The sequence below is a fragment of the Mytilus galloprovincialis genome, chromosome 5 (genome assembly GCF_965363235.1).
Source record: "Mytilus galloprovincialis chromosome 5, xbMytGall1.hap1.1, whole genome shotgun sequence".
Classification (NCBI taxonomy): domain Eukaryota; kingdom Metazoa; phylum Mollusca; class Bivalvia; order Mytilida; family Mytilidae; genus Mytilus; species Mytilus galloprovincialis.
The window spans coordinates 52,831,204-52,903,292 of record NC_134842.1 but is presented as its reverse complement, the minus strand read 5'-3'; the positions used below and the strand labels follow the sequence as shown (position 1 = coordinate 52,903,292).

The window sequence follows — 72,089 nt, the reverse complement described above, 5'->3', positions numbered from 1 at the left end:
TCTTTCTAATATTATGCAGACATTTAGTCGATAGGTAGATACACACGTGAATAAAAGTAATTTGGATAGACTTTCTGTCTTTAATGTTTACGGAGCGCCCAAAGTGCCAGTTGGATATTCAAAATAGATAGTGAAAAGCTACCTGAGATCGCTTAAATGAGGGTGAGACCCCCCTGGTCTTTCAATGTCCACAAAATTTAAGTAAATCATAGACTCTGTATATATAAAGGTTGTATCAGAAGGATTGCCCAGAATAATGTCATATTCGATATCTATGGAGGGCTTGTATTGTCACTTTTCAGCTAAAAATTATCAAAATTTTAGGACAAAGGGCACAGGGCAATGGTGAGAGCCCCCTAATTGCTCAATCTTTCTAATATTATGCAGACATTTAGTCAATAGGTAGATACACACGTGACCAAAAAGAATTTGGATAGACTTCCTGTCTTTAATGTTTACGGAGTGCCCAAAGTGCCAGTTGGATATTCAAAATAGATAGTGAAAAGCTACCTGAGACCGCTTAATTGAGTGTAGACCCCCTGGTCTTTTAATGTCCACAAAATTTAAGTAAATCATAGACTCTGTATATATAAAGGTTGTATCAGAAGGATTGTCCAGAATAATGTCATATTCGATATCTATGGAGGGCTTGTATTGTCACTTTTCAGCTAAAAATTCTCAAAATTATAGGACAAAGGGCACAGGGCAATGGTGAGAGCCCCCTAATTGCTCAATCTTTCTAATATTATGCAGACATTTAGTCAATAGGTAGATACACACGTGACTAAAAGGAATTTGGGTTAGACTTCCTGTCTTTAATGTTTACGGAGCGCTCAAAGTGCCAGTTGGATATTCAAAATAGATAGTGAAAAGCTACCTGAGACTGCTTAAATGAGGGTGAGATCCCCCTGGTCTTTCAATGTCCACAAAATTTAAGTAAATCATAGACTCTGTATATATAAAGGTTGTATCAGAAGGATTGCCCAGAATAATGTCATATTCGATATCTATGGAGGGCTTGTATTGTCACTTTTCAGCTAAAAATTATCAAAATTTTAGGACAAAGGGCACAGGGCAATGGTGAGAGCCCCCTAATTGCTCAATCTTTCTAATATTATGCAGACATTTAGTCAATAGGTAGATACACACATTAATAAAAGGAACTTGAGTAGACTTCCTGTCTTTTATGTTTACGGAGCGCCCAAAGTGCCAACTGGATATTCAAAATATTTAGTGAAAAGCTACCTGAGACCGCTTAAATGAGGATGAGACCCCCCTGGTCTTTCAATTTCCATTAAATTCAACCAAATCATAGATTTTATATATATAAAGATTGTATCAAAAGTGGAATGTTCTTGAACGGACTGTTTGCTGCAGATCAGATCAGACCAGAACCCTAGGCCTAGTAGAATCGATGACCTAGTTTAAAATACAAACCGTCACTATAGGTTGATGGGAAAATATACAGACCTTTATCACACACCTTCACACAGCTCACACAACCACCCCTTTTGATGTAAAATCCAGGTCCAAATGCATTGTTGATCGCTATTTCACACAGACAACTTAGGGCTCCAACACCCCATGCTGACATGAATTGTGTTCGCCAACATAGGAAAGGCTCGCATTGCCCTTTCCGCTAACATGGATAGGAATCCACTTTCTTTTTGAATGTTTTTCTTCAATTGGTTAGTGCTTTTTTCCACTAGAACCACTTTGTAGAAGCTTGGTGATCTTTTCAATCTGTCGCGGGGTAAACAACATCTTGTGTTCACCATGCAGGTTTGTGTGGGATAAACGAATGGTGACCGGGAAACCTTTTTTGTCTGCTCTCTGTAATATTTAGATTGACCTTTTATAAAGTTCAAACCGTATTTCAATAGACTATTTATTCATGCCTCGCGAAGATGGAAGCGGATGGTGAGATGTTCTCTGCGGAGATTGTGGAGGATCGCCGTCTGGATTGGTGAGGTATGTCTGCATGCGATTGATGGTTCTCAAGATCACGGGTAAGAACACCATATTTTTTGGGGGTTTGAATGATCTTTACCCCGGAATCGATTGCAGGGGGGGGGGGGGTGTGGAAGCTTCAGATAGTGGACTGTTGGGAGCCGTGTATGTAGCTGCTATTGATGATGCTACTGTTCACCAGGATGCTGTTGATGCTTCTGATGCTAACAATGTCTTCACCCTCTTTGTAACATATGTTGCCCGATCAAATGTGTAGAGCTGTCGCTTAAATCCCAATGTGGTGTTCGATTCCTTAAATTGTAGTTGGGGGAGGGGGTTGAACAGAGTAAAAATGTGACTGTCGTTTCTAGAGACAAGGATGGAAAACCCTTGTTTTAGGTCTGTGTTGTGGACGATTTGCTGCAACAGTGTGGTGTCCATTTATTTATTAAAACACGACGTTCAACTACTGACCGAACGATTCGAACTGGATGCCTAGGACTCCTACGGAGATTGGAAGTGCAAATGCTTCGGTGTTGGCGGGAACATAACGCTCGAATTCCGCTCGAATTTGGATGTCCGCTCGGACTGATGACTTACATCGATGACCAACAGCGGCTATATGTCAATGAAATCAGAGGGGTTGACATCACCGTTACTAAGGAGGGTGTCAATGTTGAAGAATTTCTTTCTGAAGTCTACATCCTCCTTGAACACTATGGCAACCTTGTTTTCTGAAAAAAAACCGGCATTAAAGTCGACGGCTGAGTAGCGTTCAGCTTTGAGGGTGACATGGATATTTTGCAATCGACAGCGATTGCACACGGAAGCATTATTGGTTTTGTCATTATCTCTGTCGGTTTGAAAGGCAACGATAATATATCTTGGCTTTTCGCGACCACTATTGGCAGCTAGGCGGCAGTTAAACTGTGAGGCTTGGAGAACGACTATGAAATCACACTATCTCATGCGAAATCCACAGAGGATCGTGGATTTTTTCTGGATGGTTTTGTACAGTTGCATCTTGTTTTCGTCTGCAGGAGTGACGCTCCAGAGTTGGTAAGTTGGGCGCCGGCTTAAGGTTCGAATTCGTGAACCTAGTATTAATATTTTTGAAGACTTTCATCGAAGGTCAACCCTTCTGTGATTGTAAGGATGTCAGACATTATGTATTTATTTATAGCATTGGAGGAAGTTGGGATGGTACCGATGCCACGACCAGAGATGAAATTGTTTAACTGGGTTTGGTTGTTGGGCTTTCTGCGTTTAACACTGAGCTGTTGATTGGGCTTGCTGCGTTGGTCAATGGGTTTTCGAGTGCGGGTCACTTTGTCAACGACATGGTTGACGACTACCACCTACCACTCCTATCATGGCTGCATTGGTGGCAGTGCTCATAGGCCTACTTTTCAATGTCTTGGCAGCAGAGGAGGTGAGCATGCGACCAGCGATACTGGTGATAGTGTCAAAAAAACTTCTACCACCGTATGCATACTTTCAAACAAAACCTTTCTTAATTGAGGATATTACGATGGAGTTGCTTATATTCCTTGATGCTGATGTGTTCACCTTTCTTTATGGCATCGATGATCGCCATAATCGCGTTGCGCACACCATTGTTTCCAGCACGGTATGCAGTGTTGCACAGATCCAAGCAAAAAAGGAGCTGGTCAAAGTCGGAGGGTAGAAACACGGTTTGAAGTCCGCTACAATGCTTATCTTGCTTTAGATGTGAGACACAATCTTCGTCCACTTAGATCTTTATCGCCTTAGGGTTCTCGAGAGGGTTAATTGCCTTGATACATGCACCGGAACTGTGCAGGATCTCTGCATAGTCGACAAGGTCTTAAAAACTTCGGACTCGAAAGATTCTGATTTCTTTTTCACAATGAGTTCCCAGAGGTTAAGGGTTCCTTTGTACCTCACACCATCCACGAAAATATCATCGTCGTCAGAAGTAACTGGTTAGCTTCCGATGAAGAGATCGAGATCCAAAGGTGTGGTCGGCGAAGGATCGTTACTGATCTGCAAATACTGCTGTGCTCGAAGTCCGAGGATGGTGTCTATAGGTGGTGCAATGGATAGTGGGTAGTCAAACTTGGGCGGTGGAGGCTGGAGGGCTGTCACTACTGCAGGAATTTAAATGATCGTTTAGGTGATCGGTGAAGCTGCCTCTCGCTGAGCCTCAACCACAGGCTTAACACCTTGGAAAGGTCAGGGTTGAGTCCAATCTTCTCCAGGCGATGCTGCATGTTACTGGCTTGAATCTTCCGCTTGATCTCTTGCAACTCCTTGGCGAGCGCCTCACACTGTTTCGGGTCTGTAATCTTTATAAACGTTCATTTATTTAAAGCGTTGACGTGAACCTTCCTAAGTGAAGGTTTGAATACCTGTAAGCGTTTGTTTGAACGCCCCTAAGCGTTGGTTTGAACAGTTGTACCTTTCCTGAAACTATAGGCATATATCTATCGAAAGGTTAAAAAAACACACATGCATTTTTGCTCGTTTTTCCATAATTTGAATTGAAAAGGTCGAGCTATAAATATTTGTTGATAAACACTACAATAATTTATGGACCTATGGGTGGTACGGATAGAAAAATACGGACTGTCAAACAGATACATACCATATAAAACATGCTAAAAACAATCTAAATGTTCATATAACCCCACTAAGGAGGCTATATTATTCTTCAATTATCTAAAAATGTATTTCATTGTACAAAAACTTTCATATTTAAAAAATTCACCATGGCCATAATGCGATACTAAACTTCTATTAAACTGTGTATTGCTACAGAACCTTATCGTTTTTGATTTCAACCTTATCGGTAAATCAAAGCACTCAAAGTCCGCGAAAGGGACTCTCATCGGGTGGGTGTTGTTGACAAAAGTCAGCTGGTATGTCCCTTCTTTGGGCAGCTCTGATCTTGGCTGCCTTGTGGTTGACGCAAAACACTTTGTTGGTTTCCAGAACTTCCTTGCTATAAACGTGGTTTAAGCACATGTAGCCTTGGATCAGCAGTAAGTTGAGTTCTCTCTCCCGCTGTTCACCAATGTTTGAAATGTGCAGCGGGTATACTTCACTATCATCTATTCTAAATCAAGGGTTTCAAGCAAGTCCGTGGTTGAAGGGAAAATCTGGTTTCCCGAGTGAAAGTATCCCACGTTCTCATCATCCATCTTACCTGTTGGGTTAATCTTCACAGTGCAGCATCACATTGACTTGTTATCCTTTCAATGCCCAATCGTCTATAAGTTCCACTCTTGACATCTGAGAGACCTCAAGGAAGGTCTGCACCTTCATGTCAATAATAGTGGTCATCTTTCAGGTAGTAAATACATCTTTAAAGGCTTTCTTCAGTGGATGTACCTCAATTTTATCCCCAATGATTTCCTATTTTCTCTGATCTGTTCCTGTAACTTATCCAGTAGTCGATCTTTAGACATCCTGCTAACCTCTATCAACTCATGCTGTTTGGCTTGGGTGATAATATCCCACCTAGTATAGGGTTGGAACAACACTAAAAAAATGTTGGTCTTCGTTCCGATCAACTGATCCAACTGATCCTTCCTCATTCGGGAGTACCATCGGCGGTGGTTCATTTTGGCAATACCACTCAGGGCTTTGACGTTTTCAACAACTAATTCCAGCTATTAATAGTTATTGGATCGATGTCTTAATCTTTATAACAATCCAAAATAAAATCAATTTGTTTCACCCAAAACCAATATCCACGATTAAACGGTTTTTAGACCCAGCTTTTGATCTTTCGATCCTATCGTCCATATCAAAAAATATAAAATTCGTGGTAATCATACCCGGTGCGCCTGTTTTTTTTTCATCCCATAGCTCACAATTTGCCGAGCTCAATCGGTCTCTCTCTTTGTCAAGACGGTGGTCAGCTGCTTGTTTAATCTCTCACAACCCCAAGTGGGGATATGGTTGGCCCTTTCCAACATAAGGTTATAATTTCTGCCTACCTATTAACTAAATGTCTGCTTAGTAATACAAAGATTGAGAGATTAGATGGCTATCACCATTGCCCTGTGCCCTTTGTCCTAAATTCTGATAATGATTAGCAGAAAAGTGACAAAATAAGCCCTCCATATATATATCGAATATGACAATATTCTGGGAAATCCTTCTAATACAACCTTCATATATACAGAGTCTATGATTTAATTAAATTTTATAGACATTGAAAGACCAGGGGGGTCTCAACCTCATTTAAGCGGTCTCGGGTAGGTTTTCGCTATATATTTTGAATATCCAACTGGCACTGTGGGCGCTCCGTAAACATAGAAGACAGGAAGTGTACCCAAAGTCCTTTTAGTCACGTTTGTATCTACCTATTGACTAAATGTCTGTTAAATATTAGAAAGATTGAGAGATCAGGGGGCTCTCACCATCACCCTGTGCCCTTTGTCCTAAAATTTGGACATTTTTTGACTGAAAAGTGACAATCTTAGCCCTCCGTAGATATTGAAGATGACGTTTTTCTGGAAACTCCATCTAATACAATCTTTATATATACAGAGTCAATGATTTGGTTGAATTTTAGGGACATTGAAAGACCAGGGGGGTCTCAACCTCATTTAAGCGGTCTCGGGTAGGTTTTCGCTATATATTTTGAATATCCAACTGGCACTTTGGGCGCTCCGTAAACATAGAAGACAGGAAGTGTACCCAAAGTCCTTTTAGTCACGTTTGTATCTACCTATTGACTAAATGTCTGTTAAATATTAGAAAGATTGAGAGATCAGGGGGCTCTCACCATCACCCTGTGCCCTTTGTCCTAAAATTTGGACATTTTTTGACTGAAATTGTTTTTTTTGGCTTTCCATATGTATTTCTATTTATAGTTAAAAATATTTCTAGAGTTATTGGTTTTTCTTTTTGTCGTAAGAAACATTATACACAAAAGTACATCTTTGAAGTCGTTTTTATGACAAAACTCTATATTACATACAGACAAATAAGTCGCACGGAAAAGGGTTTATATTCGAGGACAACGAGAAATTGCGACAGCTTGAAAAGGTCATTTAATGATTCCTACGTATCTTCTCAGTCCTTTTGACTATGAAAATCGTGCTTTTTATAATTTCAAGTATTTAATTTCTGATGATTTTTCACTAAATTTTGAATATCAAACTGGCTGCTAGCAGCCGGTTGAATATTGAATATCGAATAACGAATAACGAACCGGCTGCTAACTTCACATACAAGAATCTAGATGATATGATAAAAAAAAAAAATGGAACACAAGACTTGTTTTATTGATACTTAAAAAAAAAAGAACATGAAAAATTCACTACACGTTCCTGTATAACAGTAAGGTTATCAAAAAGTGATCGTCCCTATTTTTGCCATTTTTGCCTATATATTATGTTTGTTTTGTTCGAATTCACGACACATCTTTTTTAATATAATGAAATTTTATGAGACTGTCATACAATTGAGAGGTTTAGCTTGCTATAACACAAGGTTCAATTCAATATTTTCATCAAGTCATGTCCATGTCTGCTATCCATGTCTGCTGTTCATGTTGATGATTCAATAAAGTAATTAAATGAAAGATTAATGTAGAAATTATAATCGGAACAAAAATAGCCAAAGTCGCAGGAAAGTAAGCATAAAGAACTAAGTTGTATCAATATATATCCTATTTTGTACAATTCTAGCTAACTCAGTCATGGATTGTATGAGTAAAAGTTTGATGTACAACCAGAATAAATATTTATTGTTCAAATATACTTTGAAGTTTTATACAAATTATTCTTTTGTACTGGTATTGCACATTGTGTAACTGTAATAAAAAATCCTCCAAAAACGAGCGTTCCGTTTATGAGATGAGTTTTTACAACTGGGTCTTAGTCAGATCTGTAGGACGTTTTTGTCACAAGGGCATCAGACGTCCAGTACTCATTATTTAAGTAGTGACGTGACATATCATTGGTGTATTCTTTTCCAGTAATTTTACTGTTTGTAAAATATTAAATTAGGCAAACCGTTAAGATTTTGTCTAAACTGTATTCAACATACGGTTTTGAAATGTTCTGTTTAAATACTCTTCAACCACGTGTATAATTGAACTTAGAACTGCTTCGATTGACTAGTTTTATGTAAAAGAAAGGTACGCCCGATGCTCTAAAAGTATGTATGATGAGTTTATTTACTAACTTTATATCTTTGAAGAGTTATATTTTTTTTAACTATTTATGTTGTCCAATTCAATCCTTTGCATGCTAGAAAAACCACATAATTTTACATTCTTATAACATTTTATAAGACATAGAACATGATTAGGACCCTCTAAGGTAATGCACTATGTTTATTGTGAATAGATAAGCTAAAACAAACACTAAATTGTGTCTTTGTAATTGTTTTTATCGTTGTTACAAACAGATAATAATAAATTGACCGTGTGTTTGGAGTTTGAATGTTAGATAATAAAGTAAGTTTATATTATACGGAATAGATAAATTTATAAATTAAGTTCAGACTGTTATGAACTTTATACGTCGTGATAATTAGTGAATGTTCAACAGCAAATCAACGTGAGTATTTCATTGTGTAACATTGAGTTTAAAAGTATAACATAATGACTTAGCATGCAGCAACAAGTAAAAAGCCTATATTACTTATATGAATCGATTACTATCTGCAACAGTCGCAGTTTTTGAATATTGAAAATAATCAAATTGATTCCAGATTTCTATGTACAGCATTCAAGGGCATTCAGGTTTTGAGGCTTATTTTTTTTATCTTGTCTCCCGGACAGTTTGCAGTCTCTCGTTCTGCTATAGCTTATATCCTGAACGTAATAAAAGGTAAACATTGTAAATTATAGATTATGACTCCGTCAAGGGTAAACTGACAATTTCGAATATATTAACTTTGTGGTGAATCATTTCTCTCTTTTTACATTTGCTGAACACCTGCATACTTGTTCTTTGCCTTTGACAATTTTCGGCCAAAAAAAATACACATTATTCATGTAAAAGAAATAACTACTATAAGTAACCAATTGACATTTTTGGCTTATGTTGAAGTTTTGGTAGACTATTCAATTAATTCGTTGAATACTTTTAGCAAATACTATTGATATGATAGTTGATATCCATTTGTTTGTTGTGTTTTTACTTTTGATTTTGCTATTTGATAAGGGACTTTCAATTGAGAATTTTCCTCGGAGTAATGTATTTCTGTTATTTTATTTTATAGTACATAATACATAACTTAAAGATGAATACATAAGATGAGAATTACAATGTATGACCTATATTAAATATTGGATACTAACGAGTCTGCTCTAAATGCATGAATGATTTTACAAAGATTACATATTTGTTTAACCTTGTCCGAGCTCAACATATGTGCATGCTTGAATGATGATGGATGTCCATAATAATGTCGCACTGAAAAATAAAATGAAGTTCGTCTTCTTGTACATTTTCTTGCTAATCTATTGTCCTCCTTTCTAAGAAGACAATCTTATTCTCGTCAGTTAAACTGTAACATTTACTTGTTTTAGTTAGGTAAAAATGTAAACAATTATTTACACAGTATTTATACAAAACATGTAAAGTAAGTTTATATTGGTATTGGGAACAGTTTTGCCCTGTAAACTATTTCGCTATCTATGATTATTTTGTTTCAAGATGCAAGACAAGTAATGCATTTGGTACTGATGAGGTACATTTTTATTTATTATACTTTACGTTAAAATGCCAGATTTTCATTGGGTCATACGATGGAGATAATTTAATCTATTACATGGCTCAGCGGGAGATAATTGAAGCTCCGACGTCATCAACTATTGATTTGATAGTCGCGAATTAAGTTTCTGGCGACGTGTTAGCGAATACAGTTAATGGATATTCCGAACATAAAATCAACAACTGATGCCATCAGAGCTTAAAATACAATATTGGTATCTCAATTTTTATCAAACTAACAGAAAACAACGTCACATCATACTAATAGTTATCAAAGGTACCAGGATTATAATTTAGTACGCCAGACGCGCGTTTCGTCTACATAAGACTCATCAGTGACGCTCATATCAAAATATTTATAAAGCCAAACAATTACAAAGTTGAAGAGCATTGAGGATCCAAAATTCCAAAAAGTTGTGCCAAATACGGCTAAGGAAAGCTATGCCTGAAATATGAAAATTCTTAGTTTTTCGAAAAATTTTAAACTTTTGTTAACAGGAAATTTATAAAAATAAATGACCACATTATTGATATTCATGTCAACACCGAAGTGTTGACTACTGGGCTGGTGATACCCTCGGGGACGAAACGTCCACCAGCAGTGGCATCGACCCAGTGGTGTAAATAGTTATCAAAGGTACCAGGATTATAATTTAGTACGCCAGACGCGCGTCTCGTCTACATAAGACTCATTAGTGACGCTCATATCAAAATATTTATAAAGCAAAACAATTACAAAGTTGAAGAGAATTGAGGATCCAAGATTCCAAAAAGTTGTGCCAAATACGGCTAAGGAAAGCTATGCCTGAAATAAGAAAATCCTTAGTTTTTCGAAAAATTTAAACTTTTGTTAACAGGAAATTTATAAAAATAAATGACCACATTATTGATATTCATGTCAACACCGAAGTGTTGACTACTGGGCTAGTGATACCCTCGTGGACGAAACATCCACCAGCAGTGGCACCGACCCAGTGGTGTAAATAGTTATCAAAGGTACCAGGATTATAATTTAGTACGCCAGACGCGCGTTTCGTCTACATAAAACTCATCAGTGACGCTCATATCAAAATATTTATAAAGCCAAACAATTACAAAGTTGAAGAGCATTGAGGATCCAAAATTCCAAAAAGGTGTGCCAAATACGGCTAAGGAAAGCTATGCCTGAAATAAGAAAATCCTTAGTTTTTCGAAAATTTTTAACTTTTGTTAACAGGAAATTTATAAAAATAAATGACCACATTATTGATATTCATGTCAACACCGAAGTGTTGACTACTGGGCTGGTGATACCCTCGGGGACGAAACGTCCATCAGCAGTGACATCGAACCAGTGGTGTAAATAGTTATCAAAGGTTCCAGGATTATAATTTAGTACGCCAGACTAAATCTGTTATTTATCGTCTGCGCTCTCGTAAAAAGTTTTTATAGGATAATTTGTGTAGTGTTGGCATGACACTTGGTGAAGATATCCAATCAAACTGAACGTTACGATTGATGTTGTATTAGAATTTTGAAAAACAACTTCATGTAGATACCGTTTTAGTACGACTACAATTAAGACGTTTGGAAAATATGGTACAAGTATTAAAAGAAAAAGCTTCTTTATTTCATTGTCTTTATAGAATAGAATAGAATACAATAGAATATCTTTTATTTCCATAAGAGGTACCCTCAAGGGGCATAGTGCATATACATATATAACAATATAAAGTTACAATTTACAAATACAATAAAGCAGAACAACAAAACAGTATGCTAAAGTTAGACATTATAAATATTGCTAACAGTATCCCAGTGTTATATAATAAATGTTTACTCAAGGCAGGTGTTTTGATAAGAAATAGCCAAGTTGTTTCAAAATATTAATAGACTCACAGTTTAATAACCAAATAAATTTATTGACCATATCTAAGGAGTAAATTTTTTTTACATTCTTTAAATATCAGATGTAATAACAGGTCTCCATCCTTAGAGTATACAGGACATTCTATAAGAAAAAGAAGTTTATCTTCCACTTTATTTTAATTGCGTTTAACACAAATTCTTTGATAAACTTCTAATTTGGAATATCTCCCAGTTTCAATTTTGAGTCTATGAGATGAAATCCTGAATTTTGTGATAGCTTTTCTCAGATCAAAATTATTCAAGATATCTAAATAATTTTCTTTACAAAAAGATGTTTTAAATTGACAATATGTTCTTAGTTTTCCTTGGTTATTTTGGCTATAAGCATTCTCCCAAGAGTTAACCTAGGATACTTTTTAACAATTAAGTAAATATTTTCTGAATTTGTATTTACTAAAATTAATAAGTTACTAGGCAGATCAATAATTTTACATAGGTGTCTGACGCTGCTATACCAACTTTTGTGATTTTTATCATCTAAATCTTTAGAGGTCTGTAAGGCTTTATATAATAAAGAGTTCTCAGGCATATTTTCAATTCTAAAATAATAATTCAGTAAGTTTTTCACAATACTAATATAAATATGCAATCTATCCAGTTCGGATAGTACAGCAAAATTGCTGCTCTTTCTATTTAGGGACCGTTCAATATTTACCAGATGGATGGGCCGGTGCATTCTTAATATTGTTTCATTAAAAAAGCTAACGCCCATCCTTTTAAATTCTGAAAAAAAAGTCCTTGCCCATCTAAAAAAATCTATAAAAAAAGTCCTTGCCCCTCTAAAACTATAAGACAATCAAAAATGATTTAGGTTTTTTTTCTATATTAAAGTTTTTAAAATTTTATGTCTTGAAATCAAAGAATAAACTTTGGTGTTAATACAAATTTAAAATGTGCTAGTTAATTCCATATATATGTATACATTTAGTTCAAATATGAATATTCCTTTATTCTGTTCTACTTTTGGAAAAAGAAATTATGGTCCTTTTAAGCAAATATAGGCAGGCATGTTTTTGAATTTGATGCAGCCTTTTTCGCCTATTAATTAATTCCCTAAATTTGACAACTAAACACCAAACTATCAAAAAACCTACCATTCTGTAAGATTGATATATAAATGAGAAAGCTGTACAGTTATATGAAAATCTAAGTTGATTTGAAAAAGTTAAAAAAAAATTTAAAGGTGACCAGTCACCATCCAAATTTGGTCCAAACTTAAAATGGCAGCTTTTTTTTAAGCTATTAACTAAATCCATAAAAATGACAGCAAAAAAGCAAAGTACTAAACAGTTTGGCATTTAGTAAGATCAATATAAAAATGATTTAGCAGTAGAGTTTTATGAAAATGCAAGTTGATTTGAAAAAGTTATGAACAAATTTAAAGATGACTATCTTGAAATAACCTAAAACAGAAAATTTAGCTTTTTCTTAAACCTTTTTATTAAATCCATAAGAATGACAGCAGCACACCAAACTACCAAACAACTTGGCATTCCTTTAGATCAATATATATAAATGAAATAGCTGTAAAGTTTTATGGAAATCCATGTTGATTTGAAAAAGTTATAAAAAAAATTAAAGATGACTATCTGGATTTAGCATAAACTGAAAATTTGAGCTTTTTCTTAAACCTTGTTATTAAATCCATAAGAATGACAGACATACACCAAACTACCAATTAACGTGGCATTCTGCAAGTTCAATATATAAATGAAAAGGCTGTATAGTTTTATGAAAATCCAGGTTGATTTAAAAAAAGTTATAAAAAACATTAAAGATGACTATCTAGATTCAGCCTAAACTTAAAATTCTAGATTTTTTTTACCTATTTATAAAATCCATAAAAATGACAGCAATACACCAAAATACCAAACAAACTGGCTTTCAATATATAATTGAGATAGCTCTTGAAATTTATGAAAATCTAAGTTGATTTGAAAAAGTTATAAAAAAAATTAAAGTTGACTATCTGAATTTAGCCTAAAATGAAAATTTGAGCTTTTTTTCTTACCTATTAATAAAATCCATAAATTTAACAGCAATACACCTAACTACCAAACAACCTGGTTCCCTTTAAGATCAATATATTAATGAATAAGCTGTATAGGTTTTTGAAAATCCAAGTTGATTTGAAAAATTTACCAAAAAATTGACTATCTGAATTTATCCCTAACTAAAAATTTGAGCTTTTTTTTTTACCTATTAATTAAATCCATAAATTTAACAGCAATACACCAAACTATTAAACAACTTGGTATTCCATAAGGTCAAAATAATTTATAAGATAGTCCGAACAGAAAATTTTAGCTTTTTTAATCCTTAATTAAATCCTTAAAGTTGACAGAAATGAACCAAGCCACCAGTTTTTGAGTGCCCGCAAAAGAAATTTCTTACACACCGATAAAATGGATAAAATTTTTTCCTATAAAATATGTTCTGGCCCATCTTCTAAATATTTAAAAAAAAGTTCTCGCCCATCCAAATATTTCCACAAAAAAAGTGCTTGTCCTGCCCCATTTTGCACCGGCCCATCCATCTGATAAATATTGATCGGTCCCTTACACCCAAAATAAATTTTGTTATTTTCATGTGTAATTTATCTGGTTGAAGATCTGAATAAATCTTATCTAAGAGTATATCATTTCTAAATTTACTACTCTTTGGGTTAAACGTACCCCAAATTTCAGAGGAATATAAAGAAATAGGTTTGATCATGTGATCAAATAGATGTAGACTGGTAGTAATTTTTGGATGTGAATGAATAACATCTTTGCATAGTTTATAATAGCCTTTTAGACTCTTTTTGTACAATTCCTGTCTTCTTTATATATTTAAAGAAAAGGCATTGATATATCGTTGCAGGTACAAATATAGATCATTTATATAAAATCAACCTGATACAGTAAGTATACTCATCTGGATGATCACATGTTAATTTACTCACCAAGAAGCAATATTTAACTTCCTTAATTAGTATTCACTATTTAATGACCCTCCACATAAAAATACAATATAAGACATAAAGTATGGTGTGATGGTGATTTATTTTTTTTATGTCCGAGAATGAACTGGCAATAATCAAATACCAAAATTTACAAGACTCCATTCAAAAAAGTAAGTCCTTACTAAAGTTCTTTTTAAAATTATATATAATAGTATACGAACATCAAATTATCTGTTTTAGGATAAAAAAAAATAGCATACACAACGCAATCAAAAGTTATTAGACATCGAACTCTGTTCTGTGCTGTTTATACAAACCAAACATTTCAAAATGGGAGGTTCAAGTTCCATAGAAGGAGATTCTAAAGAAATAGTTGTTGAGGATACTGTACTGAAAGACTTTTCAGAAGACAAAGTGAGTTTTATTTATAAATTTCAAGAACTGAAATGAGCCCAACAATGGTTGATCTTTTAACTAGTGGTAGCAATGTTTTTCTTACTTCAGAAGGATATGCGACTGTAGCCTAGTGACACAACTATCTGTATTATATCTAGCACATTAAAACAATTAGAGTATTGCCTTTGTAACTCGAAAAAGGATTTTAGTTGTCAGCTTTCCGAAGTTCATTTAAAAATGTAATGCAAATAACGACCTTTTTCAGCTCGTCGTTACATTTTTAAAGAATGTATAGATAACCGATTTTACTTAATATAATCAATTCTTGTGAAGCTATTGTGTCTTTTTAAATATTGCGTTTACCTGTTGCGTCACCATGTAAATATTGTTCATATTTACATGTTTGTAAATATTGTTCCTTTTTGCATGTTTCAAAGGTTGTTAAAATAATAATTTAAGGCAATCTATAACATGCATAATTTATTTGTATCACTGTATGAATCATTGTACAGAAGTAATATTTATAGGGACATGTTTAAACAGTAGCAGGCATTACTCAAATACTGTGTACCCCATACAAATATATTGCTAGTATTGCAACAACTCTAGTGAACGGTATTTTAGGAAAAAAAAACTCTCTAAAAAGACCCCAGGTGCTACATCAGATTAAGACTATATCAAATGATTTGAGGTCAATGTAAGTTCCTAGACATTGGAGCATTAATCAAACAAATTCATCGGACGATGATTGGAGATTTTATTAAACCTGCTGCTGCAAGAGTTTCTTTCATTTCAATCACAAGATAAGCAAACAGAATTGAAATATATATGCTATCGTAAACCGCAGTTAAATTTCAATGACTGAACACACACTATTCATGCATTATCCATCTTTTCCTAAGGGGTTAAATTGAAGTTCACATGAATACGGATTCAATGAGGTCATATTATTCAACTTGCACTATTTCACTTGGATTAATGATGAAATTTTTTTTCTTATTTTAGATATGTTTATATATCTCGTAGCTAGTGCCCCTTTAAAGGTTTCATATTCAATATGTTTTTTTTTATGAATATCCGTTAATGTCTATAATATAGTAAAAATAAAATCTATTGAATTATAAATTTTGTAATAATATAAGATTTAATAAAATAACTATACGCACATATAACATTAAAAACCTGTTCAAGTGAGACAATGAATGCATCGATTTGATAGACTTTTTAAAAATTATAACATAGTAAAAGGGATATCACTGTTGCATACAAATGACACATCAAAAGGATTAATTTAAACATTCAACATTCGTGCTCCATCTTCAATGAAGATTCTAAATTTTCAATATAACCAACAGTTGTGAGTCTATAGGATAATGACAATAAACGATTATGTATATTTTGGAACTTTATTAAACTTATTAAGAAAAATTTACGAGCTACAGACTTTCATAGCTAATAAATAACGTCTTTCCACATCAATATGATATATTCGTTGAACCTTACTTGTCTCTTATAGTATAAGGCACAACACAGATCATATGATTCCATTGACGTACCCGATGAAGTCATAAAATTTTGAAATTTTTATCACAAGTTCCTTTGACTAAGTATCAATATCCCGATATCGTCAAGTAATTATGCTATACTCATGATACTATGACATTACTAATATCCGGCATCAACGGTTTAAGTAAGTTTACATCTTCATTCAAAATTGCATTTATAAGTCCTTTAAGACTATTTCCATAAGTGAACACGTTTCTATATGGAAATATCCGAAGTCCAAATAAATGGAGATGCACAATAGAAAGTTTCATTCCAGAAAACTTGTTAGAGGGTTTAATGCTTTACGTCATTTGTGTTTTTCAATGTGTAGTATGGTTTTACTTATTACATATGCGGTGATAGATATTTAACATTATTTTGGTAATTTTTATTTTAAAGAAAATTTTGAAGATGGAAGAAAGATATGCGGTTAAGATAGATGTTGATAAAGCACTGGGCAGTATCAAAATAAGAGGACTAATAGAATATCTACCCGATGCTATTAATGAGGTTCATAAGATGATTCGAGATGTCGATAAACAAAAACATGCAGATTCCGTTTTAGACGTGCCTCATAACTGGGCTCCAATGGGTGAGGATGAGATTATAAAGGTCGTTACCTTACAGCCTACAGAAAAGGAATACCAAGATGTAGTGAGGGATTTTAAGGCTAGTATTGCAGGACACAATACAAATCAGACTCAAGACAAGAGAGACTATTCAATTATACAGGTGACTTTATAATTTAGTGAACCTTTTGTGGCAAGGTTTTAATAAATTTTAGAAGTAAATAAGGTAAATAAAAAGGGGTCACTGCCTTCGATATGTTCGTGTTTTCTCCAAGTTAAGATTGATATATCGAACCAAGGATCAAAATTTACACACATGTAAAAAAGATGATATGTATTTATCGATTACATATCTCTATGTACATATTCTACGTACAGTGATTGCTTTTACAAATAGAAGGTATATCAATAATGTGGAAAATTGATCTACTTTATTTTTATATTACAAAACAAATTTACATGAAGTGCTGGTAGAATTTACAAACGATAAAAGACTATGTTTTTACTCTCTCATAGATAAATGAAAAGAAAATGTCACCGACATTAGAAAAGATCGCAATACGTTTTCATTTGAGTACTTATTTCATTACTTATTATTTCACTTATGACATAATTTGTCTTCACGTAGTTCAAATGTTTACAAATGCGATGACAAGGGTGATCAGGAAAAGAATATATTAATTTTTATTCTTTTCGACAAACAGTTAAACCGTTGACAACGTATGGTGTCATTTTGACTAATCAGGAGGTAAACATGTGAAGCCTGGTCCGGTTATAATGGAGACGTTAAATACGATGTCCAGGTGATTTAAAACTAAATCATAGTACTTCACATTCGGTTGCATACGAAAAAGGGTAGAAAAATACATTCCCCTAAATTTGACACGGTTGTACGAAAGTATTTTTTAATTGCTTTGCAATAAAAAAAGTTATAAACATATGTCATGGGTATTTCAACGCACCAATATTTTTTTATTTGGTGTTTCTAAAGACTATTTGTGAAACTTGAGGTTACATGGTAACTAAAGCTTGTACACAGGTAAAAAAAAATATGTGAACATTTGATTGGTTAACTTCAATTTAATTATTTTCGTATATATCCAGCAATAAAATGTTCTTTAAAATCTGTCTATAGTACTGGACAGATAAAACAAACTTCAAGAATGTTTCTTTATTTAACACAAAGATGAATTCTGCACAATATTTTGAAAACATCAGTGGTGGTATAACATGTCAAGTATAGAGGGAAAGCGGCAAATTTCTGTCTCTATCCTATTTATCCTTTTTTTCAGTGAAATTCCAGATTTGCCGTTGTTAACCTCGGGTGACCTCTATTACAGAACCTGCATATTGTTTTCGTCTTGAAAGGAATAATCAATCAATTAGTATACTAGTGAATACACAATGACCACCATTCTCATAAGTGAATGGGAGAATTAAAGAAAACGACAATGTTCTTTTCCGTTAATTACTTGAGCATGTCTCACCTATCTTTACGCAATGTTTAATTTTGCCCATTTTGAAAAAAAAAACCATCATACAGCATACAATGCGTTTGTCTGTCGTACATCAGTAGTAATAGTTTTGAATTGCGTCTTACTTATACTTTGCAAAACAGAAAAACTGCCAGAAAATACATTAATTTTGAATATGCCGTAAATATGAAGATGCAACACAATGTGCAACAGCTTGACAAAAAAACCATTTGACTACACAATAAATTAATGAATATAACATATGTTTTTTGGGTTAAGATGTTCTTCATAAATATGTCGACCTAGACATTTTACCGATCGAGCGAACATTCTTGTATTTAAAGATTTAGGACCACAAAACATGTCGCTATTAAGAAAGACATACACATATAGTTTCGGTTTACTAATTGGTGATGGTGAAAGTGAAACCATGTAGTGTCTTAGTCTTTCTTTGTGTGAACTATGTTTGTTGTAGTTCTTCTGTCAGGAAACCACCCGTGTTAATGACTTTTGCATAGTGTGAACAAGTACAAGCACAACTTATTAGTTCAGATATGTTAAAACCATACGATAGGACATAAGATGTGCATCTAGGAAGTTCCATCAATGTCAATACATGGAACATATTAAGTTGTAAATCACATATCCTACGTTATGTAATGCCCGTAAACTCAAGTTCACTGGGATAGCATTCATAAAAAAACATTCGGTCATTTATGTTAACACTAACATCAGTTTAGTCTGTATGAATCAATGCTGGATTAATAAAATTGAGAATTGAAATTTGGAAAGTGTCAAAGAAACAAAAACCCGACCGAAGTCTACCAATGGTTCTTCAACACAGCGAGAGATTATGCTTGATTTTTATATGATGAAGTAATACTCTTTCAATCAGTTGAATTGCGTTTTGTAGCATGTATGCTCTTCGTACTTCGTACTTTGTTTGGCCTTTATAATTTGTTTTTGGATTCGAGCGTCACTGATAAGTCTTTTGTAGACGAAACGCGCGTATGGCGTAGAGGTATAGGGGAGGCTGGGTTAAGATCTCAAAAACATGTGTAACCCCGTCGCATTTTGTGCGCTTGTCCAAAGTCAGGAGCTTCTGGTTTGACATTCATTTTCATTTTTGTGTAGGGGCAAACTGAAGCCCAGTTCCGATAGGGGATTTTCACTCTGTGTTGAAGACCCATTTGGTTTCCTTGGGCTGCATATGTTTTTTTCTGCTTTTTGTATGGATTGTTGTTTCCAAAATTTTCACCATTCTCAATGTTATGCCAATACGGTCATACATAATTTTGTAATTTTTGAGTGTTATGTAGTATCTACAAGAAACGGAATCAAAAGAATCTGACATTTATTCCCTACTCAATTTACTATACGAAAAAAGTATATTCTTTAGAATTTGGAGAAAAAATTAACAGATTATTTGTCTTCACTCTTTTAAAAAGGTACCATATTTAAGAAAAACGTTCAAATGTATTTCACACCTATGGAAGAGTAAACATATGTGTGTTTTATTAAGCTGTTATCATTCCAAATTAATTCAGAATCAATCTGTCAATTTGGTCATAATGAGACCGGTTTCGTCTATCTGAGATAAAAATGTCAGGCAAGACAGTAGATTATAATTTCTTTAATTACCTCTTTTAGATTAAAAATAATAATCCTTTTTATTTCACAAATTTTGAAAATACAGTAGCGACGTTTACAGCAACACTAGAACCTAAGAAAGCGTTTCCGATAAATTTGATAAAATGTATGTTCTTTTTTTTTTATCTGCCAGATTGACAAAATACAGAACCGTTGTTTACAGCAACAATATGCAGCTAAGAAAAAGTTTATGGAATCTACAAATTCTACAACAACTAACAACGAACGTAAACTTTGGTATGGTACTACTATAGACAGAATCAATAGTATTAATACATACGGATTTAATAGAAGCAAAGGAAAAAAAGGTAATTTAATATAAAAAAAACAAACTTTTGTGTATTTATTTGGTGAAATTAAGTGTGTTCTACTTCTAATATTTATGAAACTTAAACGAGTTTCCTAACTTCTATCAAAGAAATTATAATTAATGTAATGTAATAAAACTTATAAAATACGAACTACATTTCCACACATTCTTATAAAACAAAAGTATTCCTATTTTTACAATTCCTATTTTTACAATTTTACTTAAAAGCAAAATTTTCTAATACTGTTAGAAACGTTTTTGTTTTTGTTTTTTTCTCTTAAAATGTCCTGTACCAAGTCTTGAAAATGGCCATTGTTATATTATAGTTCGTCTATGTGTGTGTTACATTTTAATGTTGTGTTTCTGTAGTTCTCCTCATATATTTGATGTATTTCCCTCAGTTTCAGTTAATAACACGGATTTTTCTTTTCAATTGATTTATGAATTTCGAACAGCGGTATAGTACTGTTGCCTTTATTTAAATTCCGTAAAATTGATAAATTCAACATCTCTGATCGTCGTCTTTATAATATTTTCTCGTTTAACAACTAAGAATTCTATGCATATACTGCCTAAAGGAACTGACCTTTAACAACCAATTATTAACACTAATATCTATCCTATACTTCATTAACTAATTTAGTTTACACGAGAAATTCCTGACAAAAATTAACTACAAACACTGAGACGATTTTTCTTTCTCTGTTGTTAATTTTTTTTATGGACGGGGATGTTTCCTTCTCATAGTCTTGCGGTGTTTATACATTTAAACGCGTTCGCTATATATATACCCGTGTCTGTACTGACGATTTAGATTTTAAGGAGTAATTGATGTATAACTTGTACTTTATTAAGTCTTGGATTTCGTTTTAAAAAATAAACTTTTCTTAATTGTCTATATATACAAAGATTTGATATAAAAATTGAACCGAACCTGACAAAAACTTGGTTGTATCGGTAAAAACATTAATTTTGTTATCAGTAAATTAAAGACTTCTAAAATTTAATATATTCTTTATTTTATTTTATAACAAATTCATGAAAACTACATTTAGTCAATGCTTTCATTGCAATATAAAATAAGTTCATTGAGTACTCAAATTTTGTTAGATTTATCAATTGAATTGTTTCATATTTTTCATATCGAAGCCTTTTATAAGCGGCTCTACGGAAAGTATTTTTTCTCTATGGAAGGCTAAACAATTGCCTATACATGTAATTGCCTACATCTACTTCATTTCATCTTTGGTCAATAGGGGCTCCTATCAGAAATCGTACCACACTACTTATTTTTGTATTCAAACTATATAATGTATTGGTTTTTGTATTTTTATTGTGAAAAATATCATATGTTAAATTCTCCCTCGCCGCTCGTCCGAATTTAAAACATTTCTTTACTAAATCCTTGGTATACTAAATAAAACAAAACTCTAGATAAAGGTTCAGTTGCTCGCAGTAATTTTTCTTTTCTAGTAAGCAATGTTTAATAACATTATAAACCAACATATTATAAGTACAAACACATTTGTCCAATACATTTAAATGGACTGAAGTAAAACTAGCTATTATAATCATATACATTCTTATGACACAATAAACTGCAAACTGTCGTAGTTACTGTGAGCACTTTCGATGAAAAGACACCCATAAATTTTCTTTATGTAATATAACGGGACCCCAACTTTTAAACCGCCAAAATATTTCACGTGTATATTTTACCCATCTATATTTATAACCAAAACAAGAACTTGTAATACAACTACTCTCACTAACCAGTTTTGAACTTATAAATAGTATAACTATACCACAGGGGAAAACCCAAGTCTCAACGAAAAAAAATTTAATTAAATTCTCCCTCTCCGCTTGTCCGAATTTAAAACATTTTTTTACTAAATCCTTGGTGTAATAAATAAAACAAAACTCTAGATATATATTTAGTTTCTCGCAGTAACTTTGACCTATCAAAGGAATAAATGAAATATGAATTAAATGCCAAGATTCAAAGAAACTGCCATTTGTGATTGAATGTTATCTTTAATGTAATCATCTTTAGATCTAACGGATGACCAACGATCGTTAGCTTTCAGTAATCTCTCTGAAATACCAAAATTGGCAGCAATAGAAGCCCCACCACTTCTTAAACTATGCAAACCAAATTTGCTCGTATCTAATCCTACAGATTCAAATGCCACAAGCAAAATCACTCGTGCCCTAGTATATGAAAGTGGAGAATTTTTACTGCACAACTTATGAATGCCTCGAGTTTTTAAATAACACAATGCGCGGAAAATATACTGATCAGAATCTATCTCAATATTTGCTAACTTTAACAACCACTTAACGGCACAAAGATTTCCTCCGGTTTTAGAAATAATAACTGTATTACCTCGCCTATAAATATCGGTTTTACTCTTTTCTAAAAGAATAGACATATAACTATCAAAAATAGTAATGTGTTTAGCCTTGATAGCAGCTAATTAATTGTATCTTAGGAAACATGAAAAACCTAATAAACATAACACACATATTTTCAAACTAGACAAATCATTCTCGATACCATATTTAGAAATAATCATTTGTAAAATCTCTAGTGTGATCGGTTCTTTTTTATTTATAGGCTTACTAAAAATTCTTTTACCACCCTCGAGAATCAAGGAAAGAAATCCATCTGAACAAGTTCTTATCATGATGCTATTTTAAAGAAAAAGACTCCAAAATTGACACACTTATTCCTTGTTGAATAAGTCCACCAATATAAAGCAAAATAGTAGTAGATGTAGCTGGTAAATACTGTAGTCCGAACGAAACACACCTTTTCTGAAATTTTTCAAAATAAATACGATATTTGTTATTAGTAGACTTGGCTTTAGATGATTCTATAATAGACGATAAAACATCAATCGCACTGGCTAATCTTGGATTATTGGCATAATCTTCAAACTGTTTCCATTGAGACTACAAATAGAAAAAAAAAAACGAAAAGCAAATTTTTCGAATGATATCTGTATACATAAATGTAACTATACAACATCTCATGGTGCACTGTGCAACCAAATACATCGCTCCTAGCGATCTAATAAATAATGTCCATACATTACAACAGTTTAAACTCAAGTGTTACTCAATTCACCCTGCGTGAATTATTGTTGCACTGCGCGACGAAAAACATCGCTCCCAACGATCTAATAAAATAATGTTCATACATAACATTTCAAACTCATCTGTAAGTCATCTCATTGCGAGAAGATTAGTACATTTTATATGAAATAAACATTAAATAAAATCAACTAACAGTACCAACACTAAAAAAAAATCTGTAACTCATCTCATTGCGAGAAGATTAGTACATTTCATATGAAATAAACATTAAATAAAATCAACGAACAGTACCAACACTTGACTGTTTAAGGGCATACGATACAGTTTTGAACCTGTATTTACAAGTTGATGAAAATTTGCATATAGGCTATTTTTTACCTGATTAAATCAAATATGTAATAAAAAATATACCTTCTTGTGCTACTTTTTGAGTAAAATGAAGTCGAAATTTTCTATATTCGCTCAAAATTCAGATTTGTGGCAGTATTTTCTTTTTCGAAAGAAAGACATAACTTTTTTGTTTTAAAAGATAAACACAAATTGTTTTTTGTTAAATAATCGGTAATTTCTGTATTATATAAGAGTCATTGAAAATTATGCAATTTTTATTCAGAAATAACTCATATTTATCAAATGTTCATGAATAGAGAAAAAAACGTCATTTTTTGCTGCATGTTTATCAAAATTAAAGAAATTGCGCTATTTACAGTTTTATAAAATTTAAGTCACATAATCTCCTTGCAATATGAAACAAATTGCCGTTTTAAAAAATAGGGATCCATAAACTCGTTTTCAAATTAAATCAGTTTGAATGATGAAAATCAGTTGAAAAATGCATCTTTTCCCGATATGTCACAATTTGACGTCGCGAAAATAACATTTTACGTTAGCAACGTCATTACCTCCCCTGTAACTGTATCGTATGCCCTTAAAGGCTGTTTTGCAAAAAACTGTGATCCAGCCACAAAAAAAGTTTTTCGGATTTTTATATTCTCTAAAATCCTTAACAAAATTTTGATAAGTGTCAGTAAAATGATCTACAATCCTAGGTAAAAAAATGGCTGACTTCCATTTTGGTACTACTAAAACACCTTTGGCTTTGCACATCTGCATATGATTAATTGCCAGAGTAATCAAATTAATAGGAGGAACTACCCAATTATTAAATTTTGACCAATCATATGCAAATGCGTCCACGCCTGATGAACCTGGAGTAAAACAATTTGAAAAGAATACAGATAATCTCTTATTTCTGTCATCTGCAAAAGTATCGCAAGTAAATGACCCCATAAAAAATAGAAAAAATTGAAAATATTTTGTAAAACACCCCAGTCATCGAAATCAAATATTTTACTAAGCGCATCTGCGCAGGTATTTTCATTCCTAGGTATCCATTCTACCTCTAATACTATATTATTGTTTAAACATATGTGAAAAATATCTAATGATATAACTTGCAAGTCTAATTTCATGGTACCTTTCTGTACAATTTTAACAACATTATGATTGTCTGTTTCAAGTTTAACAAGTTTTACGCATAACATTAATTGTAATGATTCTAATATATTTTTGACAGCTTTTAATTCTCTCCAACTAGAACTCTTAATTCTGTCTTCTTTATCCCACATACAATGTACAATATGATTATTACCTACAGTAAAACCTGCGCCAGCATATTCACTAGCATCTAGATATAATTCGTTCAGGTAATCTAAACATCGGAGTTATACATTTAAAATGTAAGTTTTCGCACTTAAAATACCGAAGTCTGAGCTCTTGTAAAATGTCGTCATTAAAATGTACAAAAGAATCCCAATACATCCTAGTGTTAATCATCATATGCAAATGTCTAGTCATAATTTGACAAATAGAACCTAATGCTGGTTTCATGGATATAAATTTACCACATACTTTAGCTAAATTTCTTCAAGTACATGTATCAAAATCAACAGCCAAACCGAAACCATCGTCTAAATAAACTATGATAGGATAACCCATAGATCTCCAATGTTTTACTAAAACTCTAACAGTCTTGGTAAAAATATGACCAGCTGATAATTGGCTGAACGGTAAAACAGAAAAAGTATAATATCTGATTTTGTTGCCAAATTTCCATAAAAAACCTAAATATTTTTGGTGATCGTCATGTATATCAATATGATGATATCCCGACCTAAAATCAAATTTATATCCATATTCAGCGTTAACTGCATAATTTAAAGCTTCATTAACACCCTTAAATTTCACCTTTTGTTTGTCAACATATTGATTAACACGACGTAAATTGAGTACTTATCTCATTTTACCTGACCTTTGTACAGATACCGTTAAAGGATTCACAACAAATGGTGGACATGTGACTTCTTTAATACAATGTGTGTCAAGTAACTAGGATATGGATTTTTCGACAAAATCTGAATATTTAATAGCAGACATATTATTTGTAAAAAAGCCAAATTTGGTTCACTAACAAATGGTATTCTATATCCTAAATTTATAGTACTAATAATAAAAACATTTGCGCATAGAATATTTTTCCAGAACTCAACATTTCTTCTTAAATTGCCTTTGACATTAAACCGTATTTTTCTCGTTTCTGTCTCATAATAATTGTTAATAATATCAAAACTGTACTCAACTTCATTAATAACTGATGACTGTGAAGAATTCCCCTCATGTTGATTTCGGAATATGTTCTTTTGAAGAGCTGACTGTTGCAGATGGGACTCCTTTGAATGGGCAGACTCTTGCGAAGTGACCATGTTGGTTGCAGTAAAAGCACGCTGCTGATTGGAAATTGCTGTTTGATTTACCACGGTTCCCATCATTGTAGTTGAATTGGCTAAAGCCACGAAAAAAATCTTTGGTGTTGAATTTTGTACCATTGTTGCCTGGACGGCCATTATCATTTGTTGATTTTTCCACCGGACGATCATATGGTTTGGAATTCCTTCTCCTTGAATTAGCTCTGGTGATTGCGGACCGAAAATTTACGGCATCGTCCTTATTATCAGCCAAAGGACTCTCCAAATACTCTTGATCAGTATCCCACCCATGCTTATCGGCAATCTTAAGAATTTTATTACGTTTTCTTAATGTCTCTTTCTCTTCTGAAATTAGGCGTGATACGGCGTCCAAAGAGTTAAACTTAATTTTGGACAATTTATCCGAACGTTCAATATTAAAACTATGCTGTATGCATGTATGCGATTACCTTCGTTCTTGAATGTAAACTCTGCTGAATCTACTCCAGTAGCTTTCTCCGACTTATCGTTAGCAAAACAGCTCTCAAAATGTTGATTAATGTTGTCTTGTATTGCTCTAACGCGTTGCTTAATACGGTAGAGAAGAGTTAAAGGGATAATTCGCGATTTTTCACTTTTCATCTTATTTTGTTCATAATACCATAAAAAACATATTCACCAAGTTTTATTTTGATATGAAAAGTAATAAAGAAAAAAATTGGGAATTATTAATTTTATTTCTTCATACTTCCTGACTTATGTGACGTAGTTTTAGTCTTTAAGCATGCCGGGAGTGAAATTAATCTCATGTAAGTCTTGTTCGTTAACCATATAATAATGCTATTTAAAGCGCATCGACGACTTTTGGTGTACCTATTAACCAACGAAAAATAAGTGATAGCCACGCAACCTTTAAAAGTAGATTGTAGGATTTATGTGTGGATTTTTTATAAGAATTTTAGTAATTAAAGTAAATAATACAATAGAACTTTTATGATTTTTTTTCTACAAATACTTAAAACAAACATAGAAAACTGACATGATCGATAGTGTATTGAAAAATACATGTTTGTATTCTGACCTTTTTGCTTCATTCCATGGCTTGTGGAAATAAAATGTGTATTGTTTTGTGACACTTAGTGAATGTTGAATGCGTAGTTAAACTCAAGGTAATTAAAAGAGTAGCATTATGTAATTCTAATCTTTTGATCTTCATTCAGTGAAATCTAGGCGTCACGGGTTCACCATTTTAGGTGTGAACAACATTTCGTAATGACAGAGTTTGATATATTGGAGTCAGTTATAGTTTTAGACACAGAAATATAAGAAAAAGAAATAAAATTAATTTACGGGAGTACTAAGGTCGCACAATATCTGGATAGCTGTTGTATATTTTTATATATTTATCATTTTAAAGCTCTCTTTTAAATGAATTTTGACTTATGATTACTTCTGTAACGATAAAATACTGAATTATTTTGATTGAATAAATTTATAAATAAAAATAGTCTTCTAAGCACGAGTGTATGAACTAAAAATTGTACTATTTTAAATTAGAATCGGCAACCTTTAATATTTCAAACAGATCGTTAACAATTGCAATTATATAATTTAGTCCATTCAAAGCGATCTTTATTTATCTTTTTAGGAATTAATGTTCTCATCAAAATATTTTAGATCTCACAACGCATGAATTCTTCAGCCATTTGAAGAAAAAAAAAGATGTTAAAAAAATTGACAGGAAATTTAAGGATCGTCTTGGAATGGTATCGACAATTTCGAACAGATATTATTTTCAAGCAAATTTATTCATAACCGGGAATGTCCTTATTAAAATAGTCTTCGTCTCACACTAGAGCCAACGATGTATAAAAAAACAGACAGAACGAATTTATGTCATCTTTCCATATTTTTGAATGTAATTATAAGTCTGTTTAAACTGGCAGGAAAACCCCTAAAGCGGACAAACATTTATTCTTTAAATTGCTGTCATTGAATATTAAGAAAGAAAATAAATCCCGAAATTGATTTGAAACTTTGATACTCAATAGTTTTACTGGAAAATATTCACATCACTTTGGGATTATTAGTGTACGTCCAGTTGCATATAAATTACATGCATGTCGGAACAATTGTGATGATGACGAATTTCTTCTTTTATTCGAGAACAATCTAACTGGTAAATCTGTGATTTTACTATGTCCATAACTTCGATGAACCAAAGCAAGTTATATATCGACCTGTCTGTATTTAAATCAAATTGGTTCTCTTCTTCTTTAGGTATACAATAGTCTATCGACATTCGATGATTACATACTGTTAGAATACGTGGACTAGTCTATTTACAAAACTTTTACCTCAATTTACACAAAATGTATGTTTCTTTCTTATGTTCAATGTATACATGTATATATTTTAAATTGCGCTATAGTTTCGTAATTTTCAATCCAGGCGTATGAACAAATCGTCGACAAGTGCCTACATTTTTTTAAATCAATATTTCTGGTATGTTCCAATCTGTCCTTCACTTATACATGTACATGTTATATTACATTTTCCCCAAATTTACCCTTGGAAAAAATATGTAAAAAGATTTTTATTATACCCCCGCTTTAAAAAAGGGGGGTATACTGTTTTACCTCTGTCTGTCAGTCCGTCCGTCCATCAGTCCGCCCGTCCGTCCGTCCGTCAGTCAGTCCGTCCCATGAAACTTTCGTCACATTTTTCTCAGGAACTACACATCCACCCTTTCTGTAATTTGGTATCAACATTTATATATGTCAGCCATACAGTGTGATGCGTTTTCAGATTCATCACTTGACAACTTCCTGTTTACCGAACACTTGTCTGATTTTACACATGATAGCCAAGTTGAAAATTTTCGTCACATTTTTCTCACGAACTACAATACAAGGATTTCTGAAATTTGGTTTCAGGATTTATATAAGTCAGCTATACCGTGTGATGCGTTTTCAGATTCATCACTCGACAACTTCCTGTTTACCGAACACTTGTATGATTTAACACATGATAACCAAGTTGAAAATTTTCGTCACATTTTTCTCAGGAACTACAATACAAGGATTTCTGAAATTTGGTTTCAGGATTTATATAAGTCAGCTATACCGTGTGATGCGTTTTCAGATTCATCACTCGACAACTTCCTGTTTACCGAACACTTGTATGATTTTACACATGATAACCAAGTTAAAAATTTTCGTCACATTTTTCTCAGGAACTACAATACAAGGATTTCTGAAATTTGGTTTAAGGATTTTTATAAGTCAGCTATACCGTGTGATGCGTTTTCAGATTCATCACTCGACAACTTCCTGTTTACCGAACACTTGCATATTTTTACACTATTAATATTATCCACTTGCGGCGGGGGTATCATCAGTGAGCAGTAGCTCGCAGTTTCACTTGTTTCCTCAATTTTTTTTTTGGTGGTATTATTTATATTTTTATAAATAATATTCTTTACATCAGAAATGTTATTTATAAACAAGCGTATGAGTTTAGTAATGACTAGTATATTATATACACCTGATAGTTCAAAATGGAAAGTTTTAAGTTATCGGCCGTGTACACTGATCAATACCTTTAGAAGTGAAACGATGCATTACTGAACTTGCAAGCCCAACAGGAAATCGCTTGAATACCTGGACGTGTCACCTCACACCCCTCACAATACCTTTGGGAGTAATACCTTTAGCCATGTTGGTGATCAGGTGAAGATCCGAATTTATTTTAATAAAGTTTATTACTTTAACATGTTTAAAGAATTATATATGAACAAATTAGATTTCAGTCGAAAACAATTTTCACGGAACACTTATTTATGATTTGAACTTTGACTTTTTATCTAATTCCAATATTAACAGTTTAAAAATAACAGACCATGGTTATCTAAAAAAAATAGGAACATTTTCCGTATTGAACATTGAATAGGACGCGTTGTGTTGCCATGTTCAAACACTGACAAACGAAAATAACTACTGCGCATGCTCCCGCATATATAATTAGCCAAGAAGATTCCACTTTCCAGAACATTCTAAAAATAAACCTCGAGTTTAAAATTAGCGTTGTTTTCTTTTGGGGCGATAAAAAGATCGAGGGACTTAGAATTTTTTATTTTCTTTCAGAAAAAACGGTCGGTAGGTATACAAATTATTTTTTTTCCCAAATCAGCTTTAAAAACTTTTGAGTCGGGTGGTCTGAAGGACGGTCGGTCGGGTGACCGGAAACACAACATTTTTTTGTTTAGGCCTTACATTTTACATATTTTTCATTGACTTTTTGGGCTGATGGGAGAGAAATTCTGACATAAACAGTGCTTATTGATAATCGGTACGCTATTTCTAGGCTTATAATATAGGGTAGTTGGGAATGGATGTTCATAATGAACAAAAGTTAATTATTTTAAAAATAAAAAAATTATATTAGTACATGTATGTCATGTATGTACTCATATTATGCAAATATTTAAATTTATAGCCTTGAAGCAGAGATTCACTATGCATATGTATGTCTGGCATGCAGAATGTTGAAAGCAAGTTAAGAATTTTACTTTAAACATGTATAAGCAGTCGTGCGTATATCATGCATGGTACTTTTACATCTTTGAATATGATACAGCCGTAATACGGATGTTGTAGAAACGTCCGTAATACGTATGTTTAAGATACGTCCGCGAAACGGACAAACCGTTTTACGTCAGTTTTTACACGTACGTTTTACGGATGTATTTTTACAGACGTTTTACGGACGTAACCGTTTCATCCGTAATACATCCGTATTACGGATGTTTTACGGACGTTTATTACCACGGCCGTAAAACGTCCGTAGCTAGTTTACCTGTGTACCTTAGCTGGATTTGGCAAAACTTTAAGGAATTTTGGTCCTAAACGCTCTTCAAAATCGTACTTTATTTGGCCTTTTTAACTTTTTTGGATTCGAGCGTCACTGATGAGTCTTTTTTTAGACGAAACGCGCGTCTGGCGTTTATACAAAATTTAGTCCTGGTATCGATAATGAGTTTATTTCTTACCCCATGCATAGATTACCTTAGCCGTATCTGGCCAAACGTTTTGGAATTTTGAGTCCTCAATGCTCTTCAACTTTGTACTTGTTTGGCTTTATAACTATTGATTTGAGGGTCACTGATGCGTCTTAGGTAGACGAAACGCGCGTCTGGCAATGTAAATTATAAGCATGGTACCTTTGATAACTATCGAAACAATGTTATATTTTTCAGAACATACCTTTAATGAATGTTCAACCTTTGTCGTCAATTCAGGCTATGTCGCTAGCAATACTGATCCAGACTCTAAAGGTGACAGGAGAATGTACTTGTGTAAAATTCTAGTGGGAGAATTCACCAAAATACGACGTGGCGGGAGGGTACTACCACCTAAACCAGGAGCTGCAGGACATATTTTATTTGATAGTTATGTGGATGATATTCAGTCCCCACGTAACTTCGTTGTTTTGAATGACACACAAGCCTATCCTGAATATCTTATTGTGTTTAAATGATACACACTGTGTGTGAAAAATACATGGACACACTTTAGATAAAGCAAATACTAACAATGAACACTGTCCTTTCCTGGATCTTAATATATATTATATATCTATAACGGGAAGCTGAATGCCAAAATGTATGATAAGAGAGATCATTTTGTATTGTATAACTGTTAATTATACATTTTTAAATGGTGACGTTCATTTGAATGGATAATTTTATGACATTCCCTTTTCACCATCGTAAAATGAATATATTTTAACTTGTTTGATTTATTCGTATATTTAACTTCTATGGAAAGCCAACGGGGTCAAAATTCTTAATTCGTCGATTCGTTAAATGTCGATTTGTAAATTGTCTATTTGTAAATTGATGTTTTGTAACATGTCGATGCGTAAATTGTCAATTTGTATATTGATATTTTGTAACTTGTAACTGACGTGTGTGATTTGTCAATTTGTATATTGATGTTTTGTCACTTGTCGATTCGTAAATTGTCAATTTGTATATTGATGATTTGTAACTTGTAGATTCGTTAAATGTCAATGTGTGAAATGTCATCGTTGTATTATGCTAACGATCATTATGACGACAGATGGCGCTCGGTTTCTTCTTCTGTGTATAGGCCTCCAGTAAGTAGTAGCACCTCCATATGGAATATATACCTAAGTAATGTTAATCAATTAGTTACAGCAAATGCGTCTAAAAGAAAGCAAAAAAATGCATGTTTACAGGATGCAAGTTTTATTTTGTTTACTAACGTGGACTTTCGTTCGAGAATGAAAACTATATAAAAATGTATCCCACTAGTTCAGACCATCGACGTAATCGATCATATATGTTATGATGGTATGATACTAAACCCCTAACGGGAAGGATTGTGCCTGATGTTCATATGATGAAATCATAATCTTTCAGTCAGTTTAATTGAAGTCTGGAGCTGTCATGTCAGTTATCTGCTAGTAGTCTGTTGTTATTTTTGTATTACTGTCATTTTGTTTATTTTCTTTGGTTACATCTTCTGACATCAGACTCGGACTTCTCTTGAACTGAATTTTAATGTGCGTATTGTTATGTGTTTACTTTTCTACATTGGCTAGAGGTATAGGGGGAGGGTTGAGATCTCACAAACATGTTTAACCCCGCCGCATTTTTGCGCCTGTCCCAAGTCAGGAGCCTCTGGCCTTTGTTAGTCTTGTATTATTTAATTTTAGTTTCTTGTGTACAATTTTGAAATTAGTATGGCGTTCATTATCACTGAACTAGTATATATTTGTTTAGGGGCCATCTGAAGGACGCCTCCGGGTGCGGGAATTTCTCGTTACATTGAAGACCTGTTGGTGGCCTTCTGCTGTTTCTTTTTTCTATGGTCGGGTTGTTGTCTCTTTGACACATTCCCCATTTCCATTCTCAATTTTAATTGCGAGGTTACTAAAATAGTCTTATGCCACTCAGTGGAATACAACGACTGGATTTTTCAGGTAAATACAATAAGGAGATGTGGTAATAAACCGGATGATTGATAATGTGACAACTATCCCGGCACCAAAGCGAAGTTCAAATAAAGTAGACGTAAGCAAATATAGGCAATTTACGGCCTTCAACAATGAGTAAAATCTAATACCATATAGTCGGCTATTAAAGGCTACATCATAAATGGAAAACCCAGATACTAGTAATGAACGATTTCTAATAATCCTAAAATTCTATTATCGGACCATTTTATTCTGACAAAAGGGAAAAGGACTGACATATAATCATGATAATTGAGAATGGAAATGGGGAACGTGTCAAAGAGACAACAACCCGACTATAGAGCAGACAACAGCAGAAGGTCACCAACAGGTCTTCAATGCAGCGAGAAATTTCCGCACCGGGAAGCGTCCTTCAGCTGGCTCCTAAACAAATATATATAGTAGTTAATGAACGCCATACTATATAATACTATACATGCCTACTGAATTTTTCTGGTCAAGAAGCTTTAAAATCGCCGCTACCAGATTAACCAAAATATTCACGAGTCCCTCGAGATCAACAGCTGCTTAAGGCCAAGTCCTCACTATATAAACCTCACCCGGTGTCACACCTCCTTATAGCCCGGCAACCTTACCAAATCTAATATTTTGTCGATTTGATCGTTATCTAACCGGAATGATTCACGATGTTAATCAATAAAGCTATTTTTTTAAATTTGCATGTCATATAAAATTTAAAAAAATCATTTGCAATGAATTCGTAACAATATAATCCTAATATCCAATTCACAAACCATGTTATATTCCGGCTGTCTCCTCTGTCGAGCAGTCATTCAGGATCCCAGGCTACCATTTTACTCTAGAAAGGACCAAATGCACACCCCTGGGCCAACCCAATATCATGAGCAAATATTTTCATGGAGAAATAAAATTGGTGTAAGCATATTGGAGATAATTGCCTCTGTCATGCAAATGGCGAGATTGCGAGATCTTTTCTCTGACATGTCAAAGGGATAGGGCGTCACTTTGGTTAAAAGCGGGTGTATATATATAGTATAAATAGTACCATGATCATTCAAGATCTGTATCTGTATCTGTAGGAAAACGTTGTGGATACAAATACTGGCTTTAATACAACGGTATAGAGAACACCGTCGATGTATTGACGATGCACGAGAGCAGTTTCTGAACGGCAGTCAACGCTTGATGTGCGCACTACAGTTCGAAAAATGAGTTAGAAAATTGTGGTATTTTGCTCGTTGAGATTTCAAAACACTTTGTGTAGTTTTTAATCTGCATGTTTTTTCACAACATTTCTTGACTGATAATTGTTAAATCGGGCCCTTGGCAGCAATTCAGTGTTCGTTTTGGATGATATACTGTTTTTAATTGTCTGGTTCTATAGCACTGAGAAACCAGCCCCTCGACCACCTCGTACAGGAATATTAGCTTCTGGCTTGATCGTCTTGTCTGTATGTTTTGTAGTTTCAGTTTGGTGAGTGTGTTTGAGACGCAACCAAACTCTCTGGATTTGTAGTCTCCTGTTATAAATCTCGCAGGTTGTCGCTTCTTTTAAGCTTATTGATGTTTGTAGATGTGTACTGGTCCCATACTATTGACCATATGATATCCCATTATTGACCTGACCATTGAAATATATGCGGTTTTATTGCATTCCGATGGACAATATCTCAAATTTCTTATTAGGAATCCTAGTGTTAATTTGCCTTCTTGGCTACGTTAGGAATATTGGTAGTCCATTTTAGATCCTCGTTTAGTTTTCTGGTTCCTTTAGATTTTATTACAAAATAGTGCATATATTCAATACAGTTTTAATATATAGTATACATTAACTAAGTGACTCATTCAATAATTTTTCACCCAGTTTGTTTTGCAAAGTACAAATATATGGTATAATAAAACCATTTTCTTTGTTTGTATCTTTATTACTCAGGAGCTAAAAAAATAAAGCTTGTTCTTCCATATGCTTTTTGCATTAAAACATCATAAGTTAATTACATTCTTTTCTGAAATATTCATATTGAGGTTATAATATTAAGGATTAATGGGTGTCAAACCATTTCTCCCATAATACATTTAGTCCAAAATTTGCGGCCCAAAACAATATAAGTATTAATTTTCAAGCACCGTCTTATATTTCATGTATTTAGTCTTATTTTGACCCGGTTAAAGATTAAGTAGAAATTTCCTGCCAAGTGACAGTAATATATTTGCGAAATTGATAAGGAAGCCCGTTCCAGCGACACATCTATATATACCTTAATACAGGAAGTGACACACCCCATCCCAGGTTTGGTGACCAGCTAGTACAGTAAACCGAAACATGTTTATTTGGGGTCACCTCTATATAAAACCGGGTCCCTGTTATACATTCCATATAAAACAAACAGTATTTATCTATTTGTTTTCTTTTATTTGTATGTGGTGTACATCTATACTATTAAACGAGAATCGCGAAAATAATGGAATATAACAAAAACTGGAGCAAAGTAGTAACGCAGTGGACATTGAAAATAAGAGAGAGGGCTTAAAAATATTGTCCTGTCTACTTGATAAAGACTCTCTATATAATATAGCAGTGATCGCCTAGGAGAAGAAATTTGAAATTGATAGTTAATAACAAATACACGTATTTATGGTATAAATAGCGAAAGTAATGGAATTTAACAGAAAAATAATAATTACGGACTTTGGACACAAGGGAGCGGGGTTAAACTGTTTCCAAATACCTATGAATTTTGATACCTTTTCCGAAATTATACAGACATGAAATCTTTTACTGAAATTCTCCAGACATGAAATCTTTTACTGAAATTCTCCAGACACAAAATCTTTTACAAAAATTCTTCCTACAACAGTTTACATATCTAAATGCCCGCGATTTCGCGGGTGTGTTTTAGTAATTGATTTACATTACTTTGGTACATATTCCATATGGCGGTGCACATACTTACAGGAGGCTTATACACCGTGGGAAGAAATCGAGCGCCATCTGTCGTCATAATGATCGTTAGCATATTTCACAAGTTGACATTTCACACATTAACATTTAACGAATCGACAAGTTACAAATCACCAATATACAAATTGACAAATCACACACGTCAGTTACAAGTTACAAAACATTAATATACAAATTGACAATTTACGTATCGAAATGTTACAAAACATCAATATACAAATAGACAATTTACAAATCGACATTTAACGAATCGACAAGTTACAAAACATCAATATAAAAAATTGACAAATCACACAGTTACAAGTTACAAATTGATAAGTTACGAATTAAGAATTTTGATCCCGTCGGCTTTCCATAAACTTCGTCTTTGATTTTAATGACAGACATATGTGTATTACTAGAAAAATATTACATCAGGGTTTTCTACGAACTAGTCAAAACATTTACTAAATTTTATCATCGGTACAAGGACATCATTCGTAAATATAAATCAACATACAAACATCTTATACGTCCAGGTATTTCACATCCAATTTTCAATGATAATATTGTTCAAGAAGCACAAAAATGTAGGCATACACCTCAAAGGCTAACCAAACCTTTAAACAAACTAAGTCAGAAGGGATATAGTTACGGTACTGTTGTCAGGTTAATAAAGGTTGCCTACTTTTGTATTAATATTTATTCAACCATAGGGTCGTTGCATGGGTAATTTAAACATTTATTCTAAAACCAGTTGCTGGTATTATACAGGTTATGATTTTCTTATATATTATATGTTTGTATGAAACTAAACCCCTAACAGGAGGGATTGCGCTTGATTTCATATTATGATGTTTTCATAATGATGATGATAATCTGATAATCATATCAGTACCTGCTTGAAGTCCATTAAATGCTAATATATATCATTTTTTTTAAGTTGATTATTTTACCTTTTTGACATTAAACTTTGACTCATTGTAATTGAGTTTGACATTTCGCATAGCTCAATCTAATTAAAAACCTATCTCTCATGCTCCCGTTTTCTGATATGTCACGCGACATATCAGAAAACGGGAGCATGAGAGATCGGTTTTTAATTAGATTGCGCATAGCTCTATGTTTTTTCAACATTGGCTAGATGTATAGGCTGAGGGTTGAGATCTCACTCAACATGTATAATACTACGTTTTATATATATATATATATATATATATATATACTGTTAATTCTGAAATATTTGCGATGTTGTATTATTGCGAAAAATGCGACAGGTTTATAATTGAAATAATTAAAACTCGCATTTTGATTATTATAATATGAATTAAACAGAATTTCTCTCAAGTCCGCATTTTGGTCTAACAGGCTAACAAAACACAGTGGGACTCCCTGATATTTCAATCTTCACAAAATTTTATGGTCTTGTAGGCTCTGTTAACACGCAGATGCTATCAAATGGATATCTCAGGAAAATGTCTTCGGTTTATCATGTTTATACTGAGGGCTTATAGTGTTACTTTTCAAATAAAAAATGACAATAATTCTGATGAAAGGTCACAGGTGACTTAGATCTTTTCATAACATATAGTATACAAAGCCTACAAGAATATTTAATTTTGTGGATATTGAAAGACCAGGAGGGTCCTACTGTTTAATCATCGGTCTCCCGTAGGTTTGCAATATAAATTTTGAATATCAAACCAGCTCTAGTGTCCCAGGTTATTGGGCGGGTTGGGATCCTGCTCACATGTTCAGCCCCGACACATTCTGTATATATGTGCCTGTCTGAAATCAGAGCCCGTAATCAGTGGTTGTCGTTTGTTGGTGTGGTACATATTTGTTTTTTGTTCATTTTTTGTACATAAATAAGGATCTTAGTTTTCTCGTTTGAATTATTTCACATTTGTCATTTCGGAGCCTTTTATAGCTGACTATGCAGTTTGGAATTTGCTCGTTGATGAAGGTCGTACGGTAACCTATAGTTGTTAATTTCTATGTTATTTAGTTTATTCTCGAGAGTTTTATCATTTGTAATCATACCACATCTTCATTATAATACCTTGGGCCCTCCATAAACATAAAAGACAAAACGTTTACCCATCTTTCTTTTTATACCATTTGTTTTATGTATTAAGTTAATATATGCATGGTTTTATGAAGATTGAGAGATCAAGAAGATCTATGCCAACTCCAAGGCCTTCTTTCCTGTATATAGCTTAATATTTAGATGATCTATCATATGTTTTTGGGGCTTTCCGTAGTTGTTTCTATTATATTTTCTATTCTTGCTTGAGGCGCCGTTTGGTTTTGTTTCTTAAAATATCATCTTTTAAATGTACATCTTTGACTGTATCTTATCTAGAGTTCATAAAGAGAAATATTCGATTTACATAGAAAGATAAATAACTGTGACCATTTAACTGCCTACCATTTCCTGAGAATCTGCGATCACTTCAACCATTTTGCTCGACTGTATTTGCTTACTCTTAAGTTTACTGTGTACTCTTTTGTGGACTGTTATTTCTTGAGTTGTTTTTTTCTCATAAAGTTTTCATTCAATCTTACGCTGCGTTTTTAATCTTGAAAAAAATATAAAATATGTCTTGGAAGCTAAGCAACAGAGGGAAAATACAATATACCGAGCATTTAACCTGTTTCTCGCCTGATAACAATAACAATGAAAATTTCAATACACACAACTATACTGTCTTTGTATTGTTATCGATTAATCATCATTATTGTAGAGGCAAGATTTTAATGTGAACATTGATATATATCATTTGGATAATTAATAGTGCTATCAGGTGTAGTCATATGTAAGCTTATTGAAGGTGCTATCATGTTGAAGTTGTTTTGAAGGTTGATTGGTTGAGACAGAAAGGAGAGAACTGGTGACAAGGGTGCATGGTAAGTTTTGGCTGGGTGCTGTGTGACAAGTGTTCTCAGTTGAACATCTGGAAAGTTTTCTTTGTATCTGAATTAAATAAAGAATATTCTTATTGATCAATAATATAAAAACTTATTTAATACAACAAATGAGCATGATCAATACATTTGTTAACTTGCATATGCATAGTTACATATAACTCTGAATTGAATGATATTGAACGATATTGTTAGAGAAAGTTTTGATGATAATATGCATTTTTGGGTTTTTGCAAATTAATGAAGGAGGGTCTCTAAGAACCCATATTAGCCTCAATTGCGAGCAATTTCAAAGTTTATTTCTTATATATTTATGTATATAACATCACCATGCAGTGTTTGAACAAAGAAATATTATGTTAAAACATTTAGATAGTGCCAATATGCGCTCATACTGAACTTCAGTGAAAAATGGGCCATTCAAATTTTCATTGATTTTGCATATGCAATTGTCAGACTGAGGAATTGGCCTCAATGTTTTTGTTTTACCGGTTTATTTAGTCTTTGTTTGATTGAAATGGCATGTGACTATTCATATTAAGTAAACTTATATGTACCGTATTTTTACTGGTGCTTTTGCAAAAAAGTTTGTATAGTTGAATGGACATCAGAGTATCAATCATAACCTTTATATAATTCAAAAGATGTGATCTTAGCTTTGAAAATTGTGGAATTCGCAAACAATTCTATTTAAATCTTCTATTTCAATTGGTCTCTGGTGGATATCTGGCTCATTTATCTATCAACCTCATGATAAAAGTTTTCTCCCGTCATTTCATTATATTTACTGTTAGGTAACAGCAATTCCTTTTAATTCTAAGTTGTTTTTATACAAACTTCCGCAACACAGCAGACGAAAGCTCCGATTTCATTTTTCTGGTCTGTATTGTAAGAAAAACATTTGAGACATCGCGATAAAGACAAAAATATATGATATGAGGCATGAGTGCCGATGAGACATAAGGCCTTGGGAGATTTGGTATGACAGCCGATGAGACAACTCTCCATCCAATTTCAGGGAAGCCAGATTATGTTAAAAAGGTGCTAACGTTATGCCGTCTGAAAAATGATATTTTCATAATGATTTAAATGACTCTTCCAGAAACTAAGGTCAATTGAAATACGAATATGAACAAAGAGTTATTTCGTCTGCATTCATACCACATCTTCTTATTTCTTTTTTTAATTTTTTTTTCTTATTTTGGATTTACGCGTCTTCTGCTAGCTGATTGTCTATCAGCTTATAGACCTAATTGTAAATGAACTTAAAAGGAATGACTGATATATTTTTACTGTCTATTTGAAAAAAATGAGAAAAAGGTCTGGTATAAACAACATCCTCCTTTGCAAAAAAATGTAAAACAGTATTTTTGTGTATATCATATTGGCGAAGTCAGAAAAGAGTAAAATCACAATACTGAAATTAGAGGAAAATCAAATCGGAAAGTCTATAATCACATGGCAAAATCAAATAACAAAACGCTTCAAAAACGAATGGACAAGAACTGTGAATCACACCATCGTCAGCGCGTGCTACCTAGAATATAAATAGAGGTTTCCCCTTTCGAAAAAATAAAACATATGCACATAGAGTCACACACACAATGAATAAATAAGAAACACATTTCGGATAGCCTTATACATAGGAACATTAATAAAGGAAGATGGATATGTTTAAAAAGGGGATATATGCTCTCAATTCCTTTTTTCGCTTATTCCTAGAGGCTAGGTACAATGTGTTTTAACAGGTGAACTTGGCTCTTAATTCCTTTTTAAGCTTGTTCCTAGAGGCTATGTTCCAAGTCATTCCACTTTAGAATTCCCTGTCTGTTTATTCTTGGAGAGTATGCATATTTGTTTAAACAGGAAATATAGGCTCTAAAGTCCCTTTTCACTTGTTCCTGGATACATGTAGTAGGTCCCATGTGTTTAAACAGGCGAACTAGACTCTCAATTCCGTGTTCGTTTGTTCGTAGAGGCTATGTTACATTTGTTTAAACATGGAATCTAGGCTCTCAATTCCGTTTTTGTATGTTCCTACACTTATCTCAAAAAGATTATCGGTCTTTTGTCGTTTGCATACAAAAAGAACCATAAAAATACATGTATTACACTTTAACAAATTGATGAAAGAGGGGCAAAAGATCCCAGGGGGACATTCAAATTCACAGATTTAAAACAAACTGACAACGCCATGGATAAAAAAGATAAAGACAAACAGAAAAATAATAGTACACAAAACATAACACAGAAAACTAAAGACGTTGCGACATGACCCCCTTCTCAATGAGTCAACATGATTAAAACATTCTTAGGCAGTGCGGGATATACGAATTAAAAAGATAAGATAAAGTTAACACTAGCTGAAATTAACTTACAATTCAGTGTTGGTAATTTTTTTATCGTTATTATATAAAGATATCATTAAAATGACCTTTATTCAGAATGTTAGATAATGAGGTAAATTTATATTACACAGGTATTTACAGTGACAGAGAAAATAGTTTATGGTCCAAAACATATCTATGTGAGTATGTCATTTTCTGATTTGAAGTAGTATATAATTAAGTCAATACTTTTTTAAATGTTGTTTTCTTCGTCTAACTTCTTATACTCATATACATTGCAAATAATAAAGACATGTCACTTAACTAGATCGATGTACATCTTCAACCCTGGCCTCTTGCCAACAACAAAAATCATTGTTTAAGAGAAACACCTCTCATGTCAAAAAATGCGTGTAATGTGTCAGAAAAACTGTCTTACTGTCTATTATACAACTGTTCTTTTGACACTGCCTGGCATATTTAAAAAGGGTTATAAACTATCAAGTCGGTACCAAATATGTAATATGCATTTGATATAAACAGCTTTCTTAAACCTTTACCTTAATTTAACTTGGAGCTGTGTACTTTTTAAATATTTCTTGGCAATAGAATGTTAGAAAGGAAGTTACATGAACAAATGTAACCGACAAAAAGTAACTTGATAAAAACGTTCACAGGACAATTCAATACAAAAAAAAATCTTTTTAACAAAAGATCTTTTTCTTAAATAATTTATGTAATTTTCCTCAACAATGCATAACTTCACAAAACAAAATAAAACAAATAACTATTGTAAAGAGTTTTTATTTATCTTCTCCTTTCAAAGATGTTAATAAACAATATGCTTTTATAGATACAATTCAATGAAATCAATCAAAATAGATTTCATTAATTTACCCATGTCTATTAAAATGATTGTTAAGTGCATTTTTGTCCTGTTGTTTTATGTCCGTTCACCTTTTCAGTATATTGAAATGGCTGTGGATTGGAAATAGGAAAGTTTATTGACAAAAAAATGCTTATTTGAATAACAAAATTGATACACTAATGTATCTGTAATTCATATAACACTGGGTATGCATAGTATCTTTGATGAGTTTTTTTTTTTTTTAAACCAACAATGGAAAAGTTAGGATGTAAACTTTAAAACCCATTAAGTTCAAAGCTAACAAATAAGAACGACAAGAGTAGAACGGTGACCAGACTAAATATTTTGATTTAATCGTCAGACGTACAATTTGGCTACATTATATAATATTCGAATATTCAAAATAAGTACTTTCGAAATATCAATGTTGTGAAAAAACAGTTTGGCATAAGATAAGGTCAATATATAAGAAGTCAAGTCACATGCATACTCATACAGACAAGGGAAAATGTCCACGATTAAACAACAGAAATATGTTTTTTTCTGCGCAAGCTCAAAGAAACATTTTCCCTATTGGTTTTTTTCCCTAAAACGATAACATTTGTATTTGCTGTTGTTATTTGTCTACAATTTTGTTCATGTTTTTCTATTGTGTATGATAAAGATAGCAAGTTTTTATTATTGTGTATGTAAATAGATGGGTGCCTTTATGGTACTGGTTCAATACTAATAACCTTTGAATAAATTTAAGCATTAATCTATCTCAGAATTAAAATTCAATCATGTTAGCAGTCGAGAAATATAACATTTACAGTATTTATCCAGGTAATAATAAAACAAAAATGAATGTAAAACCTCCAAAAATGCTTTTGAAAGTTGAGAAAAACCCCAAACTTTCATGATATTTGTTTTAGGAGAAAGAGGAAATAGAATCCACAAGCAATTGATAGTCAATAAGATTCAAAGCTCTGCCGTTTATACAAAGAATTAAAATCAACGAAGAGTGATCCAAGTGCACAGAAGGAAGAATAATGAGCGTGTATAAAGAAATAGTTATTATGGATCCGGTACTAAAGGATTTTTCTGAAGATAAAGTGAGTCTGAAATAAATAATTATAAGCAAGATAAAAAAAATTCTACAGTTAAATTGAATTACTCGATTTCTGAAATTTATAGAATTATTAAGTTTCACTCATTTCTTGTTTTTCTTTAATAAAATCTATTCGAAATAAACTGTTATGAATATCATTAAAATAACATTTAAATGTAGATAGAATGCGAATTTCAACAAATGAAGACCTTTAGCGATACTCGAGGCAAACAATTTTGAAGAACACGAAACCTTTTACAAACGTTGAAAAATTGAAAAATTTCATAAAATGAATATTTTAATCAAAGCTGGAAAACGACTTGGATATAAGCCTGGAGGGACACATTCCATTTGATAATGGTTGGTTAGTGTCATAACTCTACAGTCTTGGGACAAATACATTTCTTTTTGCTAAGTTAGCTAAAATCTAAATTTAGAAACTGTAAGCCTTACTAAATACACTTGTATATATTCTCTCTCTCTCTCTCTCTCTCTCTCTCTCTCTCTCTCTCTCTCTCTCTCTCTCTCTCTCTCTCTCTCTCTCTCTCTCTCTCTCTCTCTCTCTCTCTCTCTCTCTCTCTCTCAACACAATAGTAACAATATCAGACAAAAATAACTATCTGTCGTTACCGTTTTTCACCACTCAACCTATAAAATTCGTAAATTGTCTGTCTGGGTAAAAATTTTCTCTCTTTTAATTCTTTGCCACGGTGTTGCACTAAGCGTTCAATTTTATTGCTAACGCTCTTCGACTCTTCGAATAGGTAACATATATCACTCCCAGGAATATTCAAAACGGAAAGTCCCTAATGAAATGGCAAAATCAAATCTTCAAACACATCAAACGGATGGATAAGAACAGTCATATTACTGGCTTGGTATATGCATTTTCTTATGTAGTTGTATAGCTTGCTAAACCTCTCACTTTTATGACAGTCACATAAAATTCGATGATATTGACAATAACGTGTCATGTCTATAGCCAATCATTACATGAATTCAAAGTTATTTATTTCTGCAGTGCACTAGGGTTGTTGGTAAGCTATTGACGTATTTATACATGTTCTATGAATATCACATACTTTTGAGTAAGCATTCTCCTAAAGCTACTATTACAAGTCCCTTTAAAAAGTAAAATCACAAAAATACTGAACTTTGAGGAAAATCAATTCGGAAAGTCCATAATCACATGGCAAAATCAAATAACAAAACACATCAAAAACGAATACACAAAACGAATACACAAGAACTGTCATATTCCTGACTTGCTACAGGCATTTTCAAATGTAGAAAATGGTGGATTAAACCTGGTTTTATAGCGCTAAACCTCTCACTTTGACGACAGTCTCATCAAATTCCGTTTTATTTACAATGATGCGTTAACTAAACAGACACATCGGTATAGACATCGTTCGTAAATATAGCTCAACATGCAGACTTCTTATACGTTTAGGTATTTCTCATCCATTTTGTTATAAAAATATTCTTTATAAAGCACAAAAATGTCAGTATTCATCTCAGAAACTGAAAAAACCTTTAAATAAACTTATCAAGAAGGGATATAGTTACGATACTGTTGTCAGGTCATTAAAGATTGCATATTTTGGCGTTAATATTGATTCACTTATAGGGTCTTTGTATCGGAACTAAACACATTTATTCAAAAACCAGTTGTTGGCATGACACGGGTTATGTTCTTCTCATATATGTTATGATGGTATGATACTAAACCCCTAACGGGAAGGATCGTGCCTGATATTCATATGATGAAATCATAATCTTTCAGTCAGTTTAATTGAAGTCTGGAGCTGCAATGTCAGTTAACTGCTAGTAGTCTGTTGTTATTTATGTATTATTGTCATTTTGTTTATTTTCTTTGGTTACATCTTCTGACATCAGACTCGGACTTCTCTTGAACTGAATTTAAATGTGCGTATTGTTATGCGTTTACTTTTCTTCATTGGCTAGAGGTAAAGGAGGAGGGTTGAGATCTCATAAACATGTTTAACCCCGCCGCATTTTTGCGCCTGTCCAAAGTCAGGAGCCGCTGGCCTTTGTAAGTCTTGTATTATTTTTATTTTAGTTTCTTGCGTACAATTTGGAGTTTAGTATGGCGTTCGTTATCACTGAACTAGTATATATTTCTTAAGGGGCCAGCTGAAGGACGCCTCCGGGTGCGGTAATTTCTCGCTACATTGAAGACCTATTGGTGACCTTCTGCTGTTGTCTTTTCTATGATCGGGTTGTTGTCTCTTTGACACATTCCCCATTTCCATTTTCAATTTTACAATGAACAAAATAATCAAAATATGGGTACAGCAGTCATCATAGTGTAACAGTTTTAAAAGGAACAATTTAACAGAACACAAAAACATCTATCTACAAACACATTCATTGTTTCGCGTGTCTGACGTTAGAAAATTTTACACGTCACATATATTTGTAGATCAATGTACATACAAACAATTTTAAAATTTCACATAGGCAATGTTAGCATCTATCAGGGTTAAAAAATCAAAAGTATGTAATTATAAATTTCAGAAATAGACCGAGATTCAAAATAGTCCAAAAGTTATATAGAATTTATAAGAATCCACAAATAGTTAATTCCACTACGCGATTGAATGATTTTGACGTTTGTGATTCAACGTATTTTGTATTTCATAATAGAAATATATCAAAATGACATAAAATAGAACAATATCATACTGACGGGATCTTTTAAAGTACAAAGTCACGTTATAAGAACCAAAGAAATACAAAAAGTCGCATATACAAAACACACCAGCAAAAAATGAAAGATAATACAAACAAGTACCGAGCCACGTTAAATGGATATCACATAAAACAATCCAACAGTAAAATTAATATTAATAATAGAACAAAGATAAATAAAAGAACAATAAAACACGTTGTTAGATGATAAACAACATCGATACGCAGAATCTATACATCAAGACCATCATGTATTATTTGTGGAATTGATACGCAATATTTAGCAACAAGGTCTTTGTACCTTCCTATGAAATATTTTAGAAAAAGGACGAGACGTTCTTTGACATACCCCTGGTTCACCAACTTCTACTCAGACACTGATGACGTTTTACAAAGTCTGAGTAGGAGCTGCAAGCTCTTGAATATCGGATAATTGTAATTAGTTTACCAGACAAATATATTTCTGTGATAATTCATTAGTGCAATGATTAATACAGTTCAACAAATCTGTACGATATAATATTAACAAACATTATTAGTATGTAATGCATATAAAAATTACAGTGGAATGCAATTAAACGAATTATGAAGCAAGAGAAATTGTTCTCTTTGAATTTGCATACATCAAGATTGTATGGAACGCAGCTATATATACGCCATCTTAAAATAATTGAACGACAGTCTGCAAACATTTGTACCTGTATTCTATTTCCTTTTAATATTAGATAAAGTCGAAAGCGAAACGGTTATAACAGTATACAGTCTGTCGTTTGTTGTTGTATTTCAAATAATTTGGTCGTTCATTGTTTTGTACATAAACCAGGCAGTTTGTTTTCTCGTTTGAATGTATTTGCCCATCGGGGCATTTCATAGCTAACTTTGTGGTATTGGTTTTGGTAATTGTTGACCATACATTAACCTATAGTTATTTACCTCGACATAATGTAGTATTTAGTGAGGAATTGTCTCATTGGCAGTAAAATCACATCTTCTTCATTTCATAATTGGCTAATTGTTCTTGGGCGCTAGACCTAATTTTGTTTGTCTCTTATCAAACTCTAAATCTCACCGAGAGAAGAACAAATATGTGCACCAAATATATGTGTTTGAACAACCTTAGAGTACGCTGCAAATGAAACAATTAAACCATAATAGATGTAAGATTTGAGAAAATATTGCGTTCTTTTGACACATTTGAATTCATTTTGGTCCAGTTTTGCCAGTTAAACTATTAATATATAACTAGGCATCTGTTTCAATCAATATGTAGTTAAATTCATGTGTTGAGTGCTTAATCCACGTTCGAAGCATTTTTGCGGCAGTACTATCTAGTCTTGATTGACATTTAAAGGAGTTTCTGATTGTCTATTACACAGGCATTATAAAGAATTGTGTCTTGCATGGATATCTTTTGAATTTTCATAATATGTTGTTCTTTACACATTTTGTTGTTCTCCTCATCGCCAATAAGGCTATAATAGGGCATTTTAGTTAAGACAAATTTCTACCATTTTAACGTGTCCAAATAAAGCACATTATACCTTTTTTCTTTTGTAGAAAATTTTAATGTTAGAAGAACAATTTGCAGTTAAGATCGATGTTGATAAGGCTATCGGTCGTATCAAAATAAAAGGACTATTAGAATATCTGCCTGAGGCTGTGAATGAGGTCCAAAAGATTATACGATACGTTGACAAACAAAAACTTGAAGATTCTGCTATTTTGCCTCAAAACTGGGCTCCAATGGGTCAAAATGAAGCTATTAAAATCGTCACCTTACAGTCTGCTGATAAAGAATACCAAGATGTGGTAAGAGATCTCCAGAGCAATTCAGGAAAAGGGGGACGTAATTTTAACGTTATACAGGTGATTTTAACTTAAAATGTTTTGGAACGTATTTGTGATTAAAAAACGAAAAGGAAGTAAAAAAGGGGTCAACTACTTCGATGTGTCGCTATAGCAAACTCAAATTCGTGTTTCAACATTTAAAGATTATTTGATTGTTTTTTCATATTTCAGTTCATCAATTGATATCGAACAAAAACCCAAAACAAAAATCTTTAGTTTTCCATGTTGTATCTTGTGTGTTATGATTTGTCGGTTTGTCTCTTTCATTTAAGCGGTTTAGGAGCTGTTCCTCTGGTATCTTTTACCCCTCTTTTGTATCTTTCTATTAGAGATTATAATGTATATTTTCTGGGTTCTTTTGATTTTACAAATCATTTCCGTCATATGTGCAAATAAATCCGTCCTGACCAAATTAGCATTCATCATAAAAAATTAATAAATTGACTTCTTTACGAATAAAAGATTGGACATTTGAGAAATGCATAAGATTGTTGGTCGGATTCAGCTTTAAGAATTCGACTTTTGTCAAAACTCTTTCTACTAAATCAGTAATCCATACTTTTGATGTGTGAAAAAATATACGGACTTGTTAACAGGAAAGGAGTTTTATGACATTTTTGGTTCGCAGGGCTCTATCGTGAGCGAGCGAAATTGGCAGATACTCAAGGAGTTGTGTAGGGTAGACATCATTGTCTTTCATGTCGATAATCAGCTGTATTTGTACTCCGTTCGTAACTTGGGAAATGGCTCGCTGAAGCTCGCATTACACCGGTTCTAAGAGTCGTACAAATACAGCTGTTATTTACAGATACTTAATAGTTATTGCCTATGTAGTTTATACATTATATGACACAACAGTGCACATGAAATGGGAAAAGTTGTGCCAGTTTCTCATTGTGAGTATGAATGTAAATCATGTAATAATTTAGTGAGGAATTATCGTTGAGTTCATTTACGGTCAAAATCAATAAATTCAAGATTGGAGTAACAAATAAATTTCACAGCCAATATTACTTAGAACATGATTTACATTAACTTCACGATTATGAAACACCACATTCTTTTATTATAATATATTCTACACTCTTAATTTGTGTTATTCAAATGACAAGTATAACTACACATAATTGTTTGTGGGATATAACAGGTATAATATAGCTGTGAATTCATTTTGTATGATAAATATTTGTACATGAAATTTTATAAATTTGTAACTTTAAATAACTTGTTTCTTTTTTTGCAATGATTTCACAAAGATTGATTAATATTTCATATAAACTAGATGTCTCAAAGCAGCACGAATGGCCCAATCTCAAAAAGTTGAAAAATCTGCAATTTCTATAACACATGTGGACACAAACATGATGTTAGTCTCACATATCAGAAATCAGCTCAAAATCTGGAGGCGTATAGAAAAAAGTCTGTATAACTGTGATTTTCAACAATTTTCAAAGTTGTAAACCCTTAATTTTGGCAAAAATTATCGGAGCGGAACGAAACTTAAACTGATCTGTAACTCATCATAAGTAACTCGCATACCAAAATTCAGCCCAATATCTAAAAGCGTTTAGAAAAAAAGTCTGTACAACTGTGATTTTCAATAATTTTATCAAAGTCCATAGCCCGTAATTTCGGCAATTAGCCGAGCGGAACAAAACTTAAACTTGATCTATAACTCATCTTGGTTAACTTAGATGACAAAAATCATCCTCATATCTGAAAGAGTTTAGAAAAAAAGTCCGTATAACTGTGATTTTCAACAATTTATCAAAGTCCAAATCCTGTAATTTCGGCAAAAATTAGCGGAGCGGAACGAAACTTAAACTCGATCTGTAACTCATCATGGTTAACTCACATACCAAAATTCAGACCAATATCTTAAGGCGTTTATAAAAAAAATCCGTACAATGATTTGTTACGGAATGACGGAATGACGGAATGACAGAATGACGGAATTACGGACAAGGGTAAAGCTAAATGACACCGACAACTTCGTTGCGGGTCCATAAAACAAGATTTGGCATTACTGTCAATTACACAAATCTCCACGGAATGACATCATAGTAGTTGAAAACATGCAATATGCAAATACACCGCATGTTTTGTGAGATTTTAATCCTCTCTTATACCTCTAGCCAATGTAGAATGAAGAAACACAAAGCATTACGCACAGAAAAACTCAGTTTAAAAGATATCTAAGTCCAATGATAGAACAGGTAACAAAAGAAACTTAGCAGAATGACAATGATACATGTACATAAATTAACACAAGACAACTAGCTGTTACTGACATTCCAGCTCAAGACCTCAAATTAACTAATTGGAAGATTATGTCTTCATCATATGGTAAACAACTACAATAAAGATCCTTAATGAAAGTTCAAAATGGCATTAATATTTTGGAATATTATATCAACTAGATCAAATATTACAGCATTGTTTCTACATCTATGACTGCCAATGAGATAAATTTCCACAAAATGACATTGGAGTCCTGATAGGTCATTTTGCAGTTTTCAATAAACTAGCAGCTATATGTCTCCGTACGGCATTCAATAATTAGCAAAAACCATGCCGTAAAATCGGCAATTAAAGAACCCGAAATTATAAATGTAAATTTATCCAAAAAGAATATGACTGGGTTCAATATGTTTCCGGAGCCTAACCCTCCCCCTTTCTTGAAATCGATTAGGGTGTACCAGCTCAACATTTAAACACACTATAAAACCAGTTGAAAATAGCTTAACTCACAAGATCGATACAAATCAGAAAAAAAACAAGAAACCAAAACACCACAGAACGGATTGGGCAGAGTATACAATTTTCCACACAACAAAAACACTAAGTACAGACTTAGTTCATCCTGACAACGAAGTAATTTTCTAATATTTATTTTGGATGTTAGTGCCCATTTTTTATGTCTTGTTTTTGCAATCTAGTCTAAAAGATTGATCGGTTGACTAATGATTTTTTAGGCCGCATCAGCACAAAAGGTTATATCGCGGCAAGAGTCTTATAGAAGAGAAAAATCGCAATTCATATCAGTCAAATGTAGCTCTCTAAATATTAGCCTCTGCAAACGTATGCTTTTAATTTTACCCCTTTAATAGTACAATATACGACTGAAGATTTATCTAGCAAGTTCAAATAAGTTACTTTATACTTTCACATTTTCATAGGATTTGTTAGGTTTCGTTAGTTCGATTATGTTGTAAAATGTCTTCACATTACATAGCATTTGCATGTTTTGTTCAAATAAAAACGTGCATCCTATTTTTTTTCTGCTGAGATATTTTAAAAGAAATTTCTAAGTTTGTCTGTAAAATGAGAGCGCAACTATACAACACAATAAAAATAGAAATACATTGAATAGAAAAGAACGTCGATGAAATGGAGGCGGAAGATTCCTCATTGCCATTCAAACGCATTGGTTGAAGAATAACTGAATCCACACACAATAACGACAGAAAGACAAGCGGTTGAACGACTGAGAAAAAACAAATGCTAGCTAACACCAAAGTAACGCCAGATGAAACATGTGATATTCAAATGGTAAACAGACTTGTGATCTTCATATAGTACCCGTCTATTGTGTTTTCCCGAAGACTACTGAATATCAATTTCAGATTATGTTTTTGTAATTCACCCTCTCATATGACTTGTACTCCTTTTTATCTCATAGATACAGAAAATACAAAACCGATGTCTACAGCACCAATATGTAGCTAAGAAAAGGTTAATGGATTCTACAAATGATACAGGAACCAAGAACGAACGTAGACTTTGGCATGGTACACCTATGGACACAATTGATAGTATTAATACATATGGCTTTGATAGAAGTTTTTGTGGAAGAAATGGTAAATTAAACAACATATTAAACAATTCTTTTGTGTGTCATGACTTTTAAACTATATAATGTCTTAATGTTTTAATTTAGTTTAGTTTAGTTTAAGTTAATTTTAAATCTTTACTCATGTTTTTGTTTACTGATCGATTTTTATTAGACAGCAGAAAATTTCGATGCATAAATGCAACTTAAAAAAATTAAATCAAATTATCTGAGGTTATAATCATTCATATTTTAACAAAATTGAAAAATGTATGCCTCAATTAAAATGTGTTTGCGTTTTAAGCGGAAGTAATTTAGAAAATGTATAGTTCTAAAGGAATCTTAGGATAAAAAATCCATGCCAAAGATATATAAATATTTGGTTTTAAAATTAGGTTGTACCTGTAGAAAACCTTTTTCAAACGGGATATCACAGCCTTATTTTACGGAGATATTGTGTCTGGAAATTAAGAAACGATCCTACTAAACTTATTGATCCTTTAAATAAACTAATTTTAAAAGGTGACCAATTTAATAATGTAATTAGATTAAATGTGTCATAGCTATAGCTTGAAGAAAAGCTCGGTAAACTATAGTTTTTATATAATTGTTAATATATCACAATTTCTATACTACACTTCTGGAAAGAATAGAAAATTCCATCATTTTATGTTTCACTCTCATACCCCCCATAAAGCTTCTCTTTGATATTATATGCTCTTTTTTGTGTGTTCGAAAATAACATTGGCATCGGTAGACTAATTTCTAAGATATCGTAACCCCATTTAAAATTGCATGGTAAAAAAAAAACAGTTATCAAAAGAGGATATTCCAACGGAGTATGAATCCTCGAGTATAAACAAAACTGCAAGAACATTAATAAACTAGTCTCAATACCTTTTTTGCCCAAAAAGTTGTTAGTGTTTCTAATATCGTTGAAAAAAATTCAATTTGAATGAAATTATTTAGGAGATCATCGTTTCGGTCAAATCCGTAAATATCAGCACTATTGAATTTCTCAATGAAATGCGTTCTTTGAAATTATCGACAGGAATAGTATTGATAACAAAAACGTTAATAATCTAATTGACTATACGTTTTTTTCAGTTAATGCGTTTGGATCAGGTATTTCCTTTGCTGTCAATCCTGCCTATGCTACACAATGGGCTTTATCAGACTCTAAAGGTCACCGCAGGATGTATTTATGTAAAGTTCTAGTGGGAGATTTCATCAGAGGAGACAATTTTATGAAAGTAACTCCACCTAAACCAGGAGCAGATGGACACATTGTTTATGATAGTGCTGTGGACAATATTGAGTCCCCAAATCTTTTCGTTGTTTTTAATGACACACAGGCCTATCCTGAATATCTCATTGTGTTTCAATGATACGTATTTTTAATGTGTTTCTGATTATAAAGTCAATTATAATTCCAAATTTTCACAACGTTTGATAGGTTGTTCAATCAGGAATTTAAAAAATCGTTTAAACTTGACTTTGCTTTTTACTCTCAAATAATCCTTGATCCTTGTGTAATTACTTGTATATTTTTGTATTACAATATTTGTATTACAGAATCAAATATTCTATTCAACGAGTGCCGTGTATTGTAGAGTTTACTTTCAAATGTATATTTATCAGTTTTCGTTAGATACCAAGTTTTGGAACGACTTGTAAAAAAAGTTATTATGATCCTTTTTTTTTTTTTTATATAGAATACATTGTATACTTGTCCATCTCGCTTTAAATGTGAAATAATAACAATTGAAATATTAAATATTTATAATCAGATGAGTTTTAAAATATCTTACTGGTCAATAAACATACTTCTTGACATCTTAATAATTTGTAAGAGTTATTGTTTTCTTCTTCATTCCTCTACATAGCAATGTATACTTGTCTGTATATTTAAGGATAAAAGAGTGCTATTATTGAACCCCACGTACCCATACGAAGAATATGCCAATTGTGTGTTATATTAAGTATGTTTATAATTTACTGATAACAAAATCATTATATACACAGAAAATAACTTCAGAATAAGTTTATCTAAAGGATTGATAAGTTAACCGGATTGTATCATAATTAGGTCATCTACAGGTCCGGTAAAGCCAAACTTATGGCGATGAAAGAAGGTTTTACGTAATTTGTGGTACCAAAATCCCTGGCTTAAAAATAGTACTAATAATACATAAATAATGCTCATTCAAATCTAAAAAGTCACTAAAGACAAGAGCATATCGATCGATAAGGGATATATTAACACCGAAAGCAACATCGCCGTCCAAAAAACATTTAAAAAAATCAAATAACAAAACGCATAAAAAACGAATGGACAAGAACTGTCATATTTCTGACTTGGTACAGGCATTTTCAAATGTAGAAAATGGTGGATTAAACCTGGTTTTATAGCGCTTACCCTCTCACTTTAACTATAGGGAAATAAACTATAGGGAAAGAAAAGTCATCTCTGTTTGTCGTACACAACTTTGCAGAGATTCTGGTGTAATGCTGAAATGTATAAATATAGGAAATAAACTTATCATAGATACAGGAATAAAAATTTCTAATTTGCACAAGTCGCACGCTTCCTCTACAAAAGACTCATCAATGACGTTTGAATCAAAAACTGTTAAAAGGGCTAAATAAAGTACGAAGTTAAGGAGTATTGAGGACCAAAAACTTTCTAGAAATTGACTAAATACAGCAGAGGACAGTAATTGCTGTTGATATTAGACTTATATAATGTTAATGTTTTAGTTCCTTTATATAAATTTCAACAGTATAGTAAGAAAATTCTTGATTATGTAATGAACAATGGCACCAAGATAACAGTAAGTGGTGTTGACTTTATCAATTAAGGCGAAGTGTACGTAATTAAACTACACAATGGATTTTTTTTAAAGTTTACATGTAGATTCTGCTTGTAAAAGTAATTCGGAAAATAAAATAAAAAAGGGGGTAACCGTTTTCGTTTTTGAGATACGAGCTGTTGAAGTTAACAGCATCATACACCAAAATTACAAAGGATATATAGGGAAAATCGTGAAATTAGGCAGGAATTGTTACATTTCCAAGATTTTCTATTAGACATGTTACGAAAAGGTATATTCACGACGCTGAGGTTGACAAATTACACTTTAAATGCGGGGACTGTGTCAAAACACAAAAGATATTACCTATGTATACATTGAATTGGAAAATTAAAATATTATTTAAAAACTGCATGGATCCTTTTGGATGCAATTCAGTATGGATCGTTATTCAAGAACAAGCTTATAGAGACACCCGAAAGAAATATAAGAAATAGGTATTAATAAATTCCATAATATTTTTTAAGAAAACATAATGTAAAAAAAGGAAGGGGTCATGTAAATGCAGTAGATGTACGAGTCACAGGGTACATATGTGTGTGAATTCTTCGGCGAGCCCATAGTAGACTTTGCATATAATCTTAAGTATTATAATCTGTTTTATACCAACTCGTGAAAATATATGTAACGGTCTTTTTTTTTTTAAGTAAAGAAAAGCAAACAAAAGAGGTGATATAGGAAGATGTGGCATGAGTGCCAATGAGACAACTCACCATCCAAGTAACAATTTCTAAAAGTAAACCATTATAGGTCAAGGTACGGCCTTCAACACGAAGCTTTAGCTCATACCGAACAGCAAACTATAAAGGGCCCCAAAATTACTAGTGTAAAACCATTCAAACGTGAAAACCAACGGTCTAATCTATAAAAAAAATCGAAAAACGAGAAACACTTATTAACAACATAAACAGACGACAACCACTAATCATAAGTTTCCTGATTAGGACAGGTGCAAAAAAGGAGTGTATGTATTTTGATCCAGTTGTTTTGCCACCTAAAAGTTTTATCCAACGGGGTCTGTTTTAAAAAACCTTAACACGATTTTGAAATAATTTCAACTTAAAACATGTGCATTATAGTTTTAGAAAATTTAAACCCGTCCATTAGCTTCGATAGCATGTATTTTTCTAATTTTTGAGATCACCAAGCTAGAAAACGGTTGACATTTTCTTTGTTATGAACTAAAACTATTTTCGAACTTGGTGCCTTATTTTTTGTTAAAATCTAAACACTGCGACGTGTTTTCAAAATCTTTGTTCCCATAAAAATTCATTTCATCAAGGTCTCTTCTCAGAATATCAGCCATCTGTCTGGCACAGGATAACAAATCAATATAATATTTAAGTAAATTTAAGTTGTGTGGTAATTCTTAGTACATTTGGGTAAATTAATCTTATCTTTGTGCCGCATAAGCATCTCTATAATTCAACACATCCCTGAGCCACGACATTATATATTTTATGCATTGCTTGCGCTTCTTTTTATCACAATCAAGACCGGCTAGTAACCGTTATATAACTTTACACGTCTGAAGACGAATATTTGCGTGAAACATTTTTGTATGATTTTTATTTCTGGAAATCAATCTGAAATCTACAACAGTCCATTTCCGAAAGTCGGGCTGGACCTTTACTTTTATGTACATTCGGGATTTACACAAATTGTAACCCCAATAATTCAGTCGTATTATTCAGTTGATGTACGAATGCTACATTTCTCGTGTGGGAGAAAATCGGACATGGAAAAGGCTTGAATTATTCAAGTTACTCAAATTGACACTCGGGAATATATTTCTAGCTGTTCGGAATTCGCGGAAACAAATGATTGTTTTTCGGCATTACGGTATTGAATCAATAGAGATACCAATTATTTCTTTTAACAAACTCGAATACCAGTCAGTTTATACATTGTTATAGGACTTCAGTTTGAAATAGGGTCGGCAATCCATTCATTTTATCCAATCAATTGGAAAGGGAGGGGGTGTCGGAAAATACGCGAAGTACAAACATTACGTTATGGTAACGTTGTTACCACACCGCTTTACTCTGTGACGTTATATTATATGCATTAGCTATTACGACGATTAAACGTATAGAAAAACACAACGCATGATTTATTAAGATTCTTCAACATTTAATGGTGCCGTAACCTTTGGATATATATGGATTCAAAGCTGAAGTCAGTTCGTGCTGGACACAAAGGAGCCGTCACGAAGCTACTGGTGAAATTCGACGAGTTAAAGTCAAAAACAGACACAGAAGTTGACGAAGTGAAAGCCCTTGATGATGCCGTCACGCAGAAACAGAAAACATTGATTGACCTGAATAACAGACTTTTTGAACAGACATCGGAGGAAAATCTGGAGCAGGAAATCACCGACTCAGATAAGTATATGTACGAACTTGATTGTAAAATTAGACAAATTCGGAAATTTATTAAGTCCTTTGAAACAAATACTATAATTTCGCATGATACTGTTGGCCCTTCAACGAGCAGACTTAACCCAGACGCATATCATTTCACACCCGAAGCTAGAGTTGATATGAACAGATGTGCAATAGATTCTATGAACCAGCAGTATTCAATTCACGCCCCTGCAGTGCATATCCGTCCGTCAGAGAATGTCATGTTTCAAGTCCCGTCAGAACCGAGATCTTCAAAAACTAATTACCATAGCCTTCCAAAGTTAGACTTACCCTATTTTAATGGAGATATTCTCAAGTGGCAGACATTTTGGGATTGTTTCGAGTCATCTATACACTACAACGACACATTAACGCCAATCCAAAAAGTTAACTATCTTAAAGCCCAGCTTGAGGGAAGCGCCGCGCAAACAGTAGAGGGATTCGCTTTGACTAATTGTAACTACGAAACCGCAGTCAATCTTCTCAGAGATAGGTTTGCACAACCTCGCAAACTGATACATGCTTACATGAAAGCACTCATGAACTTACCCACACCGACAAATGATGCATTTAGCTTGAGGTCTTACGGAGACAAACTTGAATCATATGTGCGAGGATTAGAGTCACTTGGTCAAACACCAGAGATGTATGGTTCGCTTTTGGTACCTGTAGTTTTGGACAAGTTACCAATTGACATAAGAAAGAATATTGCACGAGAACACGGAAGAGATAATTTGATATTGGATAATCTACGCAAATCTATAACTAAAGAGATTGAAATACTTGAGGCAGGACAGGGAGTCATGGAATCGGACAGATTGTACGCCACTGCATTGTTTATGGGTACGCAATCACATTCATACAAGAGCAAATTCACAGACACACATACGAAGAAAATACACGTACATGTATTTTCTGTTCAGGTGTGCACTATCCGACGGAGTGCTCTGAAGTAACAGACGCAAACGCTAGAAATCAAATCGTAAAACAGAAACAGTTATGCTTTAACTGTTTAGGGTCACACCGAGTGGCCGCATGTAAGTCTACAAAACGATGCAAAAAATGTGACGGAATGCATCATACGAGCATATGTAAAGTTAAAGAGGTCATTCCAGGTACGACACCGGAGCCTACAATACAACAGTCAGCAATAAACGAATTTGAAACACTAAACGAGACTAGAGTAATGTATTCATCACAACAGAATCACAACATTCTCCTGAAAACAGCAATTGCACCAGTTGTATATAACGACCAAGAAGTAGAATGTAACATCTTATTTGACGAGGGAGCACAGCGTTCTTTTATAACTCAGAAACTAGCTAACCAGTTAGAAATAAAACCCACAGAAAACGTAAGCATTCAACTGTCTGCGTTCGGAGATTTATCTCAGAAAGTTCGAAACTTAGACACTGCAACAATACAACTACAGACCGACACAGGAGAAAAGTTGCGTATTAACACACTAATTGTTCCAGAAATTGCCGTCCCAATTAAGAACAATATTTCCCTGACTGCAAGGAGCTTGCCTCACTTAAGAGAACTTAAACTTGCACATTCTGTGCAAAGTACAGAACGTTTTGAAATCGACTTACTCATAGTTGCCGACCACTATTGGGACATTATCGAGGACAAAGTTATCAGAGGAAAAGGACCCACCGCTGTACAGTCAAAGATTGGATATTTATTATCAGGACCAATCAATAAACACATCAACCAGTCGTCAGCAGTTCTTGTAAACGATATTTCACACAAGAACACAGCTATTGATAACGAGAAAGGAAAGTCCACGGCAAAGTTGCCACAGAAACATGACCATCAAGATGATATACCTTCAGGTATGATCGTTGCCAAACGAAGACCAGAAAACACATTGCAATGGCTCGTTCAAAGAAGATCGCACATAAACCCATTTGAGGAAAACATCCAAGGAAGTGACTATCTACCAAGACCGCTCGAACAAACACACCCTCAACTGGTTGAGCCAAGAAGCCACATAGATACAGGACAGAAACTTATAACGTAAAGAAAATTACAGCTTAGCCTGAAGTTATCGTGTGTGCTTGAAGAAAAATCCATGAAGGGACTAAAAGATAAACTGTAATTGTGTTAAGTCAAGTTTAAGGAATTTGATTATTTTATTTGAGATGGACATTAATTTTAAATTTATTTATCTATATTGTGAATTTACATTTTTTTAATTTTCGTTACATATTGCACTTTTGTCGGCCCCCAGAATGTCGGAAAATACGCGAAGTACAAACATTACGTTATGGTAACGTTGTTACCACACCGCTTTACTCTGTGACGTTATATTATATGCATTAGCTATCACGACGATTAAATGTATAGAAAAAACACAACGCATGATTTATTAAGATTCTTCAACAGGGGGGTCAACATTGATAGTCAAAAAGCCTTGAAATATTTGATAAAAAACGTTGAATGTAAATTATATGAGCTCCAAAGTCTCATATTATTAGACAAGTAAACCACAGGCTTCTCAATTCTTGTATGATCATGAACTATGTGAAAACCTAGAGCTGACCGAGTGCGAGATCCTCATGGATAATCATCGAGGTCGTTAAACACCCCTTGCAGTAAACTTTGGTTAAATTTAAAAAAAAAATCGAAATGTAATAGTCTGAACACATTTCACCTCTCATTCCACTTAATATTAAATTGCAGTTACAAGTATCACAAAACTTCTGTGACCTCTTTTCTTTAACCATAATAGAGGGAGGAGGGAAGGAGGAATCGAGATCCCGAAATCCCGGGCTTATAAACACCCGATCCCGGAGTTCCGATAAAGGTCCTACCCCCTCCCCCCCGTAATTCTATATTCTATTCATTCATAATCTTGAATTGAGACTTGGTACTTCAAAATTGCATTCTCTAATTTTGAATGATGCACACAGGCACAATAAAAGAAAACAGATTTCGCTATATATCTCTTCGAAATTGGAATTTGTGAAAGAAGAAATGACATTGTTATGATATTGTAATTATGTTATATAAATGATATTGTAATTATTGTATTTCTGATTTGTGTTGTGTGGCCTAATAGTTGTTTACAGAATAATCTTAGAACTGTTCAGTTTAGAAATCACTGGAACAATTACAAAATGATTGGAACTTTCCAGAATGATCCTAATAAAAGATGCGTTATATAAACTTCTACATTTTACTAGAAACTTCTGTTGTAACTTTCTAGGATGTTCTATTATAGATGTTCTAGAATCTTCCATGACAACTATATATATACAGACACTAAAGTTAAACGGACACTATTGGACTTAGACTTAGACATCGATAGACTTTAGTATTCACAGCAATTTGGATTGAAACTTTAATTCTACAAACAACATCATACTGGATTTTGACCTTAGTAGTGAACGTAATATTCAGTTTGGATTCCAAGAAGATTACCTGATACAGATAAAGATAAAAGATTGGACTCATATTTTGACAGTTAAGTTGACAGTAATATTTGTGTAATACTTCTTGTAAACTTTTGTATAATAAATATTGTTAAATATTACTATTGATTTGTGTCTTTTGTTGGCTACAATTTAAAGGCGATTTCTGGCCGTAACAGAAATTGGGGGCTCGTCCGGGATACTGAAAATATCTTATTCAAAATTTGTTTAGTAATTTTTATTATAAATAACCAACAAAATTCTACAAAATGGCATTTGATGCTGGTAATTTTTTGAAAACGCCAGACCTGGAGGGGTTTGATAATTTAAAGAAAGAGGAGTTAGTGTTGCTTGCTAAACATCTGAAATTAGATTTTAAAGTATCTATGAGAAAACAAATTATAAAACATTTGGTAATAGACAAATTAGTTGACGCAGAAATTTTAGGTGAAGAGGCTCTTGCACTTAAGGTAGAAAATATTGACGCCTTTAAATTAAAACAGCTTGAATTAGAACATGAACTCAAATTAAAAGAACTGGAGATAAGAAAAGAAGATGAACTTAAATCAAAACAGGCAGAACTGGAAATGAAGGAAAGGTTGGAAATGGATAAAAAAGAAAAAGAAGGTGAATTTAAATTAAAAAAACTCGAAATGAAGTTAAAAGAACTTGAAATGAAGGAAAGACTAGAGATGGAGAAAATGAAAATTGAAATGGTCAAGGAAGAAAGCAACACTAAAGTCCAGCCAAAATCAGAATATTTTGATGCAGCAAAAAATATACGTTTGGTTCCCAAATTTTGTGAAAAAACAGTCGATAAAAATTTTCCACAGTTTGAGAAAATTGCTCATAATTTGAATTGGCCAAGACCATATTGGACTACAATGCTACAAAGTTTTTTTTTTGGGTAAGGCCGCTGAAATATATTCTGCACTTCCATCAGAAAAAAGTTCCGATTATGACACGGTGAAACAAGAAGTTTTGAAAGCTTATGAGCTAGTACCAGAAGCATATAGACAGAAATTTAGATCTTATAAAAAGTTTGATTCATAAACCTATGTGGAATTTGCTCGGGAAAAAGAAGATCTATTTGATAAATGGCTTACTTCAAAGAAAACAGATAACAATTTTGATAACCTAAGACAATTGATGTTATTAGAAGAATTCAAACAATGTGTTCATTTTGACTTAAAAACACATTTACACGACAAAACTGTTGGGACAATACATGATGCAGCTGTAATTTCAGATAATTATACCCTTTCACATAAAAGAAGTTTCAAGGGTCAAAATATTAATACTTCAAGTGGAAATTACAAAAATCAAAGCACTGAGCGCACTGATAGTAAGCCTGTTGCACAGAATAAGAGTCAGTCCAATTATAATATGTATAGTCCAAAATTTGATACTTTTGAGAAGAAGTCACTGATTTGTGCTTATTGTAAAAAAAAATGGTCACCTGATGGCTGATTGTTTTAGACTCCAGAAGAAGAATGAACGAGATAATAAGCCAAAGTCTAGTGCTTGTACGACACCTTATATTACCAGTACGTTGGAATGTCCTGCGAGTCAGGCTTTTAAGTCTAGTTTTTGTGATTACATGGAGGAATATAAACCTTTTATGTCTGATGGGTTTATTTCTATTGTTGATGATACCACTCTTCAGCCTATTAAGATTTTACGGGACACTAGAGCTTCTCAGTCTTTATTGTTAGAAGGTGTGTTGCCTTTGTCCGAGAAGACTTCTGTTGGTGCCTCCGTTTTGTTACAAGGTGTAGAGTTATGTTGTATAGATGTTCCTCTCCATCGTATTTATCTGAAGTCAGATTTGATAACTGGACCAGTTATAGTGGGTGTTCGTCCTAATCTCCCCGTTGAGGGTGTCACGTTATTGCTAGGAAATGATCTAGCTAGGAACAAAGTGGTTGCTGAACCAATTGTTACCAGTGAACCGGTAGTGGATGTTAAATTACCTGAAGAGGATACTGAATTGTATCCAGCTTGTGTTGTCACTAGGGCGATGGCTAGAAAACAAGATGAGGATTTGCAAGAAAACCCGTTTGATTACATGGACCTTTCTGACACTTTCCTAGCCGACATTGAAGGTCCTGGTAGCTCTCAGAAAAGGCCATAATAAGACCAACTAATGTTAACAAAAATGTAATGATGCTTGGCCAGACGTAAACAGCCATTCATTAAACAGAATGAACCTTTTTGAAGAACAAAATAAAGACCCTGAGGTTCTTCAACACCGCAAAAGGGCTCAACCACAGGAGGAAGCAGACAAAGTGGCTGAATGCTATTTACATCAAGACGGCATTTTAATGAGGAAGTGGAGGCCTCCCGATGCTACCCCAGAGGAGGAATGGAGAGTGGTATACCAAGTGGTGGTGCCTAAAGTTTATAGGCAAGAAATTATTGGTCTTGCCCATGACACCTCGTTGGCTGGACACTTAGGTATAAGGAAGACTTGCCTTAAGATCTTGCAGCATTTCTACTGGCCAAGACTTTGAAATGATGTTGCAGAATACTGCAAATCATGTCATATATGCCAGGTTGTTGGTAAGCCTTATCAGAAAATACCACCAGCACCACTTCTGCCTATTCCAGCCTTTGACGAACCTTTCAGCAGAGTTCTAATTGACTGCGTTGGATCTTTACCAAAGACCAAAACTGGAAATGCGTATTTATTGACAATCATGTGTACATCCACTCGCTTTCCTGAGGCTATTCCGCTAAGAAATATCAAGACACCTACTATTGTCAAAGCTCTTATCAAATTTTTCACATTAGTAGGACTTCCTAAGTCTACACAGTCCGACCAGGGATCAAATTTCATGTCAGGTTTATTTCAGCAAGTCGTGTACCAGTTAGGGATTGCTCAGTATAGATCAAGTGCGTACCATCCAGAATCTCAAGGTGCATTAGAACGTTTTCATCAAACATTGAAGAACATGATTAGAACTTTTTGTCTTCAATTTGACAGAGACTGTGATGATGGAGTTCACTTTCTACTTTTTGCAGTCCGAGAGGCTGTTCAAGAATCCCTTGGATTTAGTCCCTTTGAGTTGGTATTTGGCCATACTGTAAGGGGACCGTTAAAATTGATTAAGGAAAAGTGGCTTACTGAACATACTGACTTGAATCTTTTAGACTGTGTATCTAGATTTAAAGAAAATTTGTATACTGCTTGTCAAATTGCTCAGAAAAACTTAAAAAATGTACAAAACAAGATGACAATATGGTATGATAAAGATGCCAGGGACAGAGTTTTTGAGCCTGGTGATAGGGTACTTGTATTTTTGCCAGTCCCTGGACATCCTTTACAGGCTAAATATTGTGGTCCTTATACAATAGAGAGTAAAATCAATGATTTGAATTATATTGTAAAAACTCCAGGTCGGCGTAAACAAAACAGAGTGTGTCATATTAATATGTTAAAACCATATTTTGAGCGTACTAATGAATGTGAGAGTAAACCAGTTGCCACTTTAGGCATGGTTAAAATTTGAGAACAATCATGACAAACCAGATGTAATTGAACCACCTTTTAGTTCTAAAACTTTGGAAGAGACAGTTAGATTGAAGAATTCAGAAATAAATTTTGTCAAATTTAGACTCAAAACTTGCACATCTGTCTTTTGATCGTAGAGAAAAAATAAAAACTTTGGTATTTTCTTTTAAAAATCTTTTTCCAGATGTGCCAAACAAAACCACTGCAGCTGTTTGTCATGATGTTGGTGTAGGAGATGCTTCTCCCATTAAGCAACATCCTTACCGGCTCAATCCACTCAAACTTGAAGCTATGAGAAAAGAAATTAAATATATGCTTGACAATGATATTATTGAGCCGAGTAACAGTGAATGGAGCTCTCCTTGTCTCCTTGTGCCAAAACCAGATAAAACCTTTCGTTTCGTGACTGATTTCAGAAAAGTATATTCAGTCTCAAAATCTGATTCCTATCCGATTCCAAGGATAGACGATTGTATTGACAACATTGGTCAAGCAAAATTTGTGAGCAAATTTGATTTGTTGAAAGGTTATTGGCAAGTTCCATTGACACAGAGAGCTCGTGAAATATCAGCTTTTGTTACACCAGATGGCTTATTTCAATATACTGTAATGCCATTTGGCATGAAAAGTGCACCAGCTACATTTCAAAGAATGATCAATAATGTTATAAAAGATTTAAACTGTTGTTATGCTTATATTGATGATCTAATTGTATGTAGTGATAGCTGGGAACAGCATTTAACACATTTGTATGATACTTTGGATAGATTGTCACAATCAAATTTGACTATTAATCTTGGTAAAAGTGAATTTTGTCAGGCCACTGTTGATTATTTAGGGCATATAGTTGGCCAAGGTCCAGTGAAACCTATTATGGCTAAAGTGGAAGCTATTTCCAAATTTCCTCCTCCTACAAATAGAGATATTTAGGCATGATTGGATTTTACCAAAAAAAAATTTCAAATTTTGCTACTGTGGTTCAACCATTGACTCATCTTTTACGGAAAGATTGTAAATTTATCTGGAGTGAAAATTGTCAAAACGCTTTCGTAAATAGCAAATCACTTTTAATTAATAGTCCAGTTCTGATTACTCCAGACTTTGAAAAACAATTTAAACTTGCCGTTGATGCAAGCGATGTAGGAATTGGAGCTGTTTTATACCAAGAGACAGATGATAATGTTGAGAAACCTATATCATATTTTTCTAAGAAATTAGATAAACATCAGAAAAATTATTCAACTATTGAAAAAGAGTGTTTTGCAATGTTGTCAGCACTTCAACATTTTGATGTATATTTGAATCCCACTGTATATCCTATTCTTGTGTGTACTGATCATAATCCTCTCAACTTCATACATAAAATGAGAAACAAGAATCAGAGGTTGACTAGCTGGAGTTTGTTGTTACAGGAATATGATGTAATTGTAAAACATATTAAGGGTAAAGATAATGTAATAGCAGATGCTTTATCTAGAGCTTATTAAAACACTTTGTATATACTATGTATTTTTGTTCATATTATTCATGATAAGTTTTTGTTACACTAAAACTTCTTTTAAGGGGGGAGGTGTTATGATATTGTAATTATGTTATATAAATGATATTGTAATTATGTTATATAAATGATATTGTAATTATTGTATTTATTTATGTTGGCCTGTTTTGTGTTGTGTGGCCTGATAGTTGTTTACAGAATAATCTCAGAACTGTGCAGTTTAGAAATCACTGGAACAATTACAGAATGATTGGAACTTTCCAGAATGATCCTAATAAAAGATGCGTTATATAAACTTCTACATTTTACTAGAAACTTCTGTTGTAACTTTCTAGGATGTTCCATTATAGACTGTTCTAGAATCTTCCATGACAACTATATATATACAGACACTAAAGTTAAACGGACACTATTGGACTTATACTTAGACATCGATAGACTTTAGTATTCACAGCAATTTGGATTGAAACTTTAATTCTACAAACAACATCATACTGGATTTTGACCTTAGTAGCTATAGTGAACGTAATATTCAGATTGGATTCCCAGAAGATTACCTGATACAGATAAAGATAAAAGATTGGACTCATATTTTGACAGTTAAGTCGACAGTAATATTTGTGTAATACTTCTTGTAAACTTTTGTATAATAAATATTGTTAAATTTTACTATTGATTTGTGTCTTTTGTTGGCTATAATTTAAAGGCGATTTCTGGCCGTAACAACATGTTATATTTTATCTTACATGTGTACTTTCAATTTCAATATGGTTCTAAATTTAGATTTAGTTTTCCCATAAATTGCGGACGGAATAGAAGACACCTGTTTATTTTCTGCACATGTAGAAAAAGTTGAAAACTGGGAGTTGAATGACATAATTTTTACTTATTTTAAGATAAATGTTAGAGTGAGACAATTTTTACGTTACTGAGTAATTTTTGGGGCATAATTTGTTTATTTTAGTTTGTTTTCCGTCTTTGTTCTTCCGATTGGTAAGTTTTGCACTAGTGGTCAAATTATTTTCTTGGTATCGTATGATTTCTTATATTCAATTCAATTTTTAATTGCACAAAATACGAACATTTCAACGTCTTTTTAATTAAACAATTAAATTCACACGTCTTTCATTAATTATTTGTAACCTATTATCAGAGACATATAATACAATTTTATTATATGTCTCTGCTATTATAAAACTTTACGTTGAGTACTGTGTTTTTCGTTGAAGACTACGACTTTTTAAATCGATATTGTTGGGTCAATTCAGGTTTCATTTTAATTAATTTGATATCAATAGAAGAAAAATTGTTACATATTTATTTGTTTATTTGTTAATAATTTTGTTGTGAGGCGTTTTTTCTTTCTGTTGATATCATAAACACGAAATGCCTTCTCCTACGCGTCTAAAAAAAACCCCAAAAAACCCAAGTGTTTTTAAGTCAGGCTGCACACAGAACAACGTACAGAATGCTATGCTTTCTGATTGGAGTTATTTCGATAATTTCTATGAGATTTAAGACAGCACAGGCGTGCTTGTTGGATTCATTATAGACCGCAGCAAGTAGTTTCTCTTTCGTGTGTCCTTTCTTGGAGTAAGGGAGATAACTTGCGTAACTAACGACGAACGTTTTTAATCCCGTATTCCGCTAGAGGCGTGCAATAACGTACACTTCGCCTTAAATGGAATTAAGTCGGTTCTTTACTGAAGTTGCCATAAACGGTGATGTATAACAGTAAAGGAAGTCTGCTAATAATGGGAAACAATGTGTGCCCATAAGAATACCTATAGTATGTCTATACACTTTATTTCCGAAACGTACTAAATGTTGTTAAGGTGACATTAAGTGATTTAACCATTTCATCACACCTCCAGTAAGTATTAGTATATCTAACTTTCTCATTAGCGAAAAAAATCTGTATATACGAGTTGCAATAAATTGACTCACCAGTGACGCTAAATAATTAGAAAGGTTAAAAAAGCCAACTAAAGTACAAAACTGATGAGAATGCGTATATTAACGCTATTTGTAACGATCTTTCTGCATTACAAAATTGTTTTAAACATATCGCTTTAATACACCACAAATAATAATCACACATGAGAAAAGCATAAACATATAAAACGCCTTTTGATCATTTTCTACAGAATGATCTAGTGTCCGTAACATTGAAATAATTTCTCTGTTTCCATTGTCTTTAGCAAAAAAACAAAGGCGTTCGGCCATCGTTATCTATTTGATCCACCAATGCTTGATGTCTCACCAATAGACTAACCATTTCGAGGTTACCAGCTCTACAAGCGACATGTAATGGCGTACGTTTGTCTAATTTTGGTCTGTTTATGTCTGCGCCATTTTTAATCAAGAACTCTGCCATTTCTGTAAGATTTTTATAACTTACCAAATGCATTGGCGTTGAACCGTTCTTATTGACGTCGTTGACCTTTGCGCCCTTTTCGATCAAATATTTCACAATATCTATATGATTTTCATGAGTTGCCAAATGTATAGGTTTTGATTGATTATTATTTCCTTGCTGTATGTCTGCTCCATGCTGAAGCAAAATTTCTACAATCTCTTTGTGACCCTCGTGAGATGCAAAATGCAATGGCCTTGATCCGTTTATATTTCCTTTGTTGACGACACCTGTTGCTCCATGGTCGAGTAAAAGTTTAACTATATTTGTATGACCTTCGTGTGATGCTAGATGAAGTGATGTTAAACCTAAATAGTTTTCTTCGTTTACTGGTAGTCCTTGTTGAATTAACAGTTTTGACAATTCAAAATTTCCATCATGACACATATCATGGAGTGCTGTAAAGTCCCCAAAGTCTGTAAAATTAAGAAAACAAATATCAACGAGATAATTCTACCTTCATTGTATCTCTTGATATTTTGACTGCTTTTGTGAATATCTTTTATACGTTCAAAATGTTAATTAGATATTGTTCTTTGCAGTATTCGTTAGTTAAATGGTATACCCCTAGTTTTGTACATACTTTTTATTTTGGAATGTCCCTGACCAAGGAATGGTTTCAAATACTTATATCATGTTACCCCATGGATTTTACATCATGCTATTAAACATATTTTGGCATTGTAAATGGTCATGCCCTTTTCGCCAAGTTTTAACGGGAAAGTTGTCCGAATTGATAGTGTTGTCTAAGTGAACAAGATGAATATTTCAGATGCTATGAATGCTTTGTTAATTAATTAATTTTTATTTCAGTTTTTGCTTATTACCGATCTGAAGAGTCGAGCTTTGTTCAGTTTGTTGTTAATATTTGTTGTTAGAAATGTAAACCATCCTCACATGTTGTGGTAGGAATGAGCGCTCACAAATCTGTTTAACCCTTATTCATCAGGAGTTCTGAAATTCAAACATTTAAAAGCTGTTTAAGTACAGATAAAATACATGATATGTAAGGGGTATATATAGATTCAATATAAGCCTTAACGTAATAACCTAACTCAGCTAAAGTAAAAGTTGCATGAGGGAGTTTGAACCTTAGTTTCTTTGAAATATGAATAGATTTCTCATATTTGTAAAAAAAAACAAAAAAAAAAAAAACATGTCAATACCATCGCTAATGATATTGATACATGGTGAAATTATTTTAAAAAACCTTACTTTTATCAAATGATCCATGCCTTATTGACTCGCGTTCTCCACTTAGTGCTGGATTCAGTTTGATAACTACCTGAAATATGAATTAGACAGAACAAATTTTCAGATTTTCGTTTTTTACCATGTTGAAAAATGTTTCAAGTTGATGTATGACTATACGAAAGGAGATCAGCTTAACAACATTTTCCTGTAAATAAATTCATGATAGACACCAAGATTGAAGACAATAACAATCAAAACCAAGGAGTTAACAAAGACTCACAAAACCAAAGGACATTTACATCAACAGTTATAAATAATAATTATGAAACAACACGAACTCCACTAAAAACCGGGAGTGAAATCAGGTGCTCCGAATGAGTAAGCATTTCCTGCACCGTATACGGCACCCATCGTGTTATTTCTTTGTGAAGTTCGGTAATGATGGAAGGTTATTATGACTGAGGAAGAATATCAGATATGATTTCTGACACACTTTTCTCATAATGGCCAATCAGCTCATGATGACGACCGTAAAATTTCTTGAGTGATGACCTTAATTTGACTGATTCATAGCCCTGTCTTAGAAACTTTTGAAAAAACAGTATTCCTCGTTCAACAAAATCAACGTACTTTGAGCTAGCTCTAGAGTAACGTATCAATTGAGACACATATACTCCATATGCTGGTGCCGCTGGGATGTTGCTACACAGAAATGGAAAGTTGACTTTGGAAAAATTTTGGTATTCAACCTACCATCAGTAGTCATTTCGAGAAAAATGTCTAAATATGAAACAGATTTATCTGTGTCGGTAGTATCTTTAATTTCAAGTTCACTTGGATATATTAAATGTAAGTGATCACTGAATCTATTATTATTAAGAGACAGTACATCATCAATATACCGAAGGGTGAAATTAAAAGACTGGGCTAATTCCTTTTTTCCTTTCTGTACACGCCCTTGGATAAATTCTGCTTCATATTAATATAAAAACAAATCTGCAAGTAGAGGAGCGCAATTGGTACCCATTGGGATTCCAATAGTCTGTTGGAAGACAAAACCTCCAAATTCAACAAATATGTTGTCAATTAACTAGAGGCTCTCAAGAGCCTGTGTCGCTCACCTTGGTCTATGTGCATATTAAACAAAAGATGCAGATGGATTCATGACAAAATTGTGTTTGGTGATCATGATGTAAAATTGAGAATGGAAATGGGGAATGTGTCAAAGAGACAACAACCCGACCAAATAAAAAACAACAGCAGAGGGTCACCAACAGGTCTTCAATGTAGCGAGAAATTCCCGCACCCGGAGGCGTCCTTCAGCTGGCCCCTAAACAAATATATACTAGTCCAGTGATAATGAACGCCATACTAATTTCAAAATTGTACACAAGAAACTAAAATTAAAATAATACAAGACTAACAAAGGCCAGAGGCTCCTGACTTGGGACAGGCGCGATAATGCGGCGGGGTTAAACATGTTTGTGAGATCTCAACCCTTCCCCTATACCTCTAACCAATGTAGTAAAGTAAACGCATACCAATACGCACATTAAAATTCAGTTCAAGAGAAATCCGAGTCTGATGTCAGAAGATGTAACCAAAGAAAATAAACAAAATGACAATAATACATAAATAACAACAGACTACTAGCAGTTAACTGACATGCCAGCTCCAGACTTCAATTAAACTGACTGAAAGATTATGATTTCATCATATGAACATCAGGCACAATCCTTCGTAGATCTTACTTTACTGGACATTCTTCTTGCTACAATTATCTCTATCTATAATGAACACGGCCCAGAAATTACAGTGGAAAATATATACTAAAAATTTACAAAAAATTACAAAAATTTATGAAAATTATTAAAAAATGACTATAAAGGGCAAAAACTCCTTAAGGGGTAAACTGACGATTTTGGTCATGTTGACTTATTTGTAGATCTTACTTTGCTGACGATTTTGGTCATGTTGACTTATTTGTAGATCTTACTTTGCTGAACATTATTGCTGTTTACAGTTTATCTCTATCTATTATAATATTCAAGATAATAACCAAAACTGCCAAATTTCCATAAAATTACTTATTCAGGGGCAGCAACTCAACAACAGGTTGTCTGTTTTGCCTGAAAATTTCAGGACAAATAGATCTTGCCCTGATAAACAATTTATCTTCCGTCAGATTTGCTCTAAATGCTTTGGTTTCAGAGATATAAGCCAAAATCTACATTTCGCCCCAATGTACTATTTTTAACCATGGCGGCCATCTTGGTTGGTTGGCAGGGTCACGCTTCACATTTTTAAAACTAGATACCCAAATGATGATGGTGGCCAAGTTTGGTTAAATTTTACCTAGTAGTTTCAGAGGAGAAGATTTTTTAAAAGAATACTAAAATTTAAGAAAAATGGTTAAAAATTGACTATAAAGGGCAATAACTCCTTAATGGGTCAACTGACAATTTTGGTCATGTTGACTTATTTGTAGATCTTACTTTGGTGAACATTATTGCTGTTTACAGTTTATCTCTATCTATAATAATAATAAAGATAATAAATAAGCAAAAACTGCAAAATTTCCTTAAAATTACTAATTCAGGGGCAGCAACCCAACAACGGGTTGTCCGATTTGTCAGAAAATTTCAGGGCAGATATATCTTGACCTTATAGATTTTATAACCCTGTCAGATTTGCTCTAAATGCATTGGTTTTAGAGTTATAAGCCAAAATCTACCCCTATGTTCTATTTTTAGCCATGGCGGCCATCTTGGTTGGTTGGCAGGGTCACGCCACACATTTTTAAACTAGATACCCCAATGATGATTGTGGCCAAGTTTGGATTAATTTTGCCCAGTAGTTTCAGAGGAGAAGATTTTTGTAAAAGATT

At 33.2% G+C, this 72,089-nt stretch overlaps 1 protein-coding gene across 2 annotated transcripts; it reads left to right on the top strand.

Annotated features, from left to right (window-relative positions):
- The first annotated feature begins 14,769 nt into the window (after nt 1–14,769).
- LOC143074604 (protein mono-ADP-ribosyltransferase PARP15-like) lies at nt 14,770–53,672 on the top strand. Of its 2 annotated transcripts, XM_076249982.1 has the most exons (5): nt 41,632–41,730; nt 43,313–43,492; nt 47,761–48,069; nt 51,734–51,911; nt 52,991–53,672. In XM_076249982.1, the coding sequence occupies exons 2-5, from the start codon at nt 43,430–43,432 to the stop codon at nt 53,269–53,271; spliced, it is 831 nt and encodes a 276-aa protein (XP_076106097.1). In that variant the 5' UTR covers nt 41,632–41,730; nt 43,313–43,429; the 3' UTR covers nt 53,272–53,672. The 2 variants fall into 2 exon arrangements, with proteins under 2 accessions (XP_076106096.1, XP_076106097.1); XM_076249981.1 differs by lacking the exons at nt 41,632–41,730; nt 43,313–43,492; nt 47,761–48,069 and adding exons at nt 14,770–14,937; nt 16,864–17,196.
- The last annotated feature ends 18,417 nt before the right edge of the window (nt 53,673–72,089 follow it).

Bases quoted from the DNA above. Each gene is read 5' to 3' on its own strand.
- LOC143074604 (XM_076249981.1), top strand. From the start codon at position 14,854: ATGGGAGGTTCAAGTTCCATAGAAGGAGATTCTAAAGAAATAGTTGTT. The intron at 14,938-16,863 runs GTGAGTTTTATT...TTTATTTTAAAG, and splicing joins AAGACTTTTCAGAAGACAAA to AAAATTTTGAAGATGGAAGA. The intron at 17,197-51,733 runs GTGACTTTATAA...TTTATCTCATAG, and splicing joins GAGACTATTCAATTATACAG to ATACAGAAAATACAAAACCG.